The sequence below is a fragment of the Ptychodera flava genome (assembly GCF_041260155.1).
Source record: "Ptychodera flava strain L36383 chromosome 23 unlocalized genomic scaffold, AS_Pfla_20210202 Scaffold_24__1_contigs__length_23054250_pilon, whole genome shotgun sequence".
Taxonomy (NCBI): domain Eukaryota; kingdom Metazoa; phylum Hemichordata; class Enteropneusta; family Ptychoderidae; genus Ptychodera; species Ptychodera flava.
The window spans coordinates 12,648,144-12,720,232 of NW_027248278.1; the positions used below are offsets into that span (position 1 = coordinate 12,648,144).

Sequence of the window (72,089 nt, forward strand, 5' to 3'; positions counted from 1 at the left end):
AAGTTGCGTCACTACAGTTGTCGTACATCAAATAGGACAACGGGGAAATACCGTATGACGTTGTATAAACTCTTTTTTCAGCTTCAGTCGCTGGTGCACACGAAAAAAAAGGTACAGCAATAAGCGTACAGACGCGATCAGCGCTATGATCGCAAAATCGATTCTGGCATACACCAATCCGATGATCTCTTTTGGCCTCCTATCAAACAATAAGCATAATGAAACATTCGTTTCATCACGATCTTGAAAAAACGCCGACACGATTGGTAGACTAGAAACGTATTGTGGAAATTTTAGAGCCTAAATATATGTCCAATTATTACGGATAGTCTACACTTCTTGTTTCGTTTCCTGGTATGACTAATAAGGACTCGACTCGTATCACATGACGTGTATGTGTGCTTTCATTTTGTCGTGGTGTGTTCGTCTATATAGCATGCTTACTTTGCTTCCCCCTACAGTCAACTACAGTCTAGGTCCCATATACACACAAAAAACGTCGGCTAGCGAACCAAACGAATGGTAAAGGACAACCAAGATCATGCTGAAATCTGTTATATTCGTGGTCTGTTTATTCGTCAGCGCGTGCGCTGCTATCTCGTGCAAGGATGATCAAGGGAAGAACGTAGACTGGTAGGTTATGTCAAACAGTGATTTCGTTTTATATTTCCTAGTTTTTTTACACGCCGATCATTTTATTTTCTTGTCGGGTTGCATATCTTTTGATACTAGGTTGGTTTGTTAGCCCGTTTATGTTCAGTCTTTAAATTCAAGCTTACTTGTTAAAATATTCGAAATGCAATTTTGCAAATGACACAGACGATGAGTGGCCACGGAGATGGTAACCTTTTCATAGTTCGGTTGTCATTGCGTAGCACTCCATTCTTCTGTGCAAGTTTCTGTGACAAATTAAAAACCGAGGGATACAATACTAGTACATCTTTCGGCTGGCGTTGGCTGCGGTTGCCGACAAGACAATATCGCCAACGTACAAGATGTTCTGATCTCCGCGCATGGAGGTAGCGGATCTACACCTCCATGACCTGGATTCAATTGTCGCGACCCAAACACTCGACCTCGGTGAACAAGCACACTTCGACTGTAGCCTAATATTTGCATCAAAAAGCTAGTACAGTTGATTAGTTTCACAAGTGAATATACGCCATTCAATGTCACCATACAGACTGGAATAAAGTATGTCCACTCGGCAACGCTCTCAGCTAAATGTTTATTTTATGCATCGACACCACGGCATTGAATGCGCACTATACGCACAGTACGACCTATCGAGAATGACCTGTGATATTATTTCAGGTTACAGATTATCGAAACTCGTTGATTTCGCTTAGCGTCAAGATACTACAAAGCAGAAGACTGAGGAGAAATCACATGAAAAAGCGTATCTTCCCATTTACAGGTCAAAGGTCGCAACCTGAGGGCGGTACTCTCAGTCTCAATGTGTTTCAAAGCGGTGACTTACTCTGTTTCCAGCAACTAAAATTGCTTTCGCTTTAGCGTGTTTTATTTAGGGGTATAGAAAGAGAGTCAAAAATATTAACAGCTGAGCCTGCAATGCACACACTAGAAGATGGATGTTTTCATGATCTAGCGGGATAGAAAACCTAAGCAGAAGCTGCGGAGAAACAAGAAATGTGCTTACTGCCGCAGTACAGATGTTAAACGGATTCTGTGTTAAAGCCAATCAAAGTCGTGTACATTACTCTGATAGGCAGCGGACAGTTGTGTAGTGTTGTATTATAGACGATTCCAGGCACGGTTTACCAGTGATTGCGCATGATTTCTTGCTGCACTGTCGACACAAACACACGTGCAGACTGTCAACGTGGCTTTCGGAAAACAAGCCTGCCAGAAGGAATGACATTAAAGACGCAAGTCCCCTATAAAAGTAGGCAGGGCAAGACAATGGCGGCATTCATTGTGTAAGAGTACGAGGAAGGGGTCATTTGACAAAACGTTAAACTACCTTCAGGTTTTGGCCTCCCTTTCCGCGCCAACGTCCATTTTTCTCTCCTTTACTCAATATATCCTCGTCAATTTTTCTCACATTTTTGCTAAAATTATGATAAAAAACTGTAGCCAATGAAATATAGTGCCCATTTAGTTCAAAATTATCAAAGAATTTCAGAACATTCCATAAAAGATTGGTAAAATGTGGCAGTATATTTTGGTGGGAAACATTACAGCACTCAAAGGATTACTGATCCGAATGAGCAATCACATTATGTGCATATACTGTCAATACAAAAGTTAGATGTATATTAAGTTTGAAAATGCACATGTTGCTCGAAGTAGAGACAGTTAGCAAAGTGCAATACTTTAAAAAAAACACACACACAAACAAAAGAGATCTTTTTCGAAATGCTTGGTCGGCTACATTTCTCCAAAAGTGGAACTTTTGCACAAGAGTAGTCAAAAATATACCCCGCAAATTGTCCTCTCGTGTAATTAGTGTATTGCTTGTACTGGATTAAATCCCTTTGGTTTGAAAGTTGTGTTTTAGTTAATTGTGATTCCGTGTTGCAGGACGTAGTTTCCTAACACAAATTTCAATACAGCAGATGTTATACTTTGATTTTCAGGTTTATAATTTACAAAGTTCCGAAGATCCTTAACAGTAAAAATGAATTGATGAAAGCTGGTGTTGCGTATTACTACTTTGACCCATCTGTCCAGACAGGCAGGTTGTCAACCGTTGGGATAGACTCACCAAACCAGGCACTGGGAAAGACGCTGGACCAAATTAACAGCAACCACAAATCTAAGGTAGGGTTCGATCATAGTGGTTCGTCTCTAACTTAGAAGACGGGAGGTCCAGGATTGGCATAGAAGTGGGTCAATATACCACCATTCATCTGCGTTTGAGAAAGCTGTGTTAAATTATCTTATATTGATCGCTCACTGAATATTTTTAAAATAGAAGATGGTAGTCTCGATGCATTTTTTTAATTGCATAATTATCATGTTTTGAAACGATAGGGCGTTTTTCGTGGCGTGTATGTTTTAATACAGCTACAGTGTACCTTAAGCGATCATGCAAATGTAACTTACACCAAAGTCTTTTTTAAATTCCGGTATGTCTTTTATGGACTTTGTAATCGTCAACATCCTTAAAATTGTGCAATCAGATTTACAATTTGTCACATCTGATTTGTTTTTGTCATTCACCAGAGTGTCGCCTACTTAATGTATAGTGATAATTGGCCGCATCAAAGATCAAAGTCAAATCGAGGTCATACGAAAGGTAAGATTTTGCAGCTGGTAGTTTGGTATAGTAGCAGTAGAATCAGTAGCAGTGGCGGTAGTAGTGTTTGTCGCAGGAAAAAGTTGGCGGACATGTCCATTTGGCGAGTCCATGTATCAAACGATGGTAAGACACTTCGAACAAATTGCCAGTTTGAGCTGTCGTCTGCACGGCATTGTTGATTTGCTCTGCATTTGTTGTGCTTAAAATCTGTTTTAGTAAGCGTTAAAAGCGGTCGTTCTTTTCAAAGCCTTAATGATGATGCTTTTTAGTTCTTTGGTTGAAACGGTACCTTCATTTCTTGTACAGGTGACGTCTGCCTGGACAAAACCAGCGGATTTTGGCTGGTACACAGTGTTCCTCAATTTCCGGAATACTCCAATAGAAGTTATTGGTGGCCTCCCAATGCGAAGAAGTATGGACAGTCACTGTTTTGTGTGTCTACGTCGGTTCAAAGTGGAAGTTTTCGAAAAATAGGTATGTAGATAATGAGACATGAGAACCGTAAACAACAAGTTCAATAACAGTAATGTCTTGAAATGACAAGTTATAGTAAGTTATAATAAAGGCCCCTTATATGAAATCCCGGTTGCTCGTCCTGTGCTAGGTTTGTAAGCAATAATCCCTACTTTTACTCGGTCAATTCTTTTCTTTTTTAAAAAGATCACATAAGTCATGATGTACAACGAAATCGAAACAATATTTCTATCTTTGTTCATTAGCTACGGCACTGAAGTATAACTGGCCCTGGGTTTACGACTATAACGTCCCTGATGATATTGAGGCCAAAGTGCCGGGTTTACTGGACATTGCCAATGGGAAGCACATAGATGTAAAAGAGGGCTATCAAGACACGTTCACATCGCTCGCAGGTCAGGTCTTCACTGTATTTGGAAAGGGAGGAAAATTCAATGATGGTAAGTCGCTATAAATACTCATCATGCCATAGGGAGCGATGGGATTTCACACATACATACATACATACATACATACATACATACATACATGCATGCATGCATGCATGCATGCATGCATGCATGCATGCATGCATGCATGCATACATACATACATACATACATACATACATACATACATACATACATACATACATACATACATACATACATACATACATACATACATACATACATACATACATACATACATACATACATACATACATACATACATACATACATACATACATACATACATACATACATACATACATACATACATATTTTAAACGTTGTTCTTATTCATTCGCATATGAACTTATATCTATATATATTTTTGGACTACACACAGTAAGTCAATCGATTGCATGCCGGGAACGCACTCAATGCTTAGTCTTAATAACATTTATGGGTCGTAAATGAAGATAACTACACAGCATCAACAAAATTTACAAGTTTTATAATACTTGTATTATGAGTAATCTATCTATCTATCTATCTAAATATATATATATATATATATATATATATATATATATATATATATATATATATATATATATATATATATATATATATATATATATATATATATATATATACAATATATATATATGCGTTCGACATTAGGGAAAGAGATCCATTAACTTGGATGGTACCTGAAACCCGAGTTGCTGCGTGTTAACTCGGGTGACAAACAGAAGATTTTTAATCCCAAAGGTGTTAATGTTCCATTGTTGCGTTTATATTATCCAGCTATGGCTATGATAGGAACGTCTCACTCACTCAACGACTCACTCAATACCACGGGCACACACATACGCTTGCACATGGAACTATGTTGACAGGAAAAGTGAACTACCCACTTTTCACTGCAAGTAATCTAGTTTCTTGTTTAATTTAGGCTCTAAACTAAGTTTTAGAAATATGGTGAAACAAAATATCGTTCTTCTTTCATTTTCATTTAAGTTTCCAATTTTCGGACGCTTCACTTCAGTAACGCGCATTGATCATATATGCAAATGTGATCAGAACACCATGGAACGTTCTTTCCATGTGCCCAGCTTTTTCATGCTCATGCAAACAACGTAACGTGTCATTATTCCAAGAGCTGCGCGTATGCTGTGACATCTGCGATAAAAAACGAAATCAATGAATTGCTAGCCAGAAACCGTTTGTAACGGTATGGCCACTCTTACATATAAGAAAGGAGAAATGGTAGAGTCAGTTGACGAGACCGGCCGGTGAACGGTAGCACGAGTAATTGACTGTGACACAGAGCCAGAAGACAATGGAAAAATTTCAGTGACTTTCCCAGAGTGGAGTAGAAAATTCAATATGACTGTTTCTCCCAAAGTCAAAAGACAAAGTCCTACTCTTACGCAGAAAATCAAAGTTTTCAAGCGTAGACTTTCCCTTCTGCTTAACCACGGCCCCTCCACAAAACGCGATGTCGATCGACTTGAATATTTACACTATGATCGACCATGGATGGATTGACGTGGCGTTTGAAAAGCATGAAAGATGAGACTCAGTTACTTTTGGTCGCTTTACATTTGATCAAAACCTACCACACCTATCAGACAAGGCCTACTCTTACGCAGAAAGCCAAAGCTCTCAAGCGTCGACTTTCTCGTCCGTGTTTGACTTTCTTCTCTTCCGCGTTTGAGACAAACAAACGTCGTCTTTATTCTGAAATGGTCGGCTATTCGTGGGCGTAACGTCAGTCCAATGGTAAACTACACCCGATGTGAACGTCGGAATAGTTCTGGCTGAAATAGACGGGAAAGCAAGGTTGACCTCGAGAGCGATTCCCAGTACAGTACACGTTCACAGATCGCGGTACTACAGGCTGATACTAGATAGCAAATAAGTTCACCGCGTAGTAAATTGCTAGACTACATATAGCCACATCGGCACTTCTGAAATGTTATCTCCGGCTTGCAAGACAACAAAAATATCAAAATATTGTTATCAAAACCAGAATTTCGGGGCTAGAGAGCGAAACATTGCTGAAAAGTAGCCGGCCAAAATACGGAAGTAGCCGGTCAATTTGGCCGGCATCCGGCTAAAAATGAACACGCTGCAAACAGAGAGGCTTGTTGCGATGGACAAGTAGCCTTTGGCTTTTTGACCAGCAAAATAAGTGAGTGTTCATTGATAATTCAAAGACTGGATCCGTTGACACCAAAGTTTGCTCATGACTTTCATTGCATTGCATGCACCTTTCCGCAATGCCACTCATTGAGTCTGAACTGAAATTGAAAGAGTACGTTTTAGTAAAAGTCCTGTTTTGTTGTGCTGATTTTCGCTACCGTACTTTCTTTTATAGGGTTATAAACATTCATAAAAAGCAAAAAATCGTCAGTTTGTCTACTTTCGATCGTACAGAGATATTTTGTGACAGGAAAACTTTAGTTAACAGGGCAATGATCTTTGTGAACGTACCCTCAACCAGCGGAAATAGCTTTTCGCATGCAAAATCAGCGTACGTGAATTAACTGCTGGTATTGTTTAAACAGCATTTTATTGAAAGGGATTCTATAGTACAATGGCATTGTTTTTGTAAACTCTTCATGCAATTTTATGAACTAAATGATGACCTTAAAGTAACAGCAAGTGCTTGACGGCACTTTTAACGCTGGTCGGAAATCCTGAGTGCCGGACAGAGCAGAGCCGTCATCGACCGGCGATGGCCATGCTAAAAGTAGTTCCGGCAGTGCTAATGTTTTGTTTACGCTAAAAGATAATTTGTTCGCATATGTTGACATAGATATTAATCCTCTGATAACCAACTCGGGTTAGTCGGGTACTTATAAGTTAATGGAGCGTTCCCCTAATGACTTGTCCGATACAAAGTGCTCAAATACAAAAGTAGAGCGAGATATATAAGGGTTGCTTGAAAATTGATTTTACAATTTTACAATTTCATCACTACAACGTTGTTTCGTGAGTCGCTAGACTCACTCATCAGGAGACTAGACTGCAGTCTAGTCTTCCGATAAGACAGACAGTGTTGTTGTTAGCGTTTCCACTCCTTTACAAAAGAAATTGAGTTCTGATGCCTGATACCGGCACTTAAAATATATGTGCCTAGATATTGTATAGTTCCAAAGAAGTAGGCCTATTCATTGCTTATGTAGTTGTATACTTGCTAAGCTGTCAACGATATATAATATTTGTTACTAAATTACAGTTCACTGAATAAGTTCATGTGTGTTAATACTTTACTCGAAGACTTGTATAGCAACCTGGTGGCGCCATACTTCAAACGGAATCTGCTCACGGAGACGTGGCAGTCAGGAGTCAGTGAAAATATGAAATCATACTGCGGCAAGTACGAAGTAGAAAACATCAAACAAATTTCGTTACCTGGCGTCAAGTTTCGATCGACGAAGGACCATTCTAAATGGGCAATCACTAATGAAACTTCAGGGGGTCAAGTCTGTATGGGTGACATAAACAGACAGGTAAGGTATTTCAGCAAGATGAAATTAGTGTACACGTGATGGAGCTACAGAGACAGTGCAAGCCAGCATAGACATCGTCACAAAATAATATGGACAAAGGAATTGACATAAAGTGACAGCGAGCATTTTAGGAATGGTACATGAATTGTTAGTTGGCCAAAGGTAAACAGTTCTCTGTTTTTCTTAGGGCCCTGTCACACCTTGACAATTTAGCCAGCGTATGCCGACGTATCAAAATTTCTCTAAAACGCTAGCTGACGATATGTTTTTCAATTTTGGGCGTATACATAGCGTATTTATAATGTACTCATAGGTAAAGAATGCGTTTTGGGTACGCTAGACAATTATCTTGACGCATTTCGATTTACTGAGTAACTTACAAGTAACATGCGTGAACATTATGTCTACGAGCGCAAAACCTACCTACAGCTTATGGCCCTCGTGTGCGGGACGTATGATCCATACGCTGTAAGCCATACAGAAAGATTAAGGTAATGTGTATGTCATTTTACATTTGAGTGGACATAGACTGTGGGACTACTTATCTTAGAATAATGATATTTACTTGTTTATGTTTTTTCAGCTGGCGCAAAAGTATCGTGGCGGCGGGCTGTTGTGCACCCGTCTCCCTAAACTATGGAAAAAATTTACAACCTTCGTGGAAGAAATAGAGAACTGTCCCAGGGTTGCTTGGAATTTCTAACATTATCAAAGCAATGGGATCTTTTTACAGTTTTGATGACATTATTGTTTTTACGGCAGTCTTCTAGCGGCTGGGACTCAACTGATGTCATCTTTAAGAGAACAGAATACCGATGGGTTGTACAGAGTGAGGAAGTTGCATTGTTTACGTTTAGACATGTAAAAGAACATTCTAGTAGTATCATTTTCGTTTAAAAATTAGCAAGATTCAATCATCATCAACAAATAAACCTGCGACGACCCAAGCTGACTCGGTTTGTTGAGTGCTTTTAATCAATATATCAATGTGTACCTTCATTGCTTGCTCGGCAACACTCGTTTTCCTTTTTACAATTTAAAATTTCATTAGTAGAGAACTATTTTAGAAGTCAGTGAAATAGCATTGCTTCGGTTTTAATCAGTTCCCTGTTAATGTTTGAGGTCTGAAATTTGTCACAGCGTAGTGTTAACTGCAAAAAATCGAAAGTATGGCTGTTTGGATACGATGTATCTCGAATTATTTTTATCGTCTTTTTACTACTCTTTGTACTGTACAACAGGTGCAATTATAGAAATGACAATATATTTACTTTGAATAAAGAACTAATAGTAAGTCTTTTGGGGTGTATTGTGTTTGTATATGTACATGTGTAAGTTAGGATTTACCTGCTTTTGCCTAAAAGTGCGTAAGAAAGGTATTGCTCAGAGAGAGAGAGAGAGAGAGAGAGAGAGAGAGAGAGAGAGAGAGAGAGAGAGAGAGAGAGAGAGAGAGAGAGAGACTCGATGATTACGCTTGTTCCAAAATCTCTAATCAGGCATTATTTTCTTTGATTTCAGTATCAATTATTTTGGAGACATCATATAAATCATACGTCAGCAAAATACGGCCAGTTTGATTTACTTTGCAAAACATTCTAAAATTAAAATACTTAACTTAACGTTACAGTATTGTCACTTATTGGAAAAATACGAGACATATTACCATTTAACAATTGTTCATATGAATGTTTTTGGATGTCTGATATTATGCAAAGGCTCGAGTGCTGATGAAGGTGTCAAGGAACAGTACATGTGAAGCGTTTCAAATGTTAGTACAGTCATTTGTTTTCCTTTACGAATATCACCCCTGCACTTGTGAGTTTCAAATGCTGTATACAATTCGGATTCTCCACAACGTGCCTCGCCTCGAGAGTTCTTTCAGGGGCACTGATTGCCAAGAACGCACTGTTCTATATTCAGAGAAATAATATATATTATTAAAATACAAGTCACAGATGACGACAGTAGGGATGTGTGACAGTCATATCGTTGAAAACCATTAAGTTTACATATTAATGGATACGGCCAAGAAATACTACAATTATAAAACACACACAAATCAGACGCATTTTTATACGACCTTATAAAGCAAGATGCTAATAGCAATTATGCATTATTTTATTTCATGACAAATATTTTAAGCATGGCACATGACATACTTCCCTTGTTAGTTGACCAAAGAACGTTTTCATTTTTTAGCAGTAACACCCATTAAGATAGTCAACTCAACCAAAGATGTCTGATTACAGTAAAACAAGGGTCAGGTGAATGCTACTTTACTGTTTTGTGGACACAGGCTGTAGGACCTAGCCAATGCCGTTGGTTTCACTATGCCAAAAGAACTGAATCCACAAAGGATTATGCTCGATTCTATATTGGATTCCTTTTGTATACTTTAGAATCAAGATTTAGTGCTGGATTCCGTATTCTGGACGTTGATGGATTATTCGTTGATTCTACTGTATATTTTAAGAATCCGTTAAAATGGATTCCATTAAAGCTTTCTGGACACGGTACATTTCACATGGTGTTTTCATTTAGATATGCAAGAGAACATACTGTTATATTGCCATAAACGTTTAACGTTCATTAAAGACTTGAAATGAGAAATAATTTGAAATATGCAGTCAAATTAAATTGGCAAGATTCCATTATGAATAAATGTATCTACGATGACTTATGCTGACTTAGAATTTTTTGCTCGACGCTTTTCATCAATATTGATCAACATATTATTATGTACCTACATTGCATGGTCAGCATTGGACAGAGTTTTCTTCGTACAATCTCAAATTCATTTGTAAAAGAACATTTTAGAACACAGGAAAAAACACTGCTTCAGTCTTAATCAGTTCACTATTAATGTTTGACGGTTGAAATGTGTCATAAGCAAGTGTAAACGGCGCAAAAGCGGAAGGTATGGCGTAATTATATACGATGTATCTCAAAGTAATGGCGAAAGATTACTTTTTCTCATCATATTTCTTGTATACTAACGGTACTCTGAGCGTAAGTCGCTATAAAGAAATATATTTATTAACCTTTGTTCACTAACTGTATAAGAGGTTGTAATATTGCATCGATCTTTATGTAACTTTGACGCGTATCGTACTAGCTTTTACAAACAGAAGGAAATGTAAATATTGCTGACAGGTCATCACAATTTACAACTGTCCTTTTAATTGTGTCTCCATTTCCAAAGCGTGATACAAAAATGCACATAAGGTGTAGAGAAAATCATGCACCTTATATAACAACTTCTTAACTGAAGCATACCATATAGTTTATTTAGAGTTGGCCTCTAGACAGACAGTATATATACTCTGGAATACTGATAAATAATTAACTTGACAGGTAATATTCATCATAGGATCAATACATTAATAACAGGAAATGGAGAATCTTCAAGGACGCATGAAGCAAACGTGACAGAAACTAACGGAAATGTTTATTTATGTATCGATAGATAAACAACTTTAAAATGATGGCGCTCTTACTAATGTGCCAATTTTCAAATACATATATATATCAAATACGGGATATCGATCCTAGTCGAAGTTATAATGAACATCATTTTTAAACTTAATAAAAACGAATCCACAAGAAAGAGTCTTATACCAAGGAAGGAAAACAAAATACGTTGTGAGTGTGATTTTGTGTGTGAACTTGTGTATTGACTTGCTGATAACAAAAAGTGCAGAGAAAGACATTCATAACAAAAAGCTAACATCAGAGTTGCAAACAAGAAGGTAGAACAATATTTTTCCTCGTTCCAAAAATCTAAAATAGGCAGTTTATTCTTTGATTTTAAAATTAATCAATCTAAAGACAGTATGCAGAAATTAGACTACAAGTAAAACAGACTCTTGGGTTGCTAGTTTCATTATAGAGTACTATTTGTATTCCAAGATTGTTTTATCACTTCTGTGAACGTAGAAAATTGACACCAGCCAATAGTACTTGTTTTGCGAAACATTCAAAAGTTAGAACACTGCCTTTACGCCACTATATATGGTAGGGTACGACAATGATATCGGAAACGTTACCAGTTACGTATACAGTAGATAATAATGGTGTTTCTGTTATATCTATAACTCAATATTTTTCAAGGGCTAAAGTGCTAATAAAGCTGTCTCATACATTGATTGCACAAGGTTTTTGTGGAGTATATTAAATTAAATATATTAAGTGTATTAAATTCTGGTACTACGTTTGCTTCCGTTTTCGATTTTGTTCCTGAACCTGCCTGTTTCAAACACTTTTAATACAACGGATTCTCCACCATTTGCATCAAGGTCCATCACAGGCGATAATGGCTACCAATGCATTGTTCCATATGTACACAGAAGTAACTTCCTTCGTTTGTAATACTGATGGAAATTATGGGATAAAAATGACGAAATGGTAATGTGTGATAATAAATGTTATAATGGAAACTATCAAATGTACATATTGGTTGACAAGGCCTAGTGATGCTACTACAGACACGACTCAGCTCATTTTATATGACCTTTTAGGGTTAGAAGCAAGTGAAATATATGCGAATGTATTTCATGACAATTTTTCGTGATGAGCACCTTTGCTGCCACACGCGACGCATTAGCTCATTCCTCCTTAAAATCTGGACGGTGCAAAATTGAAAACGATACAAAGAGTTATAAAGGTTAACATGTGTAACAGATGTAGTAGTTGGTCAGGTCTCCCATTGGCGTTTTGTTTGCATTTAAGTACTACGATAATTCAATTTTGTACATGTTCGAAATTTCATCATCTACAACTTAAGCGGATGAATAAGCCACGTCCTCAAATATACTACTTCTTGGCTTGTTGACCTGGTGGCGGTTCACGACTAGTTCCGCCACTGCCCAAAGTGTGGATTTTGCATACACAGCTAAGATTGAAGATTATAATTAACATCGATTTTAAACTTGATACAACGATGTATCATAGGCAAGGACCTTAGACCCTGGAAGGAAAATAAAACACGTTGTGAGTGTGTTTGTGTGTGCGAATATCTACCTGCTGTTGACAAAAAGTGCATAGAAAAGACATTAATTAAAAACAGCTGACATTAGAGTTACAAACAAGAAGGAAGAACGATGTTTTTGCTCGTTCCGTCAATCTAAAGTAGGCAGTTCTTCGTTGATTTAAAATATTAACCATCCTGGAGACAGCATGCAGAAAATTAGACTACAAGTAAAACCGACTGTGAGGGCGCTAGTTTCATATTAGATTACTATATTTGTATTCAAATATTGTTTGATCACTTCTGTAAACGTAAAAATTTGACACCAACGAATAGGATTTGTTTTGCGAAACATCCATAAGGTAGAACACTGCCTATACGCTACTATGGTCGCTTACGAAAATTATAAGGGAAACGTTACTAGTTACAGTAATTAATAGTGTATATTAAAGTGTATATCTCACCTTATTTTTGTATGTCTGAACTTAATTGAATCGTATAAAACAATATTCATTATCTTTCAAAAACACATAACCTTGTAGTGGCAACTATTTGTACAGTAGTGTATTCCATTGTTAAAGTTGCGAAAAATTCATCCTGTGAGGAAACGTCAGAGTTCAAATTCGCCGTATATTGGTCACTTGGCATAACGTCAGAAGTGACTAACATTCGAGAGCAATCCCCTGAGAGCAATAGTCAATGCATTTGGTACCAACTTCGAGAAGATCTCTGGCATTTTTGCTATGATTAAAAGATGCGCTGTTTAGGTCTGCAACAACAAATACATGGATGGTTTTAGTCTACATACGTGCCATCAATTTAATTTGGATCTAAAGATACTCCTATGAGAGCACGGCTTTTCGGCATAGTTGTGTGTTGAGTGACAGTGTTAGTACCTAACACCAGCAACCAACCTCACGTCGTGCTATCTCAGCCGATGTGTACTGTACAGGAATAGTATGCCCGGGCATGGAGCCGATCTACCGAGAATATTCTATGAATCAGACTCAAGACTTTCAAAATAAGTAGCTCCCCAAACTCATGGAGATACCAAAAGACTGCACTGTCATGTAACGCCTAAAACACTTCAGCTGTAGATCCAATCATCCATCACACCGACGCCAGGCGTGACAGTCTACACTACAGCTAGAACATAGGATTGATGCATATTGACAGGGGTCGAATGAGGCTCGTCACGTGAGTCAGTTAAGAATTGCTTTGGGTAAATTTTGCACAGTTGTTTCCAAGCTCTACATACAGTTGTTCAGGTCTGCTATTCGTATCACTAATTACAAATTCTAGTTAAATGTACAAAACCAAGCTAGGGCCAGAGTGCAGCAGGACCCAAACTAGACAACCGGCAATTTTCAATCAACCTTCCGATGGACTGCATCCTCTGAGTTTCAGGGTTTGGACGCTCTTCAGATCGTACTGTGTGATAAAGAATGTTATTTGAAAACTATGAAGTGTACATGTTAGTTTTAAAGGCCAGGGGATGCTACCAACTTGAATATGACAGACACAAATCGGCACATTTTGCACGACTTTTGAAGTTAGAAGCCAATGACACATATGCGATGATGTATTTCATGAAGAATTTTTGTGATAAGCACTTTTAGTACCACATGTTTTACATTAGCTTCTCATCAAAATCTGTGCAATTCTATAATCCAAACAATACACACACTTGTAAAGGTGTAAATGTGTAACAGATGCGGTCGTAGTTGGTTGGTTCTACCATTGGTTTTTGCTTACATTTACTATTACGATTGTCTCAATCTTGTTTTCGTTCGAAATTTATCAGGCATAAATTAAGTTGATAAACAACCCAATTCTTCAAATATACCATATCTTGGCTTGTCGACTAGGTGGCAGTATACAACTCGCCACTGTTCAACGTCTGAGTTTTGCACAGCGATACATCTATCACCCACAACAAATTGATAATATTTTGGTAGATCAACACGACTTTGCAATATGTCTCCCCCTCAAATGCTAAATGTTTCGGTTTCGCTTCCGGTATTACTCATAGCTCACGTGTTTGCCTGACCTTATTTTATTGGCGCGTCCATTTTATTTATGATAACGTCACCTCCACCTGTGACTCAATAGTGCCTCCATCGTATACATACCCCGAACGATATCAAACAGATTGGTGAAACATAATACATGTACTCGGTAACATGCTGAAGTGTGTAATTTTAGCTATTTGTTTATTTAAATTCTTCTCTCTGTCAGCGGCAATCTCGTGTAAGGACGACAACGGGAATGATGTTGACTGGTAAGAAATGTGAAATTAATATCTCTCATTTTACCTGTTTTTTATTCCTCCTCTATTCTGTCAAGATGTATCTTCTCCGATATAGAATGTCCTGCCTGTTTTATATTCAATCATTGAAGTAAGTTTATATTATTGATTTAAAGTTTCACCTTCAAGTGTACTTCATAAATTACCGAAGCAATTAGCGCAAACAAAGATGTCTGCCCCACAACTTTAGGCTTCTCCACCCACCTTGCAGTGCCAAGTTTCAGTGTCACTATGCACATATGGTAAAATGTTACCGTGTTATCGCAGTGCCATGTAGGCTAACAATACGAGCACTAATTTTGGCTAGACAAACGTCATACATTTAATATAGAAAGCATGAAATAGTTCATTTAAGTTGGCAAAATTGCGACACCTAACTGCCTATCAGCAACCATAATTCACATGCGATAACATTGCATCAAATGCAGATGTTATAAGTTGGGTTCCAAAGTACAAATGCCTACGTCACTAAAGAATACAGGGTAATTGCGCTGTATAAGAAGGTCAAGCTATACATAATGCCCTCCCCCACTGCGCGTTCTATAAATAATCCACATGAATGCAGATTGTACGACAATGCGAATTGACGTTCAAAACTATTGTAGAAAGTTCCGAGACGTTTAATTTATGCCTGTGGACTGTTAAGGCCATTCTTCCGGTGTGTTCTCAATACCTTGTTGACAAAAGCTCTAAAGGCGTAGCGTGGGTTCCACCCTACAGCATTCAGATTTTACTCTGACCTGGGTCACCATCATGATCTTAACAAGTTGTACATCAAGCTGTGAATGCATATTCTATTATGAAAGCCCATTCAGTGCCAATAAATATAGTCGGTCATTAGATTTAAGTTTCAAATTGGTATGGAAATGTATCTAATGAATTTTGGAGCTTGCGATTCTTTTCGCTTTTGGTATAACACTATGACAAATGCCACAATCGGTGCAATATTTTATGTTTCAGGTTCATAATTTATAAACTTCCGAAGATATCTGAAAGCAACAATGAGTTGGTGAAAGCTGGAGTTGGTTACTACTATTTCGATCCAATTGTCCAGACAGGCAGGTTGTCAACAGTTGGGATAGACTCACCAAACCAGTCACTTGGGATTACAGTAAACCAAATTTACAGAAACTACGACGCTAAGGTAGTATGCGATCGCTTGGGAAATATATCTCATGATAAAGATCTTGCCAGGGAGATATGTGATCAGGGTTGACCCACGTTGGCAAATATCTACCGGGCCTTACAATTGCATACGTTTTGCCCCTTGGATCAAACTTTAGTTTGAAAAAGATACAATTTGTTTGTTATCGGGGGTAAAATTTGGAATTTTTCCAATGTATCGCTTATATTTTGAAAGTTATACATCATAAGAATGACATTAGGAGGCAGTAAAATGACAATTACCGCTTAATTTGCAGATAATGTGGCCGAGGGAACACCTTTTTCAATAACACATGACGCGGAAGAAATTATGTCGATGTAGTCGCCGTTTGCAAGATTAGTCTTAGAACTCGTTCGAATTCCAATGTCCTGTAATCACCCAGGCTGAAATTACTCAGAGGGGTTACCCTTAATTTTGCATAAAACTGGCTTAAGGTAAAACGCGCCTCGGGGACAGATAGTCAGCCTCTCAAATTTCTACAAATCCTTTGTGATCTACCACGTGGGGGCTCATTTAACAGCTCCTGGAAAAAAGAAAAACTTTAACCGTCTTAATTTAATTTTCTCCTATAGAGTTAACATATCAAATTTTAAATATCGCAAAAATGCTGGTTAATTTGTTTCGCTAGTTCCAAACTTTGCAAGATGACCCTCAATTTTTGTTGTTGATTTGTTAAGAGAATGATTGAAAGTTTCCTAAAGGAAGGTTTGAGCAAAATATGATTCATTCACTTTCGAGACACATACTACCATAAAATAAGTGTTATTGTAACTCCCCGATAGATGCTTATCTTCTTTTCAGTACACTGTTGCCAGATTTCCTTGGACAAATCAGCGAATTGTATTTATGCAATTTGGTGGTTCCGTCTGTACTGTAAAGGTCCTAATTTATGGTGTCATTGAATGCAGAAATTCAGTCTCACTGATATAGCTCAAAATCGACAAACTGATTTTTGTGAGTTATACAAAAAACTCAATGACTCTGACAAAGCGTTCACGCACAAAAAGTGCAGCAGCTATGTCGTATGACTTTTCTGAATGGCTATTTATATTTGTAATTTGCATATCTCCACTCTGATGTTTAGGAGAGGAAGATATGTCACACATAACAACGTATATTGTGAAATGGAAGATGATGACGGAGCAAACAATCGCATCGGATGATAGTTTCCGTAATTTTCAGGCATAGCAAAAAATGGAGGGGAGCTTAATCAATATTCTCCGTAAACAGCATAAAATGTTATAATTTCTGATACTTAAAATTGTCATTAATTTCATCAGAATGTTGCTCACCTGATGTACAGCGACAGTCCGCCAAATGACAAGTCTGTGCCAAAAAGCAAAGGTCACACGAAAGGTGAGGTGAAGTAATTGTGTTCGTGTGTATTAGGGTGAGGGGAAAAGAAGCAGCAGAAATGAACATGGTCGTGTTTTGAAGTCGCTAAAAATCCTACTAATTGACGGGATGATGTTGAGATGTGCCTTTCTACCTTGTTGTGAACATTCTCAGCTTATTGTGATGTTCAAGTTCCTTGGCTCTGCAAACAGAATAGTTCAAAGTGATCATCTCATACGCTCTGATATTTTTGGCGTTGCCTCTTGTAATATTCATGGAGTTTTCAGAAGTAACCATCTTTTGATGCAGCGTTATTGAAATTTTGTCCTTAAATATCACTAGGTGTAGTCTGCTTGAATACAGCTGGCGGGTTTTGGTTGATACACAGTGTCCGACTCTTTCCAACCTCCTTGAACAGCAATTCGAAGTATTCGTGGCCTGACAATGCCAGAATTCATGGACAGTCGCTGCTCTGTATCTCTGCGAATGTTCGAGGTGCCGGTTTCCAAAAAATAGGTATTAACAGATTCAGTTTTCGGGCATTGAAAGGGAATGCCACATTGAGAAAAATGTTGGAGAAAATGAAAGTACTGTACACAGTCGTGAAAATGGTTGTTTCCTAAAGAGGTCAAAGACGATTGTCAACACCTGCCAGTGCACAGTACTATAGATTTCCCATAATTCATTGCGATTTGTATCCTCAGAGATTCCCCAGAGAAGTCTACCAGGTCTCCCATGTGTAGACAAATTCATAGGCTAATTGAAAAAATTCTGAAAACGTACATTTAAGGACACCATTCTCCTCAATTCTCATTTTAAATGATTTGGAAAATTATGCAAGATTGAGAGAGGAGATAGCATTTTTGTAAAATTTTCCACTGATTGTGTCTTCAGCCATACAGAATAATGTAATGGAAATTAGGGAGACTAGTTGTACCTGTTTTTTGAAACAAAAGGATAGTGATTTTTTTCCAATGGAAATGACAAAAGAAATTTGCATACTAAGTTTTCTCAGACAATGACCCCTTCAGTTCGTCATATCTTGCTGCCTAAAGAGTATGGCATTTGTAGTACCTACGGAACGTGACTTTCATGGTTGTTTAATGGTTATTTGGAAACTTTCACTGAAATATCTAACCACACTTTTACTAGATATTATTTATCAATTATTCTGATGCTGCACACTAGTGCTTACATGCAGAACTGAAAAAAAATTTAGAAAAGTAACCTTCAAGGATACGAATCAAAGAGAATTATGGGTAATTTATTGTATTGTGCAGTGTAACGGGATTCTCAACATTCTACGCATTCAAAACATTATTCTTGATGCAAAAATACTTTACCCCCCAATTTATACATCAGAAGGCCACTAGCTGCCGAAAGTTTGATTTTTCACCATAATAGTTGTGTGTGAATCGAATTTTTGGTTTACTGTCTAAAGCATAGTTAACAACTCACTATTCAACTAGTCAGCATAACGTTTGTACATGTAAGGTTCACCGTTATCGTGTACGTTTAAATTCTGTTAGGCCTACGTACTATATTTCACTCTTCAACAATATAATTGAAGTGCACACGTATAGCGGCTAAGTTGACATGCCGGATACCGAGTAAATGCTGTACGGAGTCGAAAAACCGTATTGAAAAGCTAAATATAGTGGCATCAATATGTTTTGTCAAAACGAGAACTTTTCTTTGAAAAACAAAATAAAAGATTGATGAATACTCATCAAAACGTACAGCTATTGGCCCATCAAGACGTTTTAGTACACGTATGTCATACGCGTTTTTTCAGGATTTTTCGACTTCTTAATAGGAATCATATTTGTACGTATACTATTTTCAGTGACAGCGCTGCAGTACAACTGTCCTGGCATATACGATCATCGCATACCTGATGTTGTGGAAAATGCTGTGAAAGGGTTGAGTGATGTTGTACAGGGGAATTGTAAACAATCAGAAGAAGATTGTAAATATCACGCCCAGATAAAAAGAAGGGGTGGAGTGGCCATTGACATATTTGCCAAGAGTAAACAATTTAAGAAAGGTAAACATTTCTGTCGCTATTTATAGCTTTATATGTACACCTCAATGAATTTCTACCTGCATGACAAGGAACAAGTTGTTATGAAAGATGTAAAATAGGCTTCAATAGGGCAAGGTACTGTGTGTGACTCGTTGGGCAGTCTTTATAAGTATCATGTGCGCCTGATGTGTCTTATCTCGCAATTATTTGATCTTCTGTATATCAATCAATTGAAATATGAAATTCCAGTGTCATATTCACTATTATTGCATTTAACATAACATTCAGTAAATCATGATTGGCTATTACGCACTCACGTGATATAAAACTACCGTACTTCGATGATCGATACCATCAATGGTATCGTCCTGAGCACCATCCCATAGGCAAGTAACAAATGACGGAACCTATCCTCATAATCATACGTTATTATTCTATTCTTACGTGCCTCATACATTGAAATTCCCCCGAGCCTCCTATGTTTCAGATGTAGCTAGATGATGACGTAGTTTGTTACATAGTCACAACTTGACCGAAACTGGCCCTTAACTCTTTTCAATTTTACCATTACCTTCAACAATTAAAATGATATTGATACACAATTTTTCGTAAAATATAGCCACTGCATAACGTAATCAGCCGTCATTGGAATTGAGAATCTGATCTTTAAGAAGTCGTTATAGACAAATCAACAATTTGACTAAAATAGATTCAAACATTCACAAGCCACTTAGTGAAGCGAATTGTCTTATTTTTACAGATATTCGTATGTTATAGAAATCAAGCACAGGATTGTAATTTCGTATTCAAATTAAAACTTTGCTGTGAGAATTATGTTAGAGAGGCGGCATGTTATCAAGACATTATAACCTCACCTCCCACAAGGGACTATTTGCCTGAGAGACATTTGCCTGGCTGACGTCTGGCAATTGACCACCTGCCCTCAGGGACATAGTGCCTTGTTTGGGACTATACAGTGTGAACCATTCAATGCTAACTCAAATTGACTAACTCAAGTCTCGTAAATATGTTAATTTGGTAAATGGCGAGTATAGAAAAGTATAGTGTTGTTGGTTTTCTATTGCATATCAATACCTTAATTAACTTTTATTCTTACACTTTGTGAACATATTTGGAACCATCATGCTTCGCATTAAGTTTCAAAGCAGTGAACTATAACAAATCCTTTGTCTTTTTTCTCTATTAATGATATCGCCTCTGTAGTCTCATACATTAACCGAATGCATGTTTCTGTAATTTTGCATACTTAACAATGTAATTCAGTAATGCAACAGTAAATGTTTTTAGTCCCCACGGACAACGTCCGGGGGACTTAAAGGTTTGGTCACATCCATGGATCCGTGCGTCCGTCATATCAGACCGTGCATTCACGCAGATCTCTCAGAGACGCCTGGAGCGATTTCATTTAAACTTGATACTCCTTATGTCAGGCATATGCACGTGAAATTGTTTTGCAATCCAACCAAATATGGCCGTATGACGGTCATTTTATTGAAAAAACGGGAACTATATCATTGATAATGACTTTTTAAAAAAGAGCTCTATTTCTAAAGCGACTGCACTAAATTTGATGAAACTTTCTAAAGGTATTTGTCACACATAGCTCTGATAGGACACAGTCACTATTGCAACAATTACCTGCTAATTTGCATATTTATGAATTTTTGTAATTAGGGTGATATGTCTAGAAATACTGCAGCAAATTTGATGAAACTTGGTATAGATCTTTAGCACACAGTGTCATATAAGTTTACAAAGACACTTAGTGGTGTCATGCGAATTAATTGCTAATTTGCATATTTGATGAACTTTCTGAATTAGTGGGCTATGTCCAGAACCACTGCATCAGATTTGATGAAACAAGGTACAGACGATGATCTTGCAGTATTGCAATACTGTGTGAAGACATTAAGCAGTGTCATGTAAATTAATTGCTGATTTGCATATTTGATGAATTTTTGTAATTAGTGTGATATGTCTAGAAATGTATCAAATTTGATGAAACGTGGCACAGATGTTGATCTTTTAGTGGCGTAATGGCATGCATTGATATGTAGTAGCATCATGTCAATTAACTGCTGATTTGCATATTTAATGAATTCGTAATTAGGCTGATATGTCAAGAAATTATTCATCAAATTTCTTGAAACTTGGTAGGGATGTTGAGCTTACATTGCTTTGCATTTTAATGGAGATTTATCAGTATCATTCAAATTAATTGATAATTTGCATATTTAATGAACTTTCGTAATTAGGGGGCTATGTCCAGAAATACTGCATCAAATTTGATGGAGCACTATACAGATGTTGATCTTTCAGTGCTGTTATACTGTGAGAAGACATCAATTGATTGCTATGTTGCATATTTAATAAACTTTCATAATTAGTAAGATATGTCTAGAAATGCTGTATCAAATTCACGTGTTACAGATGTCGATCTTCCGGTAGTTTTAGGCATGCAAAGATATGTAGTAGTATCATGTGAATTAACTGCTGATTTGCATGTTGAATAAAGTTTCGTAATTAGGCTGATATGACGAGAAATGGTTCATGAAATTTCATGACACTTGATACAGATGTTGAGCTCACATTACTTCAACATTGATTAAAGACACTATGCTGTGTTATGTTAATTAATATTTAATTTACATGTTAAATGAACATTCCTAGTTAGAATGATATATCCTGAAACACTTCATCAAATTTGATAAAATTTTTAGATATTTATCTCACAGTGTTATAATAGAATCATTAACACTTGGCGGTGTCGTTTATGAAATGTGGTACACGTGATAATCTGTCAGTGTTATAATAGAATGCAAAAATGTTTGGCAACATCCTGTTCATTAATAACTAATTGACTTATTTAATGACCCTTTGTAATTAGGGTGGCAGTCCACATTGGTTTTACGTTTTCACTACCATGGAACTCATTTTTAATCACAGATCTAATTAATGAACAGGACTCTATCCTCTCCAATGACTTGTAATCAAAGTAGCCATTAACTCGTGCGGACTTTGTCATCAACGATGACTTGTTCTGGTTGTGTTAAACAGCATTTACATATTACACAAGAGCGATAAAAGTATGTCCATTTTCACTGACTTTAGTAAGTATTATTGTATTATCCTAAAACACTTAACATTAATGAATAAAAAGTGTTTTTAAACTGCCCATATTATAAATATATTACCAGTGATAATTTGTTTGAAATGTAGTTTTGTTTAGTTTCCTCTAAATTTGTCGTACCGTAGTTTATCAAAATGACGTAAAAGAACAAGCAAAAACCTAACTATAATTCTGTTTACGAAAACCAAATATCTTATTCTGTTTTACACGATAATCTGTCCTACAGTGATAATGGATTGTGTACAAACAAAAAGGAAAGTAAGTGATCATGTTCAAGCAATGTCATTCTGTTTCTGAGATAAATTTGTTACGATGTATTGAATAATTAGAGAGCTGTATCATAATAAAACGAAAACATTAACATTTGTATTTTTTTCCTTTCAATGTCATTCGACTTTCACTGAATTCGTTGTACTCTTCTGTAACTATCATGGAAATAAAACGGCCTATGAATACTTATCTTCGCTCTGAATTTATTCAACTCTATTAGTGTATCTTGCAAGAAAAAACCGAGCAATTTAGTTTTGTTTTGAATAATTCAAAGGAAAGAGATAGAATGAAACAGACAAACAAATTTACAAAACACCGTGATGTTATTTTTTTTACCCCTTGTAAAACTACGTAGCCTTGACCTATCTGAAATTATACTGTAGTTACTTATGGAAAATACGAGAAAAATTATCATATAGCAATTGTTCATATGAATGTTTCTTTGATATCTTATATTATGCAAATTCTCTAGTGCTGATGAAGGTGTCTTAGAAGAGTGCATTGAAGTGTTTTTATAAATGTAAGTACAGTTTTGTTTCCCTTTACGAATTTCACCCCTGACCTTGTGAGTTTCAAATGCTACACACCGAATCTCCGCTACTTGCCTCACCTCGAGAGTTCCATCAGGGGCACTGGTTGCCAAGAACGCACTGTTCCATTTTGAAAGAAATACTATATCTTTTTTTGAAAATAGAACTGGAAATTTCGCGAACTGGAAATTTCGCGATGACGACAGTAGGACTGCATGAAAATCATATCGTTGAAAACCATTAAGTTTACCATATAAGTGGCCAAGAAGTACTACAGTTATAAATACACATAGACAAAAATCAGATGCATTTTTATACGACCTTATAAAGCAATGTGCTAAAAGCAATTTTGCATTGTTATATTTCATTACAAATATTTTAAGCATGGCACATTGCATTCTTCCCTTGTTAGTTGGCCAAAGCATGGTTTTCATTTTTTTAGCAGTACACCTTTTAAGATAGTCAACTCATCCAAAGATGTCTGATTAGAGTAAAACAAGGTCAGGTGAATGCTACTTTACAATTTTGTGGATGTAGGTTGTAGGGCTCTTTATGGTATATATAATTTTATGTCAATTTTTTTCAGAATGCGCAAAAAATATGGCAGTGGACTGTTGTTCATTATCTCCTTACAATGTGGACAACCTTTGAGGATAAAATCAAAATTGTCTTAAAGTATCTTTAGTTTTCTAACATTATCAAATAAATGGGATTTATAAAAATGTTTTGATAGCCTTATTGTTTTGCGCGGAGGTTTCAGCCAATTCCATTAGTTTTCATTTAGACATGCAAGACAACATCCTGTGATTTTGTCACATTCGTTTAACTGTCATTAAAATACGATGGTTTCACTCGGGTTCGAACTCACAACGTACGGTACCCTGAGAAGTTATTTGAAAAATATATTCAAAAAGTTGTGTCATCGTCGTGTCACACTATCAAGGTAAGGTAGCAAGATTACATTATGAACAAAAGTATAGGCGATTTCTTATGCTGACTCAGAAATTTGTTCTCAGCGCTTTTAATCAATATATTATTACACACATATACACACACATATATTATTACACACATTTTTCCTTGTACAATATCATAGCGTGTAGAGAAATGCCAAGCATACCAAATTCAGTATAATTTGGAATACTGATAAATTTATTTAAGAATTTATTTGGCAAGGAAAGGATGACGTGACAAATATTTACGCCAACATGTATTAATGTATCGATAGGTAAGTGTAAAAACTCAAGACCTCATGCATGCTCAAAGGTTGGCTTTTTATTGTTAAATCCCAATAAAAAAGCAATTAATATAGCAACAAAAAGCCAACCTTTTAGAGTGCATGAGGACTTGAGTTGTTTTACCAAACCCAAGTTTTATATTCTTCCATTTCGGTTACCTATTCTTCTGTGTCTACTGAATATAGTAGGACTGATCCTCACAACTTCTACAAAGTTCAATTTAGGTAAATAACTTTGAACTTGGATTGCTCATACCAAGGTGCCAATTTTCATTTACTACATAAGTTGTAGATCCTTTTCATGGTTTAAATAATCATAATTTTTAGAATTAAAGAAAAACGATGTGACATAAGTAAGGCCCTTAGGCCTAAGAAGAAAATTGAATACGTTGTGTGTTGGTATGTGTTTACGTGTGTATGTGCACATCTTCTTTCTGGTACCTAAATGTGCAAAGGAAAAGCGTTGCTAAACAGTAGAGTGCAAAACGAAGATGACTCGATGCTTATGCTCATTCCGATGACCTAAAATAAGGAGTTTAATTTATGATTTTAATATTAATCGTACAGGAGACAACATGCAGAAAATTATACTATATGTAAGCCCGAGCGGGAGGGCGCTATTTGCATCATGGATTCATGTATTATTATTCACAGATTGAAAACGTTTTTTAGCAGCTCTAAAAATGTTATTTTTTGAAGCTAACTAAAGGGAGTTGTGTTGCAAAATATTTTAAAGTTAGAATTTTGGCTTTTACTCTACTCAGGTGGACTATGAAAATTATATTAGAAGCGTTGCCAGTTAACAGTAGTCAATATTGATGTTTCCTCTATTATTTAAATAATTTTGCAAACGTAAGAGGGCTAGTAAGGGAGTGTCAGAATTTACTTCGGGGGAGGGGCGCTGGAAGATTTTTAGGGGGAGGGGCACCCATTTTCCCCAAGAAATATTTTGGGGCTAGACAACAATACCACAATGTTTTAGGGGGCTGAGGTAAAACACATCAATTAAATATTTGCCAAGAAGTCCTAATCTATAAATTATGCATGGCTGTCAAAAACAACTAGTAAAAATCTACAAATTTGCTAACAACTTCTTGGAAAAAAATGATTTTCCAATAATTCCGCATGTGCATCCAAGATCATGTGCATCAATACTATGGTGCCAGCTTTGAAATATTGACGATAGCATCCTGTGTACACAAGAAATTTGCTGTAGTTCAAGAAGTGATCTCAGTGTGTATGAATCAAGGAGAATTGTGGGTAGGCTCACTCATTGTGTAATGATACTAATACTTTAGAATCCTTTTCGTAATGATTTGTATGATCAAGGATTTCGCAGTGACGGCTGGCAGAAAAGGCCAAAAAACAAATTAACATGTTTTGTTTTCTGTCATCTAAAAACATGTACATCATGACTATTTTAAAGTTTGTAAAAAATGTGACATATGCATGCTATGTCAACTTTGAAAATGTACTGATGACAAAATGTGAATTTTGACGTATCCAGGGTTACCTGCATTTATGAACATTGAATTGTGAATGAAACTAGTAGAAATATAACATGTGAATTCATGTTATGGATAAGGTGTTCTGTTCCAGAAAGGTTCTGAAATATTCCTCAGGATTGCTGTTTTATGGCAGCGAAATTTGAAAAAAAAAGAGAGAAGAAGAAAACACTAGAACTCGTGAACATTGTCGATTTCACGAAACTTTCACAAATGATCCACTGAAAGATGCTTTATCGAAAATATAAAACAAATACAATGTACTTGCTGAGTTTTTAAAGAGAATCATTTTTCGTTTTTCTTTGAAAAATCACTGATGCAAAAGTGCTGACTCTACAATTTTGTCAAAATTTGTATTACATTGAATAAGGTGGCATTTTGTTATTAATGAGTCACTTCGTAAATGATGTATATATCAGAAGTACTACTAGTAGGCAATACTCAAGAATCAAGAGTGTAATCAAATAACAATATTTTTATCCGACATGGCTATTGTTGTCTTTGAACAGGTCAAATTTGCAATAAGGTCATGTCTGGAGTTAAAATCATGGGATAACGGATAACTGAATGTAAATTATCTAAAAAAGTAGTTTGGGAACATCCATTTTCCAAGCTACAACATCTGTGATTTATAGAAAATGACAATAATCCTGGTATAGGGTAGTCCCTCACCTTAACATTTGCAAAGTTTTTCAATTCATTTCCGCCTATTGCAGAGGAATTCTGAAAAAAAGTAAGACAACTTATCTAGTCAATGAAGGCATCCTGCTTCCTACTAGTATTACTAGTATATTTTTTCTTCCTCTGAGTATTTGCTACTTGTAAGTAATGTTAAAAACAACTTGGCAACATTTACAACCAAAGTATTTGATATAATCCACTGATAAAACATATAACATAACATCTAGGACAAAGTAATCATCAAAATAATCAAGAAAAGAGCTATAAAATGGATCATTTATAGTGGACATAACGACAGAAGTATTCATGTTTAATAATTAACTTTTTTCAGAAATTCACTACCTGATTTGTTCATTACTTGCCTTCCCAAAAGTGTGCCACTTGCAGTCCTTGCAAAACATGCTTTTTATGGTCATTTATTGTATCTCTGAAATGTTTTTGTTATATCATTCATTATTTTACAACTGTCTATTCCTGCAAACTGTGGTAAATTTGACAGACTGTATATGTCACGGTGTATAAAAAACCACGAAATGTTAGGGGGGCAATAGATTTTTTGCATAATTTACTAGGGGAGGGGGGGGCATGGAAAAAAATCACCAGGAAAATAGAAATATCCTCCAGGCTCCCCTGGAAGTAAAGTCTGAAGGCGTCTCACAAAACTGATTGCACCGAGTACATGTTAATGCTGGTAGAGCTATTTACTTTCGTTTATGAATTTCTTTCCTGAACCTGAATGTTTCAAAAGCTTTTAACACAACAAATTGTTACACCATTTGTATCTAGTTCTGTGTGATAATATATGTTATTATGACAAAGTATAAAATGTACATAGTAGTTGACAAGGCAATGGGATGCTATCATTGAAAACTCCTCGGTGAAAGATATTCAGCCCTCAAAGTTGTTCCATATTTTCTGGTCTACCACCTAGGAGGAGCAAATTTAAAGCTGTTGGCGAAAGAGAACATTTTATTAACATAGTTTTTCGAAATTTGAAAATTTTATTTTCCTCGAGGTGATATTGCAGATATTTTCAATTTCGAATAAAGGGATATATTTCTTATAGGTAATTTGTTTCTGTTGCACCAAATTTTGCAAGGTGATCCTTTGTTGTTTTTTAAATTTGGTTAGAAAATCGTTCCAAGTTTCATTAGAAAAAATAATAAACAAATTAAGTCTTTAAGTCTTTAGATTTTTCAGTTTAAACGGAATTTCTTCTTTTAGAGTTTATCGTTATATTAATTAGTTATGCAGACATATATTTGCTTAAAGCTTAATAAAGAATGCCACTCGGAGTAAGGTATTTTAGATTCTAATATTTTTACATTATTTTTCTGGTTCACTGATTGTGTGAGTGTATTTTAAAAGCCTTTGAGTAAAAGAGTTGATATTTTCTTATTCTTGTGAAAATAAATTAATAAATAATATGTTTGTGAATTTTGTATGGCACTTAATTTCTCTAGTACCAAAACATGCACGGATATAGTTAATATTGATCTGTAAAATGGATATTGGAATCAGATTTAGATCGGTGTTGCGTTGTGTTAGCGAATCAGAGAACACCATCTTGTGTTGGTTTCTAAAGATTCCTTCGTTGTCATAATTCTGTTGTGTCTCAATTTGTACCTATTTTAGTGTGTTTTTTTGTTTTGACGAATGTCTCTGATTGATGTGTCATGTTAAAACTTTGTGGAGAGTACCGTATTATTCTGACAGTGAAAGTTAGCCGACAAAATAGGTAGTTTCAACTTTTATGTTTTTTGGGAAACAAATTCATGAAATGCAAAGGCAAAGGCAAAAAAAGTAACGCTTGACTTTGACTAAACTGCTATATACTGCTACATGGGGTGGTACTATACATGTAACAATGTTATACAATGGCCTGCATCTACAAAGAACCGGACAGTATGCTCCCTAGTGTGTGTTTATAATTGGTCAATATACAGTTCTTAGACCAATGCCATTACTGTGGCGAATTCAAGAACAAGTTTTCAAAGGAATTACAGAGTGTAATAACATTTAGATCGATTTCGCCGTTCATTCTCAACTGGGTTACACTGTAATTAGCGTCTGCCCGAGTGATTCAGACTGACGCTTAAGTGGATATCAATATATCTTCAATCAAAGCTCCCCCTAGGATTTGAAATACACTTTGGGTCAGATATGCAGCCAGTACTACAGGTATATACATTGATTTCTAGAAACCTTGCACTAAAACCACGTATAACCATACAATATCGTCCCATTGAATTGAATACTAATCCACCTCGTCCAAAAAGAAACTCGTACCAAACACCTCTTCGTCCGAGAGTCATGTAACTCCAAACCAATTCGCTCCAAACAGTCGCCAACCGGTAATGCCGAAAATAACGAATCACTGCCTTCGAATTTTTTGTCGCTTTTCTATCAATCCGTGACTAAAATACTGAAAGCGTACACATTTCGAGGAACAGATATCGAGCAAATTCCGCGCAAGGCGCTAGTAGTAGCTTACAGTAGTTTGAGGTTTTCTTTTATGTCCCAAATTGGTCCAAGGTACCCAAATGTTTTGACACAGTATAGTAATGTTTCTAAATTGCATGTAAAAACTAACATGTGCTTCTTCGTGGTTTTAGGAAGAGTTGGTACTGTACTTGGAGCCAAGTGTTTTACCATACAGGTAGGCCTAGAGTCGACCTGGCTGTTGTGCGAAGTGCCTTGACCCCTGTGCCACAATCACCCCACGGGTCACTCAAATACGCTAACTGATGTGCACTATCAGCTATCTATCTCCATACACACCACAAATCAAGCAGAATATATGGTAAGATTTTTGATTCATGGTGTTTCAATTACAAGTTGACATGAAAAAAGGAGAGAAACCTAACTTCATAATGTTCTAGCAGTATTCTGGTAAAAAGGGCAATTAATGAAACTTAGCCGGTTCATGACACCGGCTTCACAGATCCTTCATTGTACAACAGCGTACGTCACGATTGACGCATACATATTCTGTACATTTATAGCTTTGACGTGACGACACGAGATAATCGTAGTATTCGCGTGTCCATTCTTCGGCTGGGCATGCGACCTAGGACAGTCAGGGCAGTGCTGCGGGACTTCACAGGCATAAATTGCACATTGGATTACTGTCCGATCTACATGTGCCAATAGTGATTCGTCTACCCCGAACCATGCGAGCTCGGCTCTGGTACCCGGGAACAAAGGTGTTGTATATGGGATTGAAGGGTAAGCACAGATACTTTGCACCACTACCACCATTTCAACGACCTATACGACCTGCAATCAGAGTTGCAAAATCTTTCAGTTCAACGATTTTGTCATAGAGTATGAGTATAACTATATATAACGTAGAAGCTGTGTCAAAACTAAACACCTTCGTGACATTTACATAAGCAACATAATGTGTAAACTTAACTCCAACCTGAAACTCCGTAGTCCATGTGTTGTATATAAAGCTTTCAAGCATAGATCAACAGCCATTACACATTTAGTTAATATGTAATTCTGTAGCTCAGATGAATATTCATGTACTTGTATGTACATTTAGTAGATTTTCGATCGAATTCGAATCCATAATGTACGGCCCTGTCACCTATCGAATACATCGCTGTCAAAATTGCTCAGCCCAACCCCTATCCTTGTGTTTCAATAACCGAGAAAGGTTGTCACGATTTTTAGCTCACGTGTTCAGTTTACACACGTGAGCTAATGTCGCAACGATATCTATGCGTCTGTGTGTGTATCTGTTTGTCTGCCTGTGCGCCCGATGTCTAAAAATCGGCTCATCAGATGAGAATCAAAGCTGGTACATAGATTCAGTTTGCAAATGGCAAGAACGTATTAGTTTTGGGTGGGTGTGGCTTGCTTACTTTTTGTTCATTTGCATGACTAATGATTTTAGAAAAAAGAATATAAATTGAAAACGACTGCACACAATGTGATGAGATTCGCTAAAATTTTGATCACACCAATATATTTCAGCCATGAGAGGCATTAGGAGGTGACATGGAAGACAGTTGCTAATTTGCATATTTTAATTAACTTTCCTAATTAGGGCTATATAGCTGATTTGACACGAGCAAAATTTGCGAAACTTGGTATATATATTTAAGATACTATGAATTAACATTATTAAAAGTCATTAAGCATTTTAACTTCAACCAATTCCGAATTTGCGTATTTAATGAATTTTCCTAATTAGAGATAAATATCAGAATTGACTTGATCAAAGTTTATGAGCGGTCCTATGTATATATGAGGTACTATGATATAACATTTTTCTGAAAGTCATTTAGCATTTTTATCTAAGCTAATAACGAATTTGCTTATTAAACGAACTATCCTAATTAATATCTGAATTGACTTGATCAAAGTTTATGAAGGTTCCTATGTAAATTAAAGATACTATGATGCAATATTATTGAAAGTAATTAAGCATTTCGACGAGGCAATTCCTAACTTGCGTATTTAATGAATTGTCCTTATGGAGGATATATCTGAATTGACTTGACCAAAGTTGACAAAACTTACTATGTACAGTATCGATACTATGATACAACATTATTGAAAGTTAAAAAGCAGTTTTACTTCAGTCAATTCCGAATTTGCGTATTTAATGAATTTTCCTAATTAGAGATAAATATCAGAATTGACTTGATCAAAGTTTATGAGCGTTCCTATGTAAATTAAAGATACTATGATACAATATTATTGAAAGTCATTAAGCATTTCGACTTCAGGCAATTCCTAATTTGCATATTTAAATAACTCTCTTTATTAAGGATTTATATCTGAATTGACTTGACCACAGTTGACGAAACTTGCTATGTAAAAATGATTGCAACTAGTTTGGGACAATGGGATCTTCATATTTTTCAAATTTATCAAAAGTGTTAGGTGCCATATAGCTGAATGTTGCAATATTTCAAATGACTCATAAAACAAGTATGTAACTTAAAAAAGAAAAGTAGATGAGGTCAAATTTGCAGATTAATTAGACGTTACTTCACCATCCAAATATCCCAAATTAGTTCCAATCGTGTTTATACAGTAACGACACTATTAATATTTCATGAGATTATTCAGTCATTTCCTTATTTATATATTTCATGAACTGTCCTGATAGGGAATCTATACTAGGATAGACTTGATCAAAGTTGGCAAAACATGCTATGTAAATTTCTGACTGTACCAGGTCAAAACAATATCGAAAATCACTTCGCATTTTCATGTCAGCCTAATTAAAATTTGCATATCTAGTGAGCTTTCACAGTTTGGCATACATAGCTTGAAGGACTTGATCAAAGGCATTTACACTTGCCATATAAAGTAGTGATACAATGACAGCAGTCAAAGAAATTTAGATTTTTTATTGCAGTTAATTACATATTTGTATACTTAAAAACCTTTTAGAATTAATTTATGGTTCATATTGTTCATTATGTTGATAATAATACTTTCCATGAAGTTACAAACATGTGGCAAGGGTTCAAATTTACACATTACTGCAATATATAATGAATCACGTGAGCATTTTCAATTAATATCTGGTTCTGACTGCGACTCCTCCACACACAATGTAGAGGCCATGAAGCACTCGCACATACTCGCAATCACTTTATCGAAGCAATGAGTACATCGCCTTACTGTAGGGGTCTTTGCATCTGGGTGTTGATGGAGAGTAATTTTCATGTATGGTGGTTGTGTCATTGTAATTGCTAACTTATTTGTACCATAATGTTAATCTTAAATTGTGATGAACCGTTGAAATGCAAGTGATTTGAAACAAGTTAAAATTAGGGTTAATCCTGTCAATTTTTATGAAACTTTTCATAATTGAAAGATAAAAACAATGCCAGTTGCATAAAGTATCAAATAATAATTTAGACTACAATGATAGGACGCTTTCAAGTTTAATCCTGATCTGTGTACCTTTTTAGGGCTCTGCAAAACGACCTTGAACATTCTTATGTCAAAACGTTTAATGGTGCACCTATTCTAAGTTACCGGTATACTGTATGGGCAATAAATGATCCTTACGATGAATTTAACTTACAAGCGTTACTGAAACATTCTGTGCTTCGAATGTCACAGGGTAATATTATTCGAAGGAACAAAGAGTAAATCTTTAAACTCAAACGGAAAACGGGTGTTAGGAAGGACGTAAACAACAAGAAAGAAACATCAACACCAGTATAAAGACTCCTATCACCCTGTCTAGACGGAGAGTTGAACAGCTGATTGCACTTTATCTATAATACAGCTGTTTTTATATTTTAAGTTGGAAGTTGAAACAAGGAAATGTTTATTCTTTTTATTTAGTTTCAGCTGAGAAAATCTCTTCAGCTCTTCATCTCTCAGCGGGAATTGTAAAAGCAATCACAGTTTAGAACAAATGTAATCAACTATATATTTCTCAGTCCAGAAAGTGCAACTGCATAATGCGGATTTGCTGTAATTAATCAATGAGTCGGTGACTTTGAAATGTGTCGAGATACCCAAGCTAATCGTTTGTTTTGTATATGCAATGTTCGGTCTCACACAGTGAATTGTGGCACCAAAGTGAAGTCCACTGTATTTGCTTCAAACATATTGGCCATGCTGGGTAAATATCAGTCGGAAATTTCTTTGCGTATCACTTAAAGCCCCAAGAGCTGCGGATTTTATGCATTAATTTCATGACTTTTTTCAAACCGAAGTTAGTTCGTCTGAATGGCTAAGTGAATGACGTGCATAGAATTATTCGGACCATGCCCACGCGTTTTAATAGGTTATATCATAAAATGACGCCCTCACGGAAAAGTACAAAAATGCAGTATTTCCTGCACATACATATTGTGATGATACAAGAAACAAGCATAATGCAATTTAGGTGAAAAAACAACGCATGATGGCCAACGTTTGGTAGTTGAAATCTTTATTTGCTTTCAATTGTCATATGATTAGTTTCTTAAAATGGCAGGAAACCTAAAATTATGTTAAAACGTTTGAATTTACATGCCACTTTCCACTCTTATGACAGTGATGTACACAGTTTTATTCTTTACTGGGCCTTATTAAAGCAAAAGTCTTTGAAACTTAAGGATAATTTGAGAACGGTTTATTACACATTCGCAGCTATTGCGACTTTAAGGGGAGAAATATTTGATTTGAGAAGGGAGCTGGAGGAAATGTGTATGGCAGCAAGGTTTTCTCCCTCGACACTACATGCCAAGATTCCCCGGCACAACGCTGTAGGTTCGAAATCATGTCCATATGAAAGATACCTTACTTGAAGTGTGAACTGACTGTCAATCGGTGATTGCTCTACAAATATCACGGGTGATGTCATATTCATAAACATTGTGATCTTTTGTTCTACTTGATCGGTAGTTTATTTACTCTCTGGGGAGTCATAAGCCGTTAATTCGGTAATGCGGAATTTTTCCGCTCTCAGGGGATTAGTCTACCTACATGGTTTGTGCCGGCCAATCCCCTCATGATGATGTCAATTTATTGCTCCATTCTGTCCTGCATCATTTTATTCTACAAGTGGAAGCAATGCAAATTCTCTTTTCGTGATTACCATTTTAAGTATGATATTTTGAGTTAATTACATGTTAATGGTTAACAACTGCACATCAAAAAGGGATGAGTAATATTATATGTGAGCACATGACATATGGCATTAAATTAGAGGACAGAGATTGTGTAAAACAAAGGATTGTCGTGTTTTTATCTCAAGACTACTTGCAAAAAGATTTTGGACTTCCTCATGTATTTTGAAAATGTTAGCGGCGGCGCACCTCCAGAGAAAGAGAGGTTGAGAAAGACATCGTTCCTTCATTATGTGACATTTTTTTTCCTTTGGTCTGCTAAGATCTATTTGTTCTCAAGATATTATTGGACTACCGAAAATCCTCCAACCCTATAAAGAAAATTGTTCTCCCCAATCAAACCTACGCCTATGGTCACCACCGCTGGTGGCACACTCGTGACGATCACTAATATTCCATGCTGTATTTCTACTATAACAAAAGTAACTATAAATAAAGTTTGAAGATTGTTTTATGGTATGTCTACCAAACACCTTTAGCAAATAAAGTATATAAATTGTGGTGTGATATGTATGTTGTAGTAATTTCGCATGAGTGTGAGAACTAGTTTGCAATGCTTCCATTGTAAGTGTGATCGATGCAAGTAAGTGGCTACTCTACTAAGGGTGGTGAATGCCTTTATTATACAAATTTGCTTTGCATGTTGTTTCACAGGTACACGTTAGCTAAGACAGTCACAGGGAAATTTCTACAAAAAACCTCTACCTATACCAACAGAAAACCTTTTAATCCCATGATAGATATATCAAGTAAGAAAATTTCGAACTTCATGCAGCAAGGACACGCAGCGACGATGTATAATGTATTTTGCAGTTGCATGGTTCGAGACTCGTAAATATATTTTCTTACTCGACATAAGGTCTTCTTGCATCACTGCCGTTATGTAATTTAACCCACCAATATCTCATTTGTTCTGTTCACCTTAGTATTTGTTATCATTTTGTCAGTTATACGGCAGCAAAAATGATGTGGATTTCGCTTCGGGGAGTCTGAAAAACTAGGTTGTGCTTGGATAAGATTGATTTACTAGAGCATTCCGATGTCTTTCGTCGTTTTGTGAGACAGGCCAATTTTGTTCACTATTGTGTAACAAACACTTACACACAAACACAGCACGGGGTGTTATTTAAAGTTTAAGATGGTAACAAGGTTAGGAAACAAAATCATATGAAATTGTGGGATTATGAACGACTGGGAAATATTATGAAGTGCAATTAAAATTGTATTTGAAATTTCGACTGGCCCACAGTGTGGCCCAGCAGCTTTGGACCATGGAAGTAGCATGAGCAAAAAAGGGTGCATTGCTTTCCAAGTTTAAACCAGAAAGCCTGAGAGTCAACCAGGTAAAATTTCGTGCAGGCATTTGGCAGTATTAACAAAACAGAAAATTCGTCCACGAAATGAGACTTAGTATAGCAACCTGCAACAACATAGAAGCAAACAAAGCTGATATCATGTTATGCGCTAATGATCACAACAACACATAAATCTGATAAATGTGACATGAAGAAAGGTCTTTACGATGGCAACGCACCAAACAAACAAAACACCAGGGGGACAGTGAACAAACAAACAGCTAATAATATTGATTAGGTGATTGCACGGGACAAAGAACTACACAAATAAATTTAAGTAACTATATGCACTATTCTTAAAACAACAGAGTTTTCTAAAATACAAAGTGTTCAGATTCCGCCGTCCAGTCGTGCAATTGCTAATAGTTCTTTCATAAGAGTACTCGTCACTTGAGAACAGTATCGAGAGCAGTATCAGAAGCTTCTCTCTCAGTTTTCAACTGCAGATTTAGCCTATTTCAGATATGAACCTGCTTGAGTGCCAAGTTATGATGAAGAGTAATCTGACCACTTTTGAACACACTGCGCAAAAGGGCACCATGCCTACAAATCACTCTAGCCCCTTCTTAAAACGCCATTTATCAATTTCGCATTTACAATGTTGATGACGATTTTATCGATTCTTTTCGGGTGGTGGTAAAAGAATGATTAATTTAACCTCTGTCGTTTGTACCGGTTAATTGAAATCCAATAATAACCTATCGGCAAAGGTGACCGACTTAGACGTTGTCAACAAAAGGCCCATTGCGATAATAACGTGTAAATGGAAATATGCGTAGTTTATGCTGTTTTAAGTAAATGTGCTCGAAGACTGAATATTGCTGTCAAGAAAAGTTACGTTTGACACTGCTGATCATGATGAGGTCTCCATGTTCGAATATAGTGTAGGTGGTCTGTGAGTCAAATATATTGAGCTGGGCTTACAAAATCCAAATTAGATTTATTTCGACAACGATTTTCAAAATAAGCAAGTAATAGAAGATACTAAGTGGAAGCCCATAATTTTTGTTTAGCAGTTTATTCATTAGAAGAAAGTAAGTGTGCATGATGACGATCTTGTACTATATGCAGTTAACGCCCGTGCTTTGAGAGCCAAAGGCAAACCTAACTTTACAGATTTTTATACCCCTTCGAACATTTAGAAGAAATATGGACTAATATATATTATACCTACTTGCTAGTGGTGGACTTTTCATGATAAATATTTAAACCTACTATATATATTGTATGGAGTGCTGCCTTAGAAGGACAGACGAGTGCATCCTAAAAGTAAATCAAGGACATGGCTCATGAATGGTTACTGGTATTATAAAAATTATTGGCCTTATTAAAGAATGTCAGAAGATGAGTTTCAGAATACTGAAGAAGACCGACATGTTCCTCACGTGCAAAAATATTCATTCTCAATCGATCCATGGCACGAAAAATAGGGCTATTTTATTGGACGAAGGGAATACTCATGTGAAAATGTAACAACGTTGTGAAGTCCTGTTTTTCCCTGAAGGCAACGGACTATGTCAATGAAAATGAGTGGGTGGTACTAGTCTCAGATGGCAGCTGACTCAGTGTATTGCTAGGTGATACCGTTACATGGACGGGTGAATTAAGGTAGCATGAAAGTGAAAAACTTAACCTTTTGCTCAAACTTCCCTCAATGAAAATTCAACAATTCTCTTACCGAAGCAAGAACAAAATCAGGGTCACTTTGCAAAATTTGGTACTAGAAAGACAAATTGCCTAAGTTATTCCGAATTTTGAAATTCTTAATAGCTGCCATCTCTGTGTTAACTTCATGCGGGACAAATTAAATATTTGATTTTTCGAAAAAATAAGACGGTGAAAGTTTCCTTTCCCCACGAGCTTTAAAATGACCCCTACAAGTGGTATATCAGAAAAGAATTGTAAACACTTAGAGTCCGACTATTTGTCACTGAGGCGCGTTCTACCTCAAGTACGTATTGTGATATGACAAGTAATGGAATCCTGTTAAATTATACAGGAAACGGTGATTATATACCATTCATGACCAAAAATTTATCCCCTATATGCTTAAAGTATTTGCCCGAATCAAACAAAACGAATATAGATATTAAATATTTTTTCGCTCTTTTTGAGACAGCGAAAACATAGCTATGACTAGTTTGACACTTTGTACAAAATAATAAAAATCAGTTCAAACACCTTGTCAAAGGTGAAAGCCTTATCAACTCAAATGTTGAATATTAACGTCGCGATGGTTACTCTTGTAAATATTTTGCCGTAAGTTGTTCTGCCATATAATCGTCTTTCAGAAGCGTAGGAACCAAATCACACGCCAGGGTAATTGTGTTTAGCAAATTTCAAAATATATACTATTTGTAAAACTATATCTTCTATATTGTTTTCACGTATGTAGCAATGTGAAATAAAATATGTTGTGGTTTCATTGTTCGAATAACTATCTTATTTTGCTCGACATAGGGTTTTCGTGCATCACTTCCATTATGTACATGTAGTTGTAGCCACCTATATCTCATTTACTTCGTTCAGCTTAGTATCTGTTTTCATCTACTACGTTTGTGAACAAAATAGTCATTTCTTCGTATTTAATACAATTGGCAGTGATAAGCCCACGAAAATGATGTGGGTGTTGTTTGGGGAGAACCTGAAAGCCAGGCGACGCTTGGATAAGAAATGTTTTCTAAATACGTCTTTCTTCTTTTTGAAGCATTCCAATTTATGTTCACCATTGCGTGAAGAGCACTTACAAACACCAACAGTACAAGGAAGAACTTGTAAAATTTTAGATGACAACATTGTAAGACTGAGAAATCGTGTTAAACTGTGAGACTATGAACAGCCACAAGTGTCAATATTTCCACGTTAGGTACGTTTAAAATCCAGGACGCTCTGGTGATCTACGGCAGTATCAGAAACGTCGCTCTCAGATACCTACCTCAGATAAGACTTATCAGGGTGCAGAGTGTCAAAACAAAGTAACGACGATGTGTTATCTGACGAACATCTGAACACCTCCGCTCCAGATGGTACCGTTGATACACATCAATTGAGCCCCTACCTGAAACGTCTCTAATGAACTCATCATTGTAAATAACGATTTAACTTTATCGATTCTTCGCGAGGTGGGTACAAATACTAATGATTGATTTGACTAGGGTCGCCCGTACCGATTGATGGAAATCTGATAAAAATCTATCATCAAAGGTGACCGCGGCATCGACTTAGACGTTACCAAGGAATAGGTATATTGAGATAATAATGTTTGACTGGAAAAATGCGTGGGTTATGATGTTTTAAGTTAATGTTCTCGTAGAAACAATATCGGTGTCAACAAACGTTACACTTTGCTTGTGCTAATTTTGAACTCGTTATCCAGGAACAATGCAGATTGTCTATGGTTCAAAGATATTCATTTGGGTTTACAGATTCAAGTGTAAATCAACAATGGTTTAAGCTAGTTCTTAGAAAGAAACCATGGCCATTACTGCTGTATTTCGTAGTGGGTATTCAAATGACTGATTTTCCTCTATCAATGGGGACCGGGGATATTTCATCAAGCGTTTACCATTTAAATCACCTGGTCACTAGACAGATCGTATTGCTGACAATGGCCCAATTCAGACTTACATAACATTTATTTGGACATTCATTGGCTTTTGACAATAATTAAACGATATAGATTCGTCAAACCTGGGAGTTGTAAGTGGAAACTGCAGACTCACTCACCCTTTATTCTATGGCGGTGACAACAATTGCATTGTCAAGCTCCTCTAGGATAGTAGCTCCTGAATATACCAGAAATGAGAAAATCAAAATGGTCATTCTATACGGGGCTGTCTAATTCTCAGTGCAGTTAATCAGTATTTTAGGGAACTAGTCTCATGCAGCTCTACCTGTTTCACAGTGCTGACGTTCACTTTAATTGGCCTCTTAAAAATTTTGACATAGTGTGGCCGTATTAAAGAATATACTGTTCTTTCACCTATGTCTAGCATTACCACAAATTTCTTCCATCGACTGTTTTCTCACTCTGGGATTCCTTAAAATGTAATCCATTTATCGGAAACACGATTGGAACTAATTTTGGATAATTGGAGGGTGAGGTAGCGTCGAATTAATCTGCAAATGTAACCCCATCCAATTGACCTTTTAAGGTACATACATGTTTTTATAAGTAATTTGTTTCATTGCAAATTCAGCTATAGGACACCAACTACTTTTACAAATTAAAAAATATATGAAGATCCAGTAATTCAAAATTAGTTCCAATCGTGTTCGGGATACGTTTACCCAACAGTGAATATAAACATGAACAAGAAAATTAATTTTGAGCGGAAAGAGTATTGTGTCGCATTCTTCGTGTAGTCATAAAAGTTCTTTCCATGCTCCTGCTGACTAAGATACGTTCCTAAAATATCAGAATTTGCTGGTTGTGCGCAATCAAATTCATAAAGACTTTGAAAATTAAAGGCATTGAATTCGTGTACGTTATATTGCCGCTTTGTATCTGAAAATGTAAAGTATTTCTGCTTTAACGATGTCTCGGACAAATTATTATATCCTTAATAGTTCGCGGGAAAATTTTCTTTTCTATAATCTGACTAGTAGACATTTCCGGTGAAATATCAATAAATCTATTTTGGAGGTTTCAAAAATTTGTCTTTGTCAGTTGCTAAAGTTCAGTGCAATTATTCTGTCTTTTTCGTTCTTCTAAAGATTTCAATATTTTTCTTTGAAATATTTCCGTGCATTTTGTAGTTATCCAAAGAGATAGCCTTTCCACAAAGTGTAAGACTGCTAGACCGAAACATATATCGCAAAAGTGCCACAGTCATTGCTTTGCTATTTTAACTTTAGGCTGAGTTTTCTTGAAAGTTCTAAAATCTGACATTGGACTCTATTTATTATTTTTGACATAAGCCCCTGTTCCAAAAGAGCAATTAAAATCGAGCCCATTTGAGTTAAGGCAATGAAATTCTCCGACGTAATTGATTGTAAAATATCAAAATATAGCAAGAACAAGTGTTTCACGGGTGGACGAATTGCGTACGGTTGCCAACAAAACTTGATGAAACAGTTCACCTTTAAACTTATTCCAGCTGGGCAGTCTTAACATTGACGCTGTTTGCTTCACATAGTCAAAAGCGTTATTTTCGAGCAAGCAAAATGAAAGACTGCGTGCTTCTTCACTGTCTATAATCCAGTAATTTGAATTCTCTGATATGTTCAATCGATAAAGCTTTGTGTGTACTAACTGTGGAGGATGTGGTGCAATAAAGTCCCCTAACCAACCAATATGAAGAGTAAAGCACTTTTGGCCACTGATTTAAAGGCCTTTTGTGGAATCGAGGTCAAAGGTCATCATGGTGATGGGAAATTTTGTCCAAAACTTTGCTTCCATACTTGTACCTTTGTACAAATAGTTCTATTGGAGGGCCAAAAATTAGACATATGCATAAATAATGAGGTACAGGGCGTGGCAAAATAGGGTCCCAAATCCCATCAAACACGAAATATAAAGGACTTGTGGTTACTGAGTCTAAGGACGTTTTGTGAAATAAGGTCAAAAGTCATCCTGGTCACGTGACATTTTGTCAAAATAAATTAATTGCGCCCAAATCTCTCTGTTGGTACAAAAATTAGACCTCTACCTCTATTGGCTTGCTGAGAATAAGAAATGCACATAATAATGATATTCTTATAATATTAAAGTCAAAGATCGGGGGCAACCCGAAAATTTTGGTTATAATTTAGTCCCATACTGGTCATTCTTGAATAGATATCAGCCTCTTCAGACTCTCACGTTGGCCAGAATAAGGTATTGCCATAGCTTAGCTGCTGTAGTTAAGGGCAGGTCAAAGGTCAAAATAATTTCTGAAAAAATTCCTTTAATTGCAAAATCGTCTTCTCAAAAAGGACAAGGCGCATGTCCTTTATTATCTGCTGAAGGTCACACTCATCTCTCTTTGCAAGATTTCTAGAAGATATAGTAGTTTTTGAGCAGATGGGGTCGTGTAAATGCAACTGAAAAATATAGCTGCGAGCAGCAATGACAGGTCCCAAGCAGTATTTGTAATACGACTAGTTTTCAATCGGGTTCGAACCCACAACATACGGCATCAGTCGCCTAGCGGAGAGGCCACAGAGAGAACCGCTCGGCTAAATCTCCACTCCCAAAAAAGAGTGGTTCAATAGCCGGCTAAGTTGTTACATTTTTCTGACTGAGACCGCTCCACACGTTGTAGAGTTCGTGAAGCACTCACGCACGCATGCTCACTATCACACATCGCACATACAAACTTTATCGAAGCGAAGAAACGAATTCATCGCTTTAACTTGGCGAACGATAACCTCGGGGACAGTTCTATGTAAGCTAAAGATGTCAAGCGTTGTCATAGAGGTCAAAGGTCATCCTAGTTATGTGACAATCTGGCAATAAATGTTGCTTTTAATAATCATACCTGTTCACGAAAAATCAGATGTCTAACTCTATTGAATACCTTAGAATGAGATATGCAAATTATTGAGTAGGCAAAGGATTTGGAGCTAAAATGTATCCTATCAATCAAAATATGAATAGTGTAACACTTCTGGCTACTGATTTATACATCTATTTTGAAATCGAGGTCAAATGTCATCCCGGTCACCTGGCATTTTGTTCAAAACTTTGCTGCTATACGTGTATCTGTGTATGGAAAATCAGAACTTTAGCTCTATTGGTAACCCCAAAATTAGACATACGCAAAATTAGTGAGGTACATGTGGCGCAATAAGGTCCCAAATTCCATCAAACGCGAAATATATTATTATATTACCTGTGGTTAGTGATACCAAGGATTTTTTTGTGAAATAGAGTACAAGGTTATCCTGGTCACGTGATATTTTGTCGAAATAATTTGCTTCTATGTCTCTTCCTAGTACCAAAATCAGATCTTTAGCTCTGTTGGCCTACTCAGAATAAAATATGTGTATAATAAATGAGGTATGACATGATGGGAGGGTCAAAGATCAGGGTTCAACCCGAAAGTTTTGGTGTGCAATTTGGTCCCATACTGGTCATCCTTCAATAGACATTAGCCCTTTCAGACTCTGACGTGGGCTAGAATAAGGTATAAGCTTCAGAGGTATAGTTCAAACGTCATATGAAATTCTGAAAAAATAATGCTTTAGTTTAAGAAGAAGCGACAAAACCGCTCGGCCAATCTCTACTCTTAAAAAGAGTGGTTCAGTAGCCAGGCAAAGCTGTTACATTTTTCTGACTGCGACCGCTCCACACGTTGTCACGAAGTAATCATTAGGTGTCGCCAACTAAGCTGTTCGTGCAAAAAGGCGTCCGTGCATATTTTTTCAGCGGGTAGGCAAATTTGAAATTTAATCAGTGGATGGGGAGAAAAATCGATATTGACTGTCGGAGGGGAAGACATTTCATCATTTTCAGTAGGCGGGGAGAACATCTTTTGACAGTCGGTATCGAAAAATACGTAGAGGGAGGGGAAAGCCATGGTTGATGATAAACATTCAGAGGAGATTAAACACAGAACTTAGAGAGGAGCAATGTTCTACGCTATACTGCTAGCTGCTGGCGCGGTTTTGTGTTGATCTAGGTTACGTAGCGGGCATCTAGTGAGTAACGGGGAATTTCAGTAGTGGGGAGAGGGCGGTGGGGAGCTTGATTTGTTGTGGGAGTGGGGACCAGGCAGACCATAGATACTGAAGGGCATTGGTATCAAAATTCACTGGGAGGGCACATTTTCCGTGTATGCAATTCAAGTGGCATACGAACAGCCCTATTTTCCCCTCAACATTTTAAGTTAAGGTCAAAAATAAGTTAAATTGGTATATCGGCCTTCAAATAATGTTTTTTTGATGAATTTGCGAAATCGATGAAATTTGCCAGTTGGCGTTACCTGACTCACACTTGTACACTCGATATCACACACTCCATCGCACATAAACGTTATCGAAGTAATGAATACATCATTTTAATTGGGCGACAGACAGCCTTGGAGACAATTCTGTCCACCAGCAGAGCTATCAACCTAGGATAGAAAATACGGCTATTTTTATCAGGTTCCAACTCACAACACAGGGCATCTCTCAAAAAAGAGTGGTTCAATAACCGAGCTAAGTTGTTACATGTTTCTGATTGCGACTGCTCCACACGTTGTAGAGTTCATGAAGCACTCACGCTTGAACACTCACTATCACACACTGATCGAGCACAAACTTTATCGGAGCAATGAATACGTCGCTTAAACTGGGCGAAAGACATTCTATGATTTTGATGTTGAAGATTTTCTAGGCACAGTAATACGATGGTTTCAACCGGGGCTCGAACCCATAACGCACGGCACCCTATCACTTAGCGCAGAGGCCAACAGACAAACCGCTCGGCTAAATCCCCAATCTCATAAAAGATTGGTTCAATAACCGAGCTAAGGATGAATTATTCCTTGCATGGAGGACTGACGTTGGAAAACATTTATCAGACTTCTTACGAATTCACAGTTATTCTCTACAGGTGTGCTGTGACGGAATTTTACCATTATAGAGTAAACATTGCCTGAATAAAAATTCTTGCAAAGCCCTAGCTTTTTTCCCTCTATGCGTGAATTTTCAGACGTATAACCCATATGATTTAATCACCTTCCGGACAACCATTGGCAATCTCTCATTTGTTGGCAGCTTCTTCAGCAGATATAACTAATGATTATATTGCATAGTTGAGATTATCCAATGAATGCGAAGATCCGAAAAATACAGCCATAACATCATTGCGTAAAACAAATGTAACATAAACCATTCCACCTTTTTTTCTAAAAGATCACCTGATACCCGTAGCAACTTGGGAAGTTCTGAGCAAATTGCAGGGTTCATTTTTTCACTCGCCTAACAGAACGTGAAACCAAAGGGGATGTGGTAAAGTCAGCGAGATCAGACACGGCTGCCAGCCAGTGTTCATGCTGCTGTATTGCAACTAGATTAAGGACAAACTATGCTTTTAGCTCGTTTGTGTGGTAATAAGTAATCAACATTATTGTCCGCGCCAATCTTTGTATCTTGATCAATTTTCACACCCCAGATTTCATAAAATTTTATGTTTTAAGCCTACTCTTAACCTTGAAATTCTTGTTATGTTTTTAGAGAAAAATAAAATGTTGTTGTTCATGTTTTATGCTTAATGCCCACACAGAAGGGAACCTCCAACAACCCCTTGGTTGTTTTCAGACCAGCTGAAAACCTTATAGAATTAAACAAGGAGCATCAATTGGTGTGTGTACCTCTCTTAGTATACCTAAACACGTAGATTTGTAAAAATATTTTCAGGCTGCCGGATAGTGAAACAACTCCAAAAAGGTTTGTGATTTGAGCCAGGGCAAACGCTAGTTACCGTGCATGAATGACTCTTTCATCTGTTTGTTTTTTGAATCCGAATATGTATGTTTGTATAACATTTTGCTGTCACAGCCACCCACAAGAGCTTGCCACAAATGAAATCAATTTTCTAGGATGATTTTTACGCTGTTGAAACTATTTGCTCGGTGCATGCTGTGGGCAGCTGTCCGTCTTTTTTTTTAGAGTGGATGGTTTGTCTGTGACAACAGTATGACCTAGAGCAGACATGCAGGAATCTATCTTTTAAATCCACTACTTGTTTGCTTGGACTGACACGGTATCACTGTTTGATGAAAGCTTACTGTACAGCTCACCACTAAACAGTTCACTTCATCATCCATTAGGGAGGCTTCAGTTATTGCAGAGGGATGGGCTTTGGAAATTTGACGAGGGTCTTTTTTAGAAAATGTCCCAGGTGAGGGTCACTTTCTATAAACCTATTTCTGGCGATGGTTACTTTCAATTGAAGCTAATGTTACATACAAGCTTTTGATAGCCCATTTGATATTTCCTGAATAGGAAGTCACCGCCGAGATACACCAATTCTTTTAAATACATACACAATATCAACAAGTTTTACAAGTAAGAAGATGCAGTGATATCCTACCAGTAAACACCTTGAACAGTTAAACTTTATGAAAGACAAGAGACAAGAGCATATGGGACAGGTGACAAAGTGTATATCAAAAATCTTCACAGTTCTTCAAAAAATCTTCACAGTTCTCTCATAGACTACAATGCCTAATTAATCAACATTTCTGTGAATTTCAAAGTCACATTTCTTGTTCACACGTGGACTTGTAACCACCCTAGAATAATCAAGAACATTAATGTCAATAATCAAGCATGTGTAACACACATATTTACCTTGTTTTGTATTGGAAAAAAAAATGTTCGTCGTTTCCTCGTAGACTGCGCGCTATGTATTATGAATCACCATTTCGGTGAAATTCCAAAATTAAATTTCTTGCACACTCATGGACATCTAACTACCCGAGTCGAATCAACATCATGATATCAATAATCAACCATACATTAACATACGGATTAAGCTTGTTTTTATTAGAAATTTATTCATAGATTCCCCGTATAAAATTACATAGATTCCCCGTACAAAAAAACTTACCAATAGACACCATCAGCAAATATATGAAATATCATGTCCCTTCAAAAATGCTTTCATGGTAAATTGCGATTCGTCCGCCCCCTATAATTTCTGTTCCTAACTCACAAAACAATTAAACCAATTGCTTTGTCAATAAGTTGATACTCTTTCAGTTATTCCTTGGGAAATGCTGCAGTGGTTGGAGGAGTGTTGAGCCTTAGAATCTTGGAGATTTAGACAAGAAAATAGGGGATGGTCACTTGTACAGTACAGGTGAGCATGGAATCCACAGGCCAACACCTTGTAATTACTGGAGGCTCCCTTACCAAATAGACACCAAAACTGGTCCGATAATCCGTATCATTTAAAATAAATAAAAAATTAAGAATGTCATATGATAAGTTATTGAAGATGAAAAGATCTGACTGCGTAAATTAAACATTTCGCATTCTTGAGATGAAAAGGCAACTGAATACTTTTACCATGTTTTACAGAGATTATTAATGGCCAAAACGAGTAGTTGGCAGTCTAGTAGATATTATCCCCTAGAGCTATTCTTTTAAAAGTACATTTTTAGTTGGTGTAAACATGTGGGGCAGGATGCGCTTACTATTTTCGAAACACCTGACATAACTTTCTGGTCTTTCTTTCATGAATTTGACTTTGCTTGTGTACCGTCTATTTACTGTCTGTTCTGTGCTGTTTTGTGTCTATGTTTACAACTATTGTCTTACGAATTCTGACCTAGAGTTATTGGATTATGGATTGGTATGATTGCGATTATTTCAAAACAAGTTGCCTTCGTAACTCTCCGTGACTCGCGATCAAATTGTTGTTTGACCAAATGTGAAATGTCAGCTAATACATTTTAAGAGCCAAAAATAGACAGATAAATAAATTTACGCGAACCATACAACAAAATGGCTTTCATCCTGCCGCTCTAGACAAGGCTACGGTCAGTGAAAAGATAGTAACCTCCAAATGTTCACACATTGTATAAGTTTGGTCGCAACTGGATTAACATACAAAACGTTGCTTTGACAATGATGCACACAGCAGGGCTTGAGTGTTTTACGAGACCATAGAACAACCCTGGCAAGACTAACGTTGCACGCATAGTACTGGTGTCTGTGCGTTTTAAGTGCATTTGAACTTTGCAGTAGCTGAGACTCTCTCAAAGCCCGTAACTGGCTACTACTTGTACGGTTTGACTGAGCAAGAGCAGGCTGAGTTAGTGTAGCCTCGCGATTCCGAAGCCAGCGTAGCAGGCTGCATCGACTCACAGAGAACCGGACTACACCGATCAAAATGCGTAGCAGCCGAGGGACCAGGCTTAGGTGTGGGTCCATAGGTGTGGTGTTTTCGGATGGGATTTCTCCGTTTTACAAGCTGGTTTTTATTTTTACGTTTTTAATACCGACAAAACGTAAAGTCAAAACCAGCCCGAAAAGGCAGATATCCCGTCCGAAAACATAACAGCTATGGATCAACAGCTAGGCTGTATTGTTAGCAAGTCCGGACACTAGTTGTGTGAGATAGTATTAACTCTGCATGGCGCACGGGGGCGTCACGGTGTTGATTCACTGGCAACGCCTCAAGTGGAGTCATGGCTGGTGCAGTGCCGTTTGTATCCCCTGCCGATCTTATCCTCGACCATTCTTCGCCGCGATTAGATCGGCAGCTGTAGTTGTCGAGATTCAATTCTGTTAGCGAATACGACCCCCATTACGAAATCAAAGTTATTATAAGGCTGCAATCACAAAAAAACATAAGGAAGGGGTTTCGAAATTTCTTAGAGTAGTAGTGGGGGACATGAGAGTTTAGTTCTTTATTAAGGGCAAGGGCCGAAAACATTTTGTTTCCTTTTACTTTTTACAGTTTCTATACCGAAGGCCTGGTAGCTCGGTAATTCAAAGAAAAATAAATAATTTTTTTTACACATTTCAATGTTAGTAATATTCAAACAAATTCTAGAACAGTGTTGTCGCGTTTAATGAATTCTGTGTCGGAAAAAATCTAAAAAACGAACGAATGGCATAGATTTTACGGAAATGAAAACAAGTATGCATAGTAACGGGGCAGCAGCTGCAAATGTTGGTAGTTTTTTTGAATATTTATGTGCAATGTATCAAACGCAGTTTGTTGTTGTATCTCTGCAACATGCTGAAACATACGATTTAATTTTGAGACAAAGCCTGCATAGTGATAATTAAATTAAAGTCCAGACTGAAAGTAATATGTCAATGATACAAATGCTCATACACATACACATGCTGTGTGCAAGATGTAAAGTGGACAGTTCAACATGATGTATGAAGAAGAGCAACATCGCAGTGCTATAAACTGAACAAAATATTTTCACAATTATCACAGTTAATACAATTACTGCCCTGCTACTGCCAACTTGCAGTGTCACTGTCACAGCATACCGGTAGAGACTGTGATAGTTTTGACTCTGATGTAGTTGAAGAAGAGTTTCGGTCAAATGACGCTCCCGAAAGTGATACTTATACACAAGATCGGGCCAGAGAGCAACACAAAGACCGGGAGATTTGACACTGATTATATCCTTGATTTTTAAATTCTGGCATATTAAGATTATCAAATATTAAAGAAAGAAATAGGGTCACCATACTTATTTTTCTACAAATAAAACAATGAATAGTCACAGTTTTTCCCGAAAGCACTTAAAATTAGTGTAATCATTTCAAGTTCATGAAATGAATGCAATTTGTCATTCTCATTGTATAACACTAAAGTAAAACTGTTCACAGTAAACACTTTAATTTAAAAGAAATAAGTGTGACTAAATTGTTATTTTTTACCAAATTTGTCATTATTACACCCAAACGTTCAGAGGTTAAAGTGTTAATTTTATGGAATATTTCATCCTTCCATTATTGTCGACTTTTTTAAACGACACGATTGGAATTAATTCTGGATAATTGAATCTTCATTTTATCAAATTTCAATAGCTCAATGTTGCAATATTACAAATTATATACCATAGAACAAGTGTGCAACTTAAAATATAAAAGCTGATGAGGTAACATTTGCTTACTAAACTGACATTACTACACCATCTAATTGTCTCAAATTAATTCCAATCGTGATTAAAGTTTTTTAGTTGCATCTAAGTCATATATGTCTTTACTTCAGAAAAAAATCTTTTTGTTCGGTAGGTCACCGTGCGGAGCTTGTTACTATTTGGCACTTCAGGAGTACATAATTTGCATACTCTCACATGATTGTCATGTAGTGCGCTATTCAGCAGATGTAGTGCAGATCTTGACAGAGTCGGATTATTTCAAGGCAGACTATCAATTCTTTAATGACTGTTACAGTTTCAGTAATTGGAGGTACTTGTGCAGGGCTTTATTGACAGTGTGATAGGCCATATTTTTTCCCCGAAATATCAGCATTTTTCTTATTTAAAGGAAAGAGATGCAAGACAATTTTTTGACTTGTTAGTCTGAACTTGAGAGAAAATGACGTCCGTAAAAACGTCCACACGACAGACAGCATAAAATGCGTAACCTTCCAAAGTTGAACATTCAAATAACTATGCCAACAATATAATACTTTTTACATCAAATACGAACGACTTATATATGTACAGCCTGCAGGACACCCATAATTATGATGAGAAGAGACTTAAAAGTCATACAGAAGAAAATAAATACTGTACAGCGGTTTAGTAGCTGTCTTAAGGTTCACATTCATATCTATCTTGGCTGTTTTATGATTAGGTACTAAATTGGATCGTCTGCCCATGCGCAGGGATAAGATCGGCAAGGGACAAAAAAGCACTACATCGCGTCGATAACGAAGCACAATGTTCATGACTACGTTTCGAGTATGGGGAATCATAAATGGTCGACATATCGGTGAGCGAGCATCCACTATGGTGTAAAGAAACAGTCATGAAGGTAGCAAATGATAACTTCCTCCTCCGTGCCGTCTTCATGAATCTCATATACTAAGTACTCTGTCGGCTGAGTGTCGCTGATTGACTGGAGAATTGGAATGTCTGATCATTGCTTATTCTCCGTAAATACAACTTACAGTATAGAAGAGATACTAACTGAGAAGATTACAACTGCGGAAATTGTCTGTGCATGATATTATTTGACATTAGTTAAATTAAAAGCCGGTAAATCCCCGGGCCCGGATGGTATCTTGAGTAACTTTTCTGGACACGCAAAGTCAAGTCTAATCACAGTATTAGATTTCATATCATGTTCAATGTCATTTTGACTCTGGTATTATTTTCAAGCGAGTGGAACCGACCTTCGCAGACCTTTCCCGAGAGTGTCAGAGATGAATGAGGAAGGCGTTACTACAGCTATGTTGCGTTTTAGGTTTTCCAAACGACATACATCGTTTTACCTGATATAGCTCGATAAAGATATATCACTTTCGAGGCAAACTTCAGTTTAAAATGTTAGCTAATGGTTTCACACGTAATTTTAATAAATTTTGCACACAATATTTAGTTTATAAATGCATGACAGTATCGTCTTCATGATTTCCTCGGTATTGAGGTTGAATTCTGCTTCTGTGTCATATAGAATTAAGGATTGTGTAAAATCTGATGAGTCAAAGTCAAACGTAAACAGATCGTTATCAAACAACGTTTTCTGTGGTATTCTGGGCTTGACTTTAATAACACATTTCAGTTTGCTAGCAAAACTTTTATGATGCAAGTGATCATGTTTTTTCCTCTAAATCACAGTAGTCGCTAAACAGACGTATTGGGCTGCGTCATAGTACAAAGATCGTCATCCAAAAATAGCAGTGATGCTGTTTCAAAGAGAGAAAGATTAAACACTTTAAGAGAGTGTCCTTTTTCTACTTTACTATGCAATCATACGTACAGCTCTTTATGCAGTGTATGCAATTTGAAAAGCTGTACGTGTTTTAAAATTAATCAAAGCAGCTGTTTGTTGACAATGAGGTATGTTTTTAGTGAAGAACACTGAGATAAACTCCATGCAATAAGAAAATAGTTTCAATGTAGGCTATATTTTAAATATGCGCAGTCCGATTGATTTTCATGCCATGAATCAAACTAGCAATATAGTGTATCTAATTTCCAATAGCTGGCGAATCAAATCCACACTTAAGATTATATGTCAAAGTATACATATAAAGGTGACAGAATGGAACCATAGCTGTTGAGCAAGGAGATGTTTGGACGACATAAGTGCAGAAAGTATGCAAGCAATCTGCCAGGGATGAACATTTTAAAAAGTTCATTTGGCATAGAGAACCGATATATCCTTTTCCTGAAAGTAAGACCAGCAAAAATGTCTGCTACTGTTAACTCTATTGTTGGACGTTTTAGATATATCTGACATAGCATTTTCGGATTGCATATTATAGCTTGAAAAAGACGACCGACAAGAGCACTTTAACGACAACAACAAAGCATTGATGTATTATGAGTAGACAAAAACCTTATTGATTCGATGTTGAAATAACAAATATTCGGTTTTGTGGCACAGTCGTGATAAATCAACAGCAAATTCGCTATTGGTCCATTAATTTGTGATTAACATCTTGTAGACCGATCCTTCTTAGATCGGACTTTGCACATTTGTATTCGTTGCGAAGGCGCGATAGACAGAGTAACATAATCGTTAGCATATCGAGTGCTCTAAATAACGTAGACGACAGGCCAAAACGCAAGATAAGCTGTATCAGTATCATTATTTTAGGGGCATTATCTAAAATACCAACAAATCAAACGTTGTCTAAGGCTAGTAATTTCAAATTCTCCTTTCCCATACGACTTGGAGGCAATGCAAGTAACAGCAAGATAGCAGTAAAATAAAAATTAAAACTTTACAAGAAACGCATTTGAGTAGAGTACAGGATAGACAATTGTGAATGAACAACAGATGAAAATACACAAACCTAAACTTTGTTTATCTCAGTCCGACGAGTATTCGACATGACTTGGCACAAACGATCTTAGAACTTGCACAAACTTATTTACAGACAAGAATGCAATTATGTTGATTGCTGCAATGTTATTTGTAATGATCAAATTTACATCGGAAGACATATCCCAAATTGCCAGTAACTAGTTCCATTCCGAAAACCTACCGAAAATTGAATTATCAGTCGCCGGGAGATGGAAATATATCCAACCATTGAAAGATAACACGAGGTGTTTATTATTTCAGTCAGCTTCAACAGAACTTGCGTGTATACGAAAACTATGTCATTTTAGGAGTATTTCACCGAAAATAAGCTTAAAATATCAAAGTATCCTTCTTTTATCTTTAAATTCTTAACTCTAGTCAGATTGCAACACGTAGGTTATTTGAACTGAAGTGGAAAGCATCTGGTTATTAAAATGCCAATGAGTATGTTCCATTTTAGAAAATCGGTATATATTCAGAAACCTAGTCATTGTTTAGTATGGGGCGTGTCCAGGGATAATGAATAATTGATGTAGTGATTATAAATAACACGAGGAACGCTGAGAGACCCCACTAGAGATTCTACATTCAAAGATGACTCAGCCATCTAACACGTTTGATCCAGGTACAGACGCGAACATACGTGCGAAGGTAAGTTAATTTGGAATTTTGCAACAGTACTATCCATGTAAGTTAATGTAGAAAAGATTTTAAGAATACCAACTAAAATATCAGTCATTACTACTCGATCTTCAGTTCATTTTTTGAATGTAAGCTTACAAGTTGCCTCAAGCAATTGGATCAGTGGCTGTGAAATCATGGGTACAAATATGTCAATATGATCACGGATACGCATATTTGGAACCGTTAAAGGCCAGGGAATTGATACCCGGGATCAAGTTAATCCCGTTCACCTTTGACATTCACGGGCGGGATCGAATGTTTATGTCTTTGTAAATTACGGTCACGACTAGTGTGCACAGGAGGTTGTCAAATGGCCAATGTGTTGACACGCAAACAACATATTATATGTAACTGAATATAACGGCGAGCCAGTGCACTGAGAAACAACGTTTCATGAAGCCCGCGATGCTTGTAGCAATAGCAGATGTACTTCAACAGTGATGACAAAGGTACAGTAATCAACGACGCCGCTGCTTCTGACGTTATCACGTTCCGAATTCGGCTTACCCGGGCCGGGGCTGCAATTGTACAATTATTGCAGCCAAACGATAGCGTAGACGTCGTACCATTGCCAAGATACTCTGCTAGTTTCCGATCGTTTCGATAAATCAATCGGAAATTAATACACCGTGTACATTAATTTATATTTGTTAAAATAATAAAATGTAACATCACCGATCGTAACAAACGTCATGTTGAAGAACATATGTTTTGAACAGAAGACTACGGCGACCATTTTCTGTAAGTATAGTCTAACTTTAGTAAACTTGTGAATCGAACATCTGAAGAGTAACTTCAACACTTTTGGTTTTGTTCTACTCTTGTTATAAAATAAGTCAAATTTCGTACATTTTCTGAACATTTTCGATATCTGTGCACCGCAAATGTTTAAACCGACACTACATCCATCCGTCCTAAAGACCATGATCAGTTCGCCACTGAATAACCCCCCCCCTCCCCTCCTCCCTCCCTCCTCTCTTTCTCTCTCTCTCTCTCCCCTCTCTCTCTCTCTCTCTCTCTCTCTCTCTCTCTCTCTCTCTCTCTCTCTCTCTCTCTCTCTCTCTCTCTCTCTCTCTCTCTCTCTCTCTCTCTCCAAAAGTCTGGTCATTTGATGTTTATTTTGCAGACATTTATTTAACCGTACACGATCACCGCTCGATGTTGATATCGATTTCGATTTGCGAAGTTTCTTCGTAACTAGAGACATGTCACGGCCTAGAGCTAGTTGTCACCATAAAAAAGTCTGTAAACGTTTTTTGCTACCGATGGATATACTCAAATGCACAGGTGACTCCGTGTGTAAAATATTGAATGGCAATATGAATTTCACCTATAGAAAGTCTATGACTTTCAAACTAGTCGTACAAACAACAATAACATGGCGGAGCAACGATACCGACATATTATTTTCCTCGACCTCTGATGAGAGCGACTCGCTGAATTTTTTACAGCTTGGTAAGTATTTGGCTTTGCCTCGTGTGCTGGGTTATGTACATGTAAACTAATAACAAACTATTATTTCTCTGTAAATCAATAAACCTTTCGAACACAAAAGATTCGGATATCTGAACCTCAACAGTAGCTACGCAGCTCGAAAGTTATCCTCCGAAACAGGACAGGAACATTGGTCGAAGCCGGATTTCGCATGGTAGCAATGGAAACACGCGGTTCATAATGTATTGCGTTTTTTTAGCGTACGTATTGCGTTTGTTTTCGGAGAGACTGCAACATGAACGTCTCTCTAATGCATAGAGAACGGCCGTTCATGCAAGCATAGCCCATGTGCTCTGGCGAACGGTCCAAGTTTTTGTACGTTGGTAAAAAACTAATGACAATAAAGATGAGGATATTACATCTGTCAAATTAGGACAGAGTATTGAAGATGAATATATTTCCATCGATCGACAAAGAAGAGAAAGAATGAGTCAGTGAATATCGAATCATAGACAGGAGAATCGAGACTGTCAATAGTTTATGATCAATTGGGAACAAAACTATTTCATTAAATTGTCTAACACAACCATAGAGGAAATTTTATTCAACTTTGAGAAAAAGTCACGCCTTTCGTTGACATAGAATTCCATGGCAATGGAGCAACACACCATGTCGTGTAGGTCCTCAAAAATCTTCGAAAACGGCATGACGATGATAAGTAAAACACTTTAATCTGAACTTTAAATGACAGTTCTGTGGAAGAAACGATCGAAAATAGCGGCGTGTCTTGGTACGACGTCTACGTGAGAAGGCGCTATGGCTCCAGTGACATACTACAGGCGGGCACTGGCGCTCGAGCTGGGTAGTTTTGGAAAAAAAAATCGTTTTTTTTGGCTCCTTCTGTCGATCCCGTTTTCGACATGCTCGCGACTGCAACCTAAATGAGTATTTATGTTGCAGTGGTGGGCATATCGACTACGGGATCGATAGATCGAGCCGAAAATCGATCTATTTAGCAGACTACCCAGCTAAAGAGCGCCTGTGCTTGCGGGTCTGACCTTCCAACAGCACTGCGGTCGCCCCATATAATTACAATGCTGTGCCGTATCTAACATGTTGACATCGCAAACGTTTACCGATTCACACCTGTAGCGCGTCCTTTTTGATTGACAGCTTGCAGACCTTTGTTATGGCCGCTTGCCACGCTAGTTGAAGACAAAGAGAAATACCTTCATCGATCAAAATCAGCTTTATTTATGCTCAAATCATAACATTTTATCGATACATTCAATCACTAGACATTCATAGTTAAGTATATGTGCATGGACGCCTAAGTTGCTTCGTCTGTGACCATTTTGGCATGGTTTTTAAGGAGCGATCAAGTGTGACGCTACCCAATCCACGTTTTACATGAACTAACTCCAACAGGGGCAGCTAACTATTTCAACTCCGCCCTGGCCTTTAAGCAAGCAATGTGTATAACGTTAAAGTGTAACGTGCATCATATGTATCATAATATTGTAGAAGGGGTGTAACGACATCAAGAGATGGCATGCAATACAAATTGACCTGACATGATTCGTAACTAAGCGACTGTAGAATGAATACAAAAACAAAGATAACACATACTATAAATGGCATGTTTGGTTACTCGTGTATCCATCCACCCACAAAAGCAAACATTTACCTTCAATCACCCCATTAACTCTGTTCATGAGCATTCGATCGTGTTTTGCGCTTTCTTCATCATCGGTTTAACAAATTTATATTCCTTTTTTAAATTTGAATTATGATACCTATAACATGCTATTGATATGACCCATTGCACGAAATGCCTATAACTGCCACATGACAACCTAGCATAATAAAAAAAGTTGTATGTTTAATTGATTTGATCAAACCATGGTTAAATTGCTATTCTAAAAAATAAGATAACCTCATTTTTAGTGCAAACCCTGCAAATCGACACACTTATGGCTGTTACATGAATCGGGATCGATAAATGGTACAAAATATAGGGCAGAGCCCTTGGTGTTGAGCGAGAGAGTAAAGTTATACAAATTTATTTCCATCTGGAGATGCACAGTGTACGCTTATATGGTCAATAATATAAGGTTATTCACAAAATACCGGGTTAATGTCCGAGTACATCGTGCAGCGGAGGTATTGTCAAAGACGCGTAGCGTCCAGGACAATACCGTAGCGTACGATGTACGAGGACATAAATCCCGGTATTTTGTGAATAACCTTATTATTATACACCTTTTTAGTCCAATTTTACCGAAATATTGTCAAAATTAAAGTTTGTTTAGGATGACCGTCCCGCACTGCATTGAGCGATTACTCAAAGTCACATAGGCCGTGGGCTGGAGGGGGTTTAGGTGCACCCTCACAGGATAGAAAACCTGTATTTTTAGAAGCCATGGGATCCCTAGAATGCGAAATGGAACTTTTACAGAAAAAATATAGGATGCAATAGCTGTTATGATCATGTTTTGAAGAGTACATCAAAATCACGATTTTCGACCCATGTGCATTTTCGTCAAATCCGTCTTCTTATTAGTCATCTGTTAAGCTTATTTTTAACATAACCTCTTTGTTTGGAATTATTTGAAAGAAAATTTATTCTTCTTCAAGATGACATATTGTACTATGCAGTATCTTCTACAGTTTTCTCTTAAATATGTCCAAAACAGCCACATCCCAAAGTTTAACACGCAAATTATAAATTCTAACACGATTTTTCAGCTAGACATTGTAAAATATGCATGTTTTGTATGAAATCTGTTTTATTTGGTACAGGGACATGTTAGAAATATGAAATAGACTTTTAACAGAAACAATATTGGAAATCTATAGCTGTAACAGCCATATTATGAGGGGTACTCCCAAATCATATTAATGCAGACTCATATGCGTTTTTGTTATTTCTGTCTAATTGCAGGTCGTCTGCTTAGCTTATTTTATTACATAACCATGTTTGTTTGGTACCATTACAAAAATTTACCAATCTTTAAAATGACATATTGTAACATCCAATATCTTGTGTAATTTCATGAAATATGACAAAAATCTACCCCATACCACAAAGTTTATATAAAAATTACTGTGGTAGCTAACATAGACATAACAAGTAAGCAATGTTTGCTGATACAAATCTGTTTTACTTTGGTACAGGGACATGTCAGAAATATGAAATAGACTTTTAACAGAAAAAATATTGGGATTCTACAGTTCTAAAAGTCACATTTTGAAGGGTACAGCAAAATCACAATATTGCCGACTCGCATGCGTTTTTGTTAACGATGTCGTCTTATAAGTCGTATGCTGAGCTTGTTTTTGAATATAATCTGGCTTGTTTGTTATCATTAGAAAGATAATTTACTAGTCTCTGAGCTACGTATTGTAATATCCAATATCATGTATAGTTTTTATGAAATATGATCAAAACTTACCCTATACCCAAAACTTTATACCGAAAATTAATGTAGCTAACATCAAGTTCTACAACTTATTTACCTAGACATAACAAAAATGTGAGTTCTTTGTATAGAATATGATTCATTTGGTACAGGAAATGTCAGAAGTATGAAATAGACTTTAACAGAAAAAATATTGGGATTCTACAGCTGTAACAGTCATATTTTGAAGGGTTCGCAAAATCACAGTATTGCCAACTCACATGCTTCTTTGTAAAAATTGTCTTCTTATTAATCATCTCCTGAGCTTCATTTTTGACATAACCTGGCTTGTAGGGTATCAATATAAAAGATCATTTACTAGTTTTTAAAATGATATATCGTAATATGCAATATTTTGTTTAGGTTTCATGAAATAGGACCGGAGCTTACCCAATATCCAAGGTGTACACCGCAAATTAGAGCGAATCTCAAACTCTACCAAATTGTTACAATTTATAACTTTTTGTACAAAAGGCATTGCTTGTGTGCAATCTATGCAATCTGAGTTTTGTATCCCTATACTTTTCTGTTATTAGTCTATTTCATATTTCTGATATGTTTCTGTAGCAAATGAAACAGATTCCATACGAACCATTACCCTATATTTTTATGTCAATAAAAATGGTAGAAATTAGACCGTGCGTTAGATGTAACAGTAATATTCGATAAAACATTGGGTATGGTGTAAGTTTTGGTCATATTTCAAAAAAACTCTACAAGATATTGCATGTAAAATATGTCATTTTAAAGACTAGTAAATTAGATTTCAAATGATGCCTAACAAGCCAGGTTTTATTCAAAACCAAGTTCAGCAGACGACTTATAAGAAAACTGATTTAAAAAAAGGTATGCGTGTCAGGAATACTAAGTATCCTTAAAATTATGTTTGTTACAGCTATAGAATATAAATATTTTTCCGTTAAAAATTTATTTCATATTTCTGATATGACCAAATACCAAATAAAACAGATGAAATACAAAATATTGCCCGATTTTTTATGTCTAAGTTAAAAAAAAATTGGTAAAATTTGAGATTACCTATGACAGTTATGTTCAATGTTAATTTTGGGGTATGGGGTAAGTTTTGGTGCAATGAAAATTATACAAATTATTGCCTGTTACAATATGTCACTTTAAAGACTAGTAAATTAACTTTTTAATAATGCCTCAAAAGCCAGGTTATATTTGAAAACAAGCTCAGTAGATGACTTATAAGAAGACAGATTTAACAAAAATGCATGCGTGTCATGAATAAATAGTATTTTCCGGTACCCGTCAGAATATGACTGTTACAACTATAAAATCCCAATATTTTTCTCTTAAAAGTCCATTTGGTATTTTTGATATCACCCAGTACCAAATAAAACAGATTTATCACGAAACATTGCTCGATTTTGTATGTCAAGGTAAAAAATTGGTATAATTTGATATAAGCTATGACAGTAATTTTCGATGTAAAATTTGTGTATGGGGTAAGTTTTATCATATTTCATGAAAATTATACACAAATATTGTATGTTAAAATATGTCATTTAAAAGACTAGTAAATTACATTTCTAATGTTCCTAACGACCGAGGTCATATTAAATAACAAGCTCAGCAAATGACTTACAAGAAGACACATTTAACAAAAACGCATGCGAGTCGGGAAAACTGTGATTCTGTGGTACCCTTCAAAATCTGACTGTTACAATTACAAAAATCCAATCTTTTGTCTCTTTAAAGTCTATTTATATTTTGGACATGACCAATTACCAAATAAAACATATTTCATACAAAAATTGCCAGATTTTTATATCTAGGTAAAATATAGGTAGAATTTGATTTTAGTTATAACAACAATTTTTGATGGAAACTTAATTGGTAAGATTTGGACATATTTATGAAAACTATTTAAGATATTGCATGTTACCATGATTCATTTAAAAAAACTAGTTAATTATTTTTCTAATGATACCTAACAAGCAGGTTGCGTTTAAAAAACAAGCTCAGGAGATGAGTTATAGAGAGACAGATTTAACATAAAAGCATGCGAGTCGGCAACACTGATTTTGCTGTACCCTTCAAAATATGACTGTTACAGGTGTACAGTCCCAATATTTTTTCGGTTAAAAGCATATTTCATATTTTGGCATGTCTTTGTATCAAATAAGACAGATTTCATACAAAGCATTGCATTTGTGATTGTGTCTAGCTAAAAAATTGGTAGAATTTGAGATTTACAGTAATTTGCGACATAAACTTAGGGGTATGGGGAAAGTTGTGGTATTTTTTGTAAAAAACCAGTAGAAATACTGCATAATACAATATGTCATCTTAATTAGTAATTAATTGCCTTTCTAATGATACCAAACAAAAGAGGTTATAATACAAAATAAGCACAGCAGACGACTTACAAGAATACAAATGCATGTGGGTCGCAAAATCATGATTTTGCGGTACCCTTCAAAACATGACCGTAACAGCTATTGCATCCCTATATTTTTTCTGTTAAAATTATATTTCGTATTCTAGGGATCCCAAGGCTTCTGAAAAATACAGGTTTAATATCTATCCTATGTGGGGTGCACGTAGACCCTCTCTTGCCCACGGACTAACAGGTTTTGATTCACCACTACTAACGTTGTGAAGTAATGAATGTTTATAAGTATGTTTTTTGTTAAAAATGTAAAATCGTCTCTTCTTTTCCCCCTATCTGACGTAAAGGTGTTTTGAGGTCAAAGGTCATATAGCGTCCAACAACACCAAAAGTTATTGTACTCCGCGTCAAACTTGTTTGACTCGTGTCCTCTGATACGGAAATTTACTGTACGACGAAACTCCATAGGTTACAGACGCAGATGTATAACGATAGTAATTATCCATTATTAGTAATAAAAAGAATAAAATAGAACTAGTTGTTCCCTGTTCTGTACATCAGTAACACCACTGCGCATTGCGTAAACGATAAATTCAATCACCCGGGTTACTTGATTACCCGCTAATGCGAACAGTGAATTACGCTCTGTCATACCCGGGTAGATATAGAATGTCTGATTAATCTGTTTCGTGAATTTCAATATTTCTAATTAGCATTATGCATTTGCCATTATCATAATTTATTGTGTTGAATATAGGACGCGCTATATTGCAAGTTGAGAACGTGTCAGTTCAAGAACTTGCAATATTTGCGTCTAGTAATTGACACAGAGGGCGCTCTTGTAAATGTGAACGCTGACGTCCCAAATGGGATTCTTAGCATGTGTCTACGTAAATGACAGGTTGCATGCTTTGCCTTCTTTACAACGTAATGGTGACGATATCGTGAATCACTGACGAAGTGGAGAAAAGTTACCAACTGGCTAATGGCAGAGATATATTTTATTATGGGGAGTTAAAAATTATTTGAATGTTCCGGTTTGTTTGTATACCATAACTCAAAAACATTGCGGCGTCGATGAATTTAGTCGGGGACATATCCCGTTACTTGGGGACAGTATATAGAGCGTATACATGCGTAGACAGTTAGCGGCTTGCACAACTAATATTTTCAAGCTAAGTTTTCATAACTAATCAGATATTAGAAATTCACAATTTGAATTTGATTAGGGTAATCTTTCAGTCTTTATGTTGGTAAGACCACTGACGTGAAGACTGTCACAAATGGTCCCTTTTCAGTACTAGAGTTAGTCCTTTTAGAAACCAATGAACTCTGAAATAAGTACATTAAATAAGGCCAAAGTACGTAAATTCTTTGTTTTGCGTCCACTCAAAATACAAAAAAGGTACGCAGGAATGCGGTTAAAAAACATACACAGAAAATTTAACACAAAATTTGTTTGCCTTTATTGGACAATTTTTCTCAAACCACATGAATACCCCTGTCACAGTGTGACACACTGTATGATCACTGTATGCATTTTCATAATAATGGATCATTCACAGGTGCAGAACATTTCGGCTAATGGGACATAATAATAATAAAAAAAACCAGACCCAACTTTGGCCGTTTATAAACAGTAGTGTTCCCGGGCCCGTACCTCGATCCCATCTTTGTACTTAGTCGACGGTTAACTGGTTTTTTTTATCTTTATCTAATTTAAGCCTAGTATATCCATGTGAGATATATATGTGGTCCAATTTTGATATATTGCAGTCTAATTTCTGACTTACTCACTATATTAAATCACCGACAAACAGAAACAAATGCTAACATGCCGGCTAGCCCATGTTACACCGGGAACACACGGAGGCAGTACGCAACTCACGGGTAACATGTCCGGCCCACTAGTACTTCAAGAATCATGTCTCAATTTCTCCATTCTCCTCAAATAAACCCGAGACAATTTTACTGACAGTATTACACTATTAAATTACAAATCAGTCTTGTCATTAGGGACTGTGTATACTAGTTTTTTTTTCATAGACCAGAATTCAGATCTCTCCATTCAAGTGATGAAGTTTCTCTTAAAACTCAACCAACAAGACTCAAATTATGATGATCGTTCTTTCTCATATGTCGCCGTAGCAACAGCCATAGCTCTCATACGTTGTGACGGACAAAACTTTTTTTTGTCGTTGCACGATTCGGAGTTTCCTGTTGCAATCCATATTGGACCGGGCAAAACGAGAACTACAGATGAATGCCGCTGCTCCCTTGTGGAATAGACTTTCTTGTCATATTCGTTCAGAAACAAAGACCTGCTTGTTTGAGAAAGCATAATCATGCGACACTGTGTAAAGCGCCAGTGAATTTTTTATGCTGTGTTCAGAAAATATAGGTGATTGTGCTCTGCTCATGTCTGAAATTGTACTGAAAATAGCGTTTAGGACCCGATAAACGAAATGTTACACTTGGTGGGGATGTTTGTGATAAGTGGAACGGCGTTTCTATCATATCACTGGCCATGCTTGGTTTAGGCGTCAAATTTAAAATGCATCGTTATCAGTCAGTACATATTGAGACACACACCCACTAACTCATTAAGCTGGCAAAAGCTCTTGCAGAAATTTGTAATCCACAGTCGAAACATCCATTTAGAGAAAATATGTGCAACTAATTCAGCCCTAACCGACAGCATGGCCACTATGGATAATCTAACGACGATTTTCTTTCAGAAATACATGAACCGTTTTCCAGGGGGTAACCAGTTTATTTACCTGGATAGCCAGATCTCCCAGCCAGTGAGGCTTGCAGCTCACGAGTGGAAGGTTTAAGTCCTTGATGACGCCTAAGATCATTGTGTCATGATTCTGAAGGTGTAATCGTCTTTGTGGTGTTTTCTTATTAAAATTACTTACGTCCCTGTTAATTGTTGTGTTTATGTTAATTATAGTAGCGAGTTGCGTAGTGCCCTTGCGACATCACTTTAGAGGTCAGTAGACACATCCGATGACATGCCTGAATTGCATTTCATAGTACCTCTTTGTCTTAGCATGTGTAGGAACAGTTCTGACAGTTATTTTGCCAACTTGGCAGTATTAATATTGAGCTGATATTATGGTTGTACGATCGGAAAAAAAGTAAAAGTAATGTCAATTTTTTTTCAAATAGGGTTTTTTGAATACCTACATAAGAGAGTAGTCCAAAACTGGAAAAATAAAGATGAGGTCACCTCGCTTGATATTTTACAAAATGATATTAAAAATTCACGGTTTTTCACAAAAGCTCTAAAAATGAATACAACAAGTAATCATGTTCATATTTATATTATGATTGCAGTTGTCACGTTTACACTGTAAAAGAACAAACAAATTATAATTTTAAGCTACTTTGAAGATTTACTTACACTAAAATTGAGTTAAAAAGTCACGATATTATTTTTTTAATCTAAATATGCCCCAAATTTTAGGAATTGGAGAGGGTAATTCATTAATTATTGATAGTTTCTAAAAATGTCAATTTTCTCAAAGTTTGAAAATATAGCTTTTTGTGAATTTTTCAAAACCACATTTTGTTTAGTAGGTCACAGAGCTCGATTTTTCCAATTTTGCATGAGGGAAAATGCCAAGAGAGTTTGACCGGTTAAGAAGGGCTTGACTACGCAGTTTCTGCGTAGTGAAGCGTCATTACGTATTCATGGTGACCCCTGGCCAGCTGTCAATATCTTTGGGGGCTTTTGTCTTTTGGCCTGCTTTGCATATGCGTCGTTAGACACGACCTGCCAATCACCCAGGTAGTCAATTAAACTATTAATTGACTGTTTACCGACCCAATTAACACTACCCAGCATTATCAGTCATATTTTAATCGCGTGGCCCGGGTGGGCACAACGTAGGAACGCGTGTATTTCTATGTGTACGTTTCACTTGTGGTGTTGTTTGTACCATCGTGCGTTTGAAGTCCTTGTTTCACCTACAGCATTACCTTCAAGGTGACAGGCTTACTATTAATGTTCAGTATCGATACATTGCACGAGTTCTGCCCACGGTGAAAACCACCTGTTTTGCCTACTAATTACTGCCCGTCCTGAATGTAGCCTATCATAGCTACAGTAATCAGTCAATATATAATACCCCGCGCCTTATAAAATCATAGTCCGAGCCGTAAAATTTTGTGAACCCATGTGAAAACATAAATCATTTATCAGTTTTGATATATACTCCTAAATTGTAGGTTTGATTGTAAAATCGAGACCACATTCAAGGGCTATGCAGACCGTCCATGTACGCACACACAGTGACAAGAAGGCGGCAAACACCTACTCACCAAGCACATCGAATCGGCGAAAAGAAGCATAAAAAAGCTAGGCTTATCGCCAAAACAAACGCGCCAAGCGCTAACAAAACCCATGCGGCCCTTTTCAGGGCCACCAAATACTCCAAAAAGAGAACTACTAAAAAAAACATAAAATTACATAGAACACACAAACAAAAATCGTACACATAACAAACAACTGTAACACAACATTAAATACAAAATAAACAATCACCGTAACGTAACAGAAAAAAAGGCAGTGGAAATAAATCAGCTATTTCCAAAGAAAAGCCGACAGCAACATGAAATTCAACAACAACCTATCATCGCTCAAACTATGAAACTCCGTAAAATAGTACTAGGCAAAAGCCTTAAAATTAATTCGGACACCAACAAAACCAAACAGAATAAAACCACCTCAGGAAATCAACAAATAAAGTCGTAAAATATGACTACGCTACGTCGTGAGACACAAACAATCGCAACAACACCAATTCAAAGAAAAGTCAAATTGGGCTCCACGGACAACAAAAAACAAAACCTTGAAAGCTATCTGAAGCTGCTAAACTCGCACTTCTAGAGATACCCTTTCAAACAAGGAAACAAAACATGTCGCGCGCTAAAAGAATCGCGATAAACCAGCTTGCAAACAATAGACAAATTTCGGGGAAAAAAAACCTTCGACAAGGGTCGGGTTTTCGTCATTGTCAACACAAACGATTACGTACTCGAATGCGAAAGGCAATTACGCAACACTCAGTATTATACACAACAAGCCAGAACAAACAGTAAACAAAGTAAACGAACTATTAATCAAATGTACGAGAACAAGCACATCAACCAGGATACTTGTAAGTATCTTGATCCAATAAACATAAAATCCGTACCCCGCAGTGGTACTTATTGCCTAAAAATTCACAAACCTCCTCAAAAATCTAAAAGACACACCAGTCAAAACAAAATTTACCGAAGTAAAGAAACATAGAACAAACAAACCGAACCACCAAACGGACTCACATTGTGACCAAAAATTAATATACTTGCCTCGCTAATCGAAAACCAAGACCACTAAAATGCATTAAAATAAATTTTCACATACACAAACTAAGGAATGAATCAACACTGCGACTGATGAGAAACCACACTCGGGTTTCGAAACGCGAGCGTCAAAGGGCGACTTTATCAACTTTTGTAACAACATAGGTCCGGCTGCGTCTCGCCATAAGCTTCCCCACACAAACAAAACATTACCGTACACACTAATCCAAACTTCTCTACAAATATCCAAAGCGAAACAAACATTTTTATTAACACACACAATCGGATAAGAATGTAGGAACACATTTTCGAAACGAATCAAACACAAACTCGACACAAAAACATTTAGGATAGTTACGTGGAGAGCCTCTCACATTTTTTACATCTCGCTATACTGTCTATGATTCTAAAAATAAAGTCATCTGCCACTTTTTCTGTATACGCGGTTTGGCAAAACTCATCTCTTCGATCGAAAGTCTGGTGATTCCATGGTTCTTTGGGGCACTTAAGTGTACGTCAAGCTTAGGGAATGTGGTTATTTATTAAATATTATTAAATTATTTATTTCTCCAAGGGCAAATGCACGTAATTCATGCTGTTGGAAATACTGGCCGGTCATAAACAAGACAATAAACTCAATATCTGTGCATCTTTACTTTTATTGTCAAAGTACCACCGACACCCACAAAAAACAATATAGTTCAGTCCAGGTATTTGCAACTCTGCCATTCGACTGGTCAACAGGATATCAACCATAGGTGTCTTTTGGCATGCGTATACGCCAGTCACCTAGGCGACGGTAATCTGCACCACTTATCACCATCGGAAGGTACTCCTCCCCCTATACCACTGGCGATCCCACCCTCAAGGCACTGCGTCATTCGACCAAGCATTGTTATTGTAATTTCCTGCATAAAATAACAGCGAGGTCAACCGGTCAAACTCTCTTGGGATTTTCTGGCATGTGCAAAATGTAACTGGGATTCATAGGTGCTGGCGATAAACCATGCTCTCGCCGGACTTGTCACGCCGAGGGCGCTCTTCAAATGCTGCTGACCTGCAGTGGCCTTGTTCAGGCCTGATCATGATTCAAGCCTACCTGTCAACTTTAATGAGAGGGAAACGACAGAACAAAGCAAAGACTTTCAGGTTCTTCTACTTTTTAGAGTCTATATAATAATACAGCATACAAAAAGTCACACAAGAGCAGCAGATCAAATAGGCCACACTAAGAATTTGAACAGACAGTGGTACAAAAGAAACTTGTACTCAAATGTACTTATATGAATTTATTGAATTTCTAGACATGATTTTTTTACCTGTACTGCTGTCAAATAATTTGTTTGGTTTGCTGGATTCATTGAATGCCCCGCTTGTAAATGCATGTAAATATTTTCAGAGATAGCCTACTTGCTTAGTGCAAATAATCTTTAATAGTATGGGCCCTTTTTTCCATAGAAAAGTCTTTAACGTCACATATTGTCACACTGATGTGACTGTGTATGATAAGGATTATGAAGAAGGTCTGGGAATTGGGTATTTAGTACAGAAGACTCACAAACACAGATATTTTAAGTGGACAAAGACCCTTTTATATCCTTTTTAATTATTCTAACCACAAAAAATACAAATCAAAATTAAAGTCAATAAAAGGGTATCTTCACTCAAATAGTTTAAAATATTAAATAAAAAATCTTAATTTCAAGGAAGCAGAATCTGAGTTACAAATAAATTTAAATAGATAAGTTATTGCTATATTCACTTAATTTTTTTTGGAAAAGGGACTTACGCATGGCATTATGGAGCAAAAATTTTCAGTACCATTTTCTCTTACACACAACTACTGCTGTTGTAGTTTTAATGAAAACTCTTCTACACGAACATTCTAAAAATCATTTATTTTCTTAATTTTTGAATTTTTCTTGGTTGTCTTGGTTTTCCACTCGGATGTTTTCTGAAAATAAACACCGAAGGCTATGGTTTCTGCATCTTTTTTGTGCCAGTTTGAAATGATTAAATTAAGCCCACTCCCGGCTATTCTTTGCAGCATATTTTTACTTAAGAACTCTATTATTATTATTATTATTATTATTATTATTAGACTTTATTTAAACTCGATAGACTGTTGAGCCGAAGGCTTTTCTCATAACAGTGTCGAGATACAAGAAATATACAATATGTACATTAAAAAAATATAAAAAAAAACAAAACAGAGAAAAACAAAACATTAAGACAGCAAGAAACAGACGACAAAACATTAAAAAAAACCAAAAATGGCTCAAAAATTACATTTTGCCCAAAAGATGAGACTTACATTTCGTTTTAAAAGAGTGAAGAGTAGAGCAAAATTTGACATCTGCTGGTAAACTATTCCATATTTTGACACCGCTATACGTAAAACTCCTCTTAAAAATTTGAGTTCTGTGTCTTGGAATATATAATTCATTTCTGTCTACAGATCTTGTACTACAACTGTGGACGTTCTGGACACTTCTAAAAACATTCAAATAATTAGGAGCCAAATTATTTTGGACTTTGTACATCAAGACTGATTCATTAAAAACAATCCTTTCTCTAAATGGTAACCAGTTTAAAACGTCGAATAAATTACGACTAGGAGTGCTAAAATCTGAGTCTAAAAGTACTCTGGCTACAGCTTTCTGTAGTCTTTCAACACGAAGTAAAAGTTTGTTGGAACAATGACCCCATATGTTAGAACAATAGTCAAAATGGGGTAAATAAAACAATTGTAAAATATCATCTTAGCTCTCTGAGTTAAAAAGGGACGAATACGTTTTAGATGCAGCAATTTAAAGGCTACCTTACTACAAACTGAATTTACTTGCTTTTCCCAATTTAGGGTGTCGTCAATGGTTACACCCAACAATTTTTCATTGGTTACACAATCGAGCTGATCATTGCCACACATAACATTGATGTGATTTTTCGTTCTGGCTTTTTTCTGCGTTGTACCAATGACGATAACCTTAGTTTTCTGTGAATTAACACACATGCTATTTTGATCGCACCAGCGTGTGATCAGATTCATATCTCTGCTCAGCTTGGTTTCAATTTCGTTTTGGGACTGATCACCTGAGCTGCTGTATCATCACCATACATATACATATCAGAATTTTCAGAAGCCAGAGGGAGGTCATTTATAAAAAGTAGGAACAACAGGGGCCCTAAAATAGATCCCTGCGGTACACCTGTACTGACAGGAAGAGAATCACTCAGGGTTCCATTAAAGGACACCAACTGAGTTCTGTTTGCGAGGTATGAAGTGAAAAAGCCCATTGTCTGCTCTGAACAACCATAAAGTCTGAGTTTCTTAAGTAAAGTACCATGATGAACTAGGTCAAAGGCTTTTCTAAAATCAACGAGTAAAACACCTATTAGATTTCCACTATCGATTGCCTGGTACCATGAGTTGGTAATGTTAGTCAAAGCTGTTTGACAAGAGTGAAACGTACGAAAACCGGATTGTTTATCTGACAGTAAATTGTGAAATGAAAGAAAATTGTAAAAATGACTATGTACATGTCTTTCTAACAATTTTGACAGAACAGGAAGGACTGAAATAGGTCTGTAGTTTGAGATGTTATCTTTGATACCCTTTTTGAACAGAGGAGTTACTTTAGCTGACTTCCATTGACTTGGAAAAGTACTTGTGTGATTACATAATTAAAAAGAGCTGTGAGACTCGGTGTGATTTGACCTGCGCCAATTTTCAAAATCTTGAACTGATGCCGTCTAAACCAGTGGATTTGTTACAATTTAAATTCATAAGATATTTCAAAATGTCTGAGTCTTTTAGCAATGTATATTGAATTTTGCATCATCCGGAAGGTGTTTTTTATAAAATTTGTCAATTGTTGAGAAAGTCATCGTTGTTGTTTGCTTGTTTTATGTATTCTGAAGCTACATTTGTGAAAAAGTTGTTAAAAGTGTCAGCAATGTCTTTATTGTCATAAATTTCATTACCTTCTCTGATAAGAAATGTAGGATTCTGTGATTGTGAGCGTGGAACGAGATGTTTGAAAACTTTCCAAAATCGTTTGAGCAATTATTCAACATACCATTGTAAAAATCACGTTTAGCTGCCCTGATTAAACCTGTGACTTTATTTCTCCATTTCTTGTATAATTCAAATGATTTATTTTGTTTGTGATTATCTCTAATCTTGATTGAGAGTTCAATATCCTCATTCCACCATTCTGGAATTTTTGGATATTTTACACGTTTTTCTTTGATTGGTGCATGTTTGTTCACAACACCTAGAAATAACTTATTCCATGTGTCTAACATATCAGTGATATTATCAGAACTGCTGACAATTGACCATTGAACTTCTGCAAGATCTCTACAAAATGTTTCCGACTCAAATTTCTTTGTACATCTGTATTTAATTGTGTGTTTACCTTTACCAATAGATTTGCTAGAAGTTTGTCTAATAATATAAGCAGGGAAGTGATCGCTTAATCCAATACACGCTACGCCAGTATGAATTATCTTTTCAGGGTCTGTCGTCAAAATATGATCAATACAAGTACTAGAATTATTCATCACCCTTGTGGGTGAGTTTATCATATTTACCAACCCAAATGAACTACAAATCGATGTCCATTCTTTACAATTTGTACTTTCCGTTAAAATGTCTACATTAAAGTCACCCATGATAATTACTTCAAAATTTTCGCTGATCACTCGGTTTAACGTAGATTCAAAAGTAGTAAATCATGCGGCGGTGGAATCTGGATGCCTGTATATGGTACCGAGGAGAATTGGTTTTGAGTTTGTGAAGTTGAGTTGTATCCATAGATCTTCGATGCCACTGGTTTGAAGGTCGGGCCTCTCTATATATTTCAGGGTTGACGATAAGTACATCGCAACACCACCGGCGGATTTAGTGTGCCGATCTCTTCTAATAAGAGTATAACCGTGAATATTGCAGGTTCCATTACTGTGGCTGTCATTAAGCCAAGTTTCGGTAATGCCACAGACTTGTAAATTCGACTCAGTTAGTATGCATTTGAGTTCGTCGAAATGTTTGTAAATACTCCTAATATTCCATGTGCATATCTGTAAGCCTTTCGGAGAGTTACAAGGAATAATTATCGGACAAGGCGAGATGTTTGATGCATGCACAGGTGATTCTGTGTCCGCAAGGCATGCATAACAATACCATTTTAATAGCGTGCGTCACTGCCTTCCAACAACTGTTCGTCAAGACATTGTTTGTGCCATGATCTGTAGCAGCAAATACAGTACACTTACGTATCGGAAAAATAAATGGTAGAGTTACAACCTGAGCATAATTCCAGAGTAGTGGGACAACTTTCCTGGTTCCTGTTGACAGAGACTAGGTCAGGCTCTACACCAGGTCCTGGATTGGTGTCAATGTCATTCGACAGAAGCAAAAACAGTAAGGCTAGGTAGAATGATGTATTGACACGTCTAGCCGACTTTCTGCTGTGTGCTGAACAGTAATTCCCTATCCCCTAATACCGGACAATAATTTCCTTTCCATAAAAGTTTGCAAAGGACTTGACGGTCGGCCAAAACATCCCATGAGTCTTTATGGACTTATTCTCAAAGTTTGGGTCTGATGGACTGACTGCTGCAGTACAGGTTATGAATGATACATTTCAGGAGCACCATGAACATACACCCAGCAATGGCAGCCATTGTTCGTACTCTTTTCAAAGATCGAAGAGTAGACAGGTTTTCTTTTCATTCTCAAATGTTCTAGTGACATTTCAAACAATTTCCACAGTAAAGGAAGATTTAATCAAATCTGTTTTTGATGGGTCAACTTTATTTGTGAGACACTGCAGAGCCTTTAAATCTGCAAAAGCATCATGAGCAGCATATGACCGAAATAATATCCTCAAACAGTGATTGTTGTTTGTAACTTTTTTCTACCAGGCAATACTGGTCTGCACATGGATAAAGTGTCAAGAAATCCATAAATACATTTATGCTTTTCTGCTACCTTACCACATACCCTTGCAGCTGTGAACAGTACTCTGCTGTCAAATATTTTAAGATCGTGGAAAACAAGAATCTCGTTTTTGCTACTATCAAGAAATGCTGACGAATCAGCAGCCACTTCATTTCCCCCATCCATGGTTATCCCAGTCACGGATGATGCTCTTTGGTGATGGGTTACTTTGGTATTACATAAATATCAAAACTTCTTGTTCCTTTCACGGCAGCAATCTGTGCTATTTGTGCTTATGTGCCTGTAATAGCATAAATGAAAAGTAAAACAAGTTATTGTCAATGACTTAGTCCCCATTGTGATTGCAAGCTACTGTATTCAATTCACTATGATGTCATAGAGTAGGTACTTTTTTGTAGAAAAGTTCTGAACATGTCACATCAGTATACAAAGCACTGATACAGTCATACAGTCACTGCCAACGCTGGATTTATACTGTGGGCTTTGAAGAATTAGCAGAACGCCGACAACAGGTAGAAATGAGACGTTTAGAGCTCTGACAGTCATGAAGATTCTTCCCTTCAGACAATTTTGACATCACTATGC

The 72,089-nt window shown here is 36.6% G+C and overlaps 2 protein-coding genes across 2 annotated transcripts; both read left to right on the forward strand.

The window, feature by feature from the left end:
- Window positions 1-79: 79 nt before the first annotated feature.
- LOC139125003 (plancitoxin-1-like) lies at window positions 80-8,987 on the forward strand. Its single transcript, XM_070691112.1, has 7 exons — window positions 80-633; window positions 2,601-2,784; window positions 3,190-3,262; window positions 3,572-3,739; window positions 3,985-4,179; window positions 7,456-7,688; window positions 8,272-8,987. Exons 1-7 carry the CDS (start codon window positions 542-544, stop codon window positions 8,389-8,391), a joined length of 1,065 nt encoding a protein of 354 aa, XP_070547213.1. The 5' UTR covers window positions 80-541; the 3' UTR covers window positions 8,392-8,987.
- Window positions 8,988-14,033: 5,046 nt separating this feature from the next.
- On the forward strand, window positions 14,034-48,872 carry LOC139124436 (plancitoxin-1-like). Its single transcript, XM_070690567.1, has 6 exons — window positions 14,034-14,935; window positions 15,923-16,106; window positions 17,408-17,483; window positions 17,805-17,978; window positions 19,309-19,509; window positions 48,727-48,872. Exons 1-6 carry the CDS (start codon window positions 14,838-14,840, stop codon window positions 48,870-48,872), a joined length of 879 nt encoding a protein of 292 aa, XP_070546668.1. The 5' UTR covers window positions 14,034-14,837.
- The last annotated feature ends 23,217 nt before the right edge of the window (window positions 48,873-72,089 follow it).

What these genes read in the sequence shown, in the direction of transcription:
- LOC139124436 (XM_070690567.1), top strand. Translation starts at nt 14,838, where the DNA reads ATGCTGAAGTGTGTAATTTTAGCTATTTGTTTATTTAAATTCTTCTCT. An exon ending in AAGCAAAGGTCACACGAAAG is followed by an intron (nt 17,484 to 17,804) that starts GTGAGGTGAAGT and finishes AAATATCACTAG; the next exon opens with GTGTAGTCTGCTTGAATACA. An exon ending in TGCCGGTTTCCAAAAAATAG is followed by an intron (nt 17,979 to 19,308) that starts GTATTAACAGAT and finishes TACTATTTTCAG; the next exon opens with TGACAGCGCTGCAGTACAAC.
- LOC139125003 (XM_070691112.1), top strand. Translation starts at nt 542, where the DNA reads ATGCTGAAATCTGTTATATTCGTGGTCTGTTTATTCGTCAGCGCGTGC. An exon ending in AAATCGAGGTCATACGAAAG is followed by an intron (nt 3,263 to 3,571) that starts GTAAGATTTTGC and finishes TTTCTTGTACAG; the next exon opens with GTGACGTCTGCCTGGACAAA. An exon ending in TGGGTGACATAAACAGACAG is followed by an intron (nt 7,689 to 8,271) that starts GTAAGGTATTTC and finishes ATGTTTTTTCAG; the next exon opens with CTGGCGCAAAAGTATCGTGG.